The sequence below is a fragment of the Pseudoliparis swirei genome, chromosome 18 (assembly GCF_029220125.1).
Source record: "Pseudoliparis swirei isolate HS2019 ecotype Mariana Trench chromosome 18, NWPU_hadal_v1, whole genome shotgun sequence".
NCBI classification, from domain to species: Eukaryota; Metazoa; Chordata; class Actinopteri; order Perciformes; family Liparidae; genus Pseudoliparis; species Pseudoliparis swirei.
In genome coordinates this window covers 9685529-9755742 of record NC_079405.1, presented here as the reverse complement: position 1 = coordinate 9755742, position 70214 = coordinate 9685529, and the positions used below count along the sequence as shown (strand labels likewise).

Here is a 70214-nt window from a genome sequence, read left to right as displayed (position 1 = left end):
ATGTTTAATTTTTACATTCTAATGTTGACCCGTATACATCAAATAAAAGTAGTAATCTGGTAAAAACAAATGCATCGTTGCAACACTAACACCGCATCATTACAACTGCGACACATGCTATCCATGCGAGCTAAATGACACGTCACGTTATCATTTTGTCTGTTTAGCAGCTAGTTTTCTGAAGACACAAGACAAAATCATTCCATCACTTACGGTCTTAAACAAAACTTTGATATTAAAGAATCAAATGATAGTCCTCAGAAGCAAAAAAAAGGCTGGCATCTTAGCGGTTCACAGGTCGTGACTGAATGAGACGCGGAAGCAGAGCGGGCGCATGTAAAAGCGCAGTCAAATGATGGAATGAAATAAACAAAACACTTACTTTGTGATCGAGTTTGAAGGAAGTCTTCGACTGTGTGGGCCATTTTGTTGTCTGAGAGCTCACAGGAGTTCTGATGCTGCTATGCCGGCCCGCGTCTGCCTACTAGCCTGTCTGCTGCATCCAACAGGTAACACTAACAGGCAGGGCCGGAGTGGGGCCACTTTTCAGCCTGGGAATTTCAGGCTCAAGACCAGCCCACTTTTTTCATGGTATCGTGGAAATTGGATAAATAAAGCAACAGTTCAGCTCTTACTATCCTGTAGTTCTTTTATTAATACCATGGTCCAACAAATAATGTAACGGTTAAAGACAACAATAACAATCCACTTAAGATGAGAAGTTAACAAAAATAACACACACATAAAAAAGGCAAAGGGGGAGCAGGCGTGTCAGACTCAGATGAGGCAGTAGGCCAGATTTGTTGGAGTGAGACCTCATGGGGGCCGTCATGGTCATGGTCATTATCATTTTTCTGCATGAGTATTATATAGTGGTGATTTACTCCTTTACTACACCCACTTCTGAGCAAACAATGCATATTGGTTCATCAAGTACTGTCATATACTGCTCTTTCTTAGAATATATAACTTTAATTCATATAGTTTCCTCTGTTATCCTCTCTACATGTCCCTGTAGTCATGGCCTCCTCATTGCAAATGTCGGGCTCATCATTTTCAGCAGGAGACTGTCTTATCTGCTGCTCCGAAGCTACAAAGAAAAATTAAGTCATATTACTGCATACTTCAATATCAATAGTATATATCAATATTTGCATAATATTTGCAAAGTCTATGGATCACCATATTTTGGGTGATATAAAAAGGCTAATATTTTAATTCAATTTAATATTTTGCTTGGGAATTGGTTGACAACGCTACAATGATATTCATCAAGGCTACAACGTTAGCCGAATAGTTATGTTGCTATCATTAGGCCTTTGTCTCTCTTTACCAGTTGCCACTTGTGTTTGTCCTCTTGAAAATAAATCGGGAAGCTTGGCAAATTTGGCAGCATCCTCCTCCAATGCCTTTCTTTTTTTCAACCTGGCTTTTTCAGCCCCTCCTGCCCTCTTCCTCCCGTCCATCCTCCCTGACGCGTATCGTTACGGTCGGGCCGGCCCAGCTATAGAGCGTATTCACTCACGTGACCACAACAACCTTTGGCGGCCATGTTGGGGTCCCACCACGGCATTGTTTTGCTTGTTTGTATGCCGCTCTTCCCGTAGAAATGACCATTATATCCTGAAGGAGACACGATTTCAGTTCAAAGCGGTGTGCCTTGTGATTATGGTACTGTGCCTCACTGTTGAATGTGGGACTAATGATTCAGAATATGGGTTTATCAGCTCAACAAGACAGGCTATTACTTCAACTTGTCATGCATCTACTTCGGCTTCACTCGGCGTATGAGCGTTAGGACTGTTCTCATGTGTTTCTGTTGCTACATCGGGTTGTGGGCACGTTTCCATTGACACACTCTCGTCAATAATCTCTTTTTGCTTTTTTCGCCGAGCGAAAATCAATGTTTCACTTGCGCAAAAGGAACTGTGGATGTAAACTTGGGAGGAAGCCATGAGCATGGCAACTCCGTCGGGCGATGTCTGCCTTTACTCTGTGATTCATTTCAAGGTAAAATAAAACACTGGCTCCATGGGAACAGCATCAGCACGGCCAGCCAAACAGTCACTGCTGGTCCTGAAGGAGCTGGAAGCGGCTTCATCAGACACTCGTCCTGGAGGCGGAGCTGTGCGACTACGGATCATATATGAACCCAGACACGGGGCGCTTGATGTTCCGACATTTGTGGTATTTCCACAACAAGTATAACGCAGAAATAGTTGTTAATGTCCCATGGTCGGTAGCGGAAATGAAAACTGTTTTACAGGAATGTGACCAGGCTATGTGCTGGTAACTAGGGGTAACTAGCGAATTAACCACAAAGTGTTGAGCGAGTAAAATCAGGTAAAAAAGCGTTGCACATATTCAATTCCAACCGCTGAAATCTTTCTTTGGTAATGCAGAAGGACATGAGGTTGCTGGGCTCTCGCATAATCAAACAGCGGACACGATAGCCAGGTCAACTTCTTCTGACATTTAATAAGTGGACCCCAAGATGGCGCGATTGAGATTCTGACGTCACGTGAATACGCTCTATAGGTAGCTGAGCAAACTTTTTGGAAAAGACCGCTAAGGACCGAACCAACTCTATTTTGGAGGGGTGAACTTCCTCGCATCGTACAACCCATGCAGAGGCTGCGCTGTCAGAATGCGGAACGTGTTTAACCCACTTTAAGAGAAGATGGACTAACGTGACAAATGTCAACAAATAAAATTCTCGACCGGCCCAGAAGTGAAGCGGCCCACCGGGAACTCTCCCGATTCTCCCGATTACCCACCCCGGGCCTGCTAACAGGTAACTGCAGGTCTGGACTTACGCAACATCCCTCTCTATCTCACTGCATTGGTCTACGCCGAAAATAATTATAATACAAGATCTCCATCTGGTGGAAAGAATATATTTTTTGTCACTTAAATAGTTTTATTCGTTTCGTAATATAAACATAAAACAAGTTTTAAAAAATTCAGACATAAACATATATATATATACACACATATACATACACATTCACCCATACACACACACATACATACATATATAAATATACACATACATATACACACATACATATACACACGCATACATACACACACATATACACATACATACATACCCCCCCAAAAAACAACAACAATAAAAAACAACAAAAAGACAACAACAACAAAAAGCAACCCCGGCACCCCCTTAATTATCTTTTACTTGTAAGTGTGTATACACCACCCTGCATCTATATTTGCATTTCCCTCAAAACCCAAATCTGACCCCTGAGTATTTGACCCCTCCTCTAATTTGTAATAATAGCCATCAGACTAGGTGGAAAGAATATTAAATGTACTATGTGTGTTTAATTTGTTTCCTTAACCAATACTTAAACCATGTTATTCCACTTTAAAGAAGATTAAGTAGTTCTTTTAATTTGGTGGATGGGGTTTCATATACAAGTTTAGAGTTTGTTTTGTATATTTGGACTCTATATTATATATATCCTACTATCCCATATTCTAATATCCCAAAGTAAATTTTCTTTTCTCGCATGATAAAAGTACAATGTTATTGTGAGGCCTACGTAAAGATGTTAGAACACATAAACATAAAGACAAAAGAGACTTGGGCTGGCGATTTAAGGGCCGTGGTGACAGCAAGAAGCAGACACTTCTCACTGTGTCATCAGCTTTTTGATACGATGAAAGTACTGTCACGCTGTTGTGTGAAGACTTTCTTAAAATCAGTTCACTCCCCCCTGTCTCCTTCTTCTTATCTGTCCTGATTATTTCCCCCTGGCTCACCAACTCTGTGACCAACTCAGCAGTCGGAGGCAACGCTCTACTCTCCAGTTCCTCGTGTCCTGCTGGCAGTCCGGCCAGCTCAGCACCCTCCTGTTCCCTCAGCATCCTCCTGTTCCCTCAGCACCCTCCTGTTCCCTCAGCATCCTCCTGTTCCCTCAGCACCCTCCTGTTCCCTCAGCATGCTGCTGTTCCCTCAGCATCCTCCTGTTCCCTCAGCACCCTCCTGTTCCCTCAGCATCCTCCTGTTCCCTCAGCACCCTCCTGTTCCCTCAGCATCCTCCTGTTCCCTCAGCATCCTCCTGTTCCCTCAGCACCCTCCTGTTCCCTCAGCATCCTCCTGTTCCCTCAGCACCCTCCTGTTCCCTCAGCATCCTCCTGTTCCCTCAGCATCCTCCTGTTCCCTCAGCACCCTCCTGTTCCCTCAGCACCCTCCTGTTCCCTCAGCATCCTCCTGTTCCCTCAGCACCCTCCTGTTCCCTCAGCATCCTCCTGTTCCCTCAGCACCCTCCTGTTCCCTCAGCATCCTCCTGTTCCCTCAGCACCCTCCTGTTCCCTCAGCATCCTCCTGTTCCCTCAGCACCCTCCTGTTCCCTCAGCATCCTCCTGTTCCCTCAGCATCCTCCTGTTCCCTCAGCACCCTCCTGTTCCCTCAGCATCCTCCTGTTCCCTCAGCACCCTCCTGTTCCCTCAGCACCCTCCTGTTCCCTCAGCACCCTCCCACAGCATCCTCAGTCCCCATTCCTCAGTTTCCTGGCTACTTAGTCCCTGAAAAAAGGGTGCATACTAAGGGAATAGTAAGGCTACATTCAAAATAGTGGTGCACCTTAGGTGTTTGTCAGCCGTTGTTGAGACCTGTTTTTTATGGTTTTTCTATCATAATTAGTACAGCGTGCCCTTCCACCAACAACCACTAGCGCCAATAACATGCTGATTAGCGTGTAGCATGTTCCTTATCTTACTGGCGACCTGTCCAGGGTGAACCCGGCCTTCGCCCAATGTCAGCCGTGATCGGCTCCAGCGCCCCGCGACCCCTTAGAAAGGATAAGCCGTTTGGATAATGGATGGATGGATGTTCCTAATCTTAGTTTAGCATGTAAGGATGCTAAACTAAGATGAGCATTTTTGGACATATGCCCTCTGCAGTAACAAGACATATTTTGTGTATTTTCTTTCAAAATAAGGCAATACAGCTGAGGACTTCATGTGTAATGTTGTTAAAGTGTTGTATAACACTATTCAGTGATTCAGAGATAATTTTAACCCATTTCTAGAAATATTCAAGCTATAAATAGTGAATATGAGTGATTTTTGTCAGATTATGACCGTATAACAGTTGTTTTATTGCATGTGTTTAATGTTTTAGGAAGTGCTGCTGCTGTTTATGGCAAGAGGAGGCAGCCTGCAGTGGAGGGGCTCCAAGACAGTAACAGATGGGCACCATGAAGTCCAAGAGTGCTACATGGACTGTTTGCCTACCCCTGGTGTCAAAGGCCATGTCTGAAGGATTTCAGAATCAAGGTCTTGATGGCTGCCAGTAGCCTATTGCTCCAGTATTGCACATAAAGAATTAACTATTTCAATTTGGTGAGTACACTAGTCTGCATGTACAAATATTTAACATTCTTTATGTTTATATTTTTGGCTCTCCACCTTCAACAGTGACCCCATTCACCTTGGGGAAAAAAGGCTCATTTAACAAAAGACCAGGTGGAGGAACTCCACAGGTCTGTGACGTCACGGGACTGCATTCTTTTGCCATGTATCGGTGCAGGTAAATAAATAAAGTGATGTGAAAACAATATTTGTATAAGATCTGTCCCATTTAATGCAATTCGTCAAAAAAACTCAAATTATATTTGCAACGGATCCCCGGATATGATTTGGCGTGAGACTTACCGCTGGTGAAACTTCTTTATTTTCTTTCTTTCGGTGTATAAACATGAACCAAAACTCTGAAATAATTACCACCGTAAGAGCATTAGCCTCATACGGGTCCATTAAAACTATGAAACTTCATATGAAATGCGCATCCGTCCGAGATAGGTTCTCTGATATATACACATGTACATACATAAATACATGGTGAATTAATCTTACATTAGGTTGTTCAGCTGTAGTAAGACGACATTGAAAACCAGAGGAGAGCAACCAACTCGGTAAAATACAAGCATGTCTTAAAGACATAAAAACATGGATGACCTGCAACTTCTTGATGTTAAACTCAGACAAAACCGAAGTAATTTTAATCGGCCCTGAGCACCTCAGAGATCAATTATCTGGTGATGTGGATTCTGTAGACGGCATTGCCCTAGCATCCAACACCACTGTGAAGAATCTTGGCGTTATCTTTGATCGGGACTTGTCCTTTAACTCCCACGTAAAGCAAATCTCAAGGACTGCATTCTTTCATCTACGTAATATTTCAAAAATCAGGCACATCTTGTCTCAAAAAGATGCAGAAAAATTGGTTCATGTATTTAAACTCTAAATCTGTCCTTCTGTACACATGACATCTATTGCACCTGTCCATCATGGAGAGGGATCCTCCTCTGTTCTCTCCTGAAGGTTTCTTCCCTTTTTTCTCCCCTGAAGGGTTATTTGGGAGTTTTTCCTGGTCCGATGCGAGGTTTTGGGGCAGGGATGTCTATGTGTACAGATTGTAAAGCACTCCGAGACAAATTTGTAATTTGTGAAATTGGGCTATACAAATAAACTGAATTGAATTGAAGACCTAGGTAGAAAATGCACGGCCCGCGCCACTGATACAATATATTTACTCAACACCGCCGCATCTGTAATTGATGTGGCGTCAAGTGTATTTAAAGTTGACGACGATAAGTTGTCCCCCCTCCCCCGACCGCTAGAGGGAGTCCGAGCTTAAAAACCAAAAGACCGACCCAAAAACAAGACACGTGGGCCGAACCGGACCACAGGGTGCGCTTCCTCCCACCAAGCCCCGCCTCCACGTTTCCATGCATTGGCACGCTTCGCCTCCGTCGCTGTGGCTCGCTGCTCCTCCCCGGTGTGGCGGTGTCGGTGGTGGACTGACTCTGTCGCGGGCTGCGGGTGAAAACACGGCAGGGATGAGTGCGGCGGGTGGTGCTCGGTCCGGTTCGGCCGCTGGCCCGGTACAGCAGGGCCTGAAAGAGGCTCTCATCGAGACGCTGACGGCCATCCTGTCCCCGGTTAAAGAAGTGCGCGCCGCCGCGGAGGAGCAGGTCAAAGTGCTGGAAGTGACAGAGGGTGAGTGGTGGTCGGTGTCCAACCGCCAGTTGAGCGCGTTAACGGCTGCTAGCTGCCCCGGTGCTCTCGCGCATTAAACTCCCGGGCCTCGTTCAGAGAGCAGCCGCACGCGGACAGCTGTCTTGCTGCTTTTTAACGGCGCTAACTTTGTGCTCCGCCGAGAAGAAGCTAGCAGTCCAAACGTTAGCCGGAGAACTAACTTAGTGCCTCGGCTCCACGAAAAGGCCATTTTTACAGAAGTTAGTGATAATGGCGCGTTAGCTTTGCTCAAACTGACAATAGTGTCACAACTGTACGCTTTAACTTTCACGTCAGCTGGTAACGTTAGGGAAGTTCCGTTGAGCACATGGAGGAGGGCTGAGGGGAGTCGGCCTCAACTCCACAGCAACACAGCGGGCGACGTTGTATTTAACGTCCTGTTACGTTACATGACGTCATCGCCACACGTCAGTTGTGAAGCTCGCGCGCCACACGAACCTCTCCTGCTCGCGAGCGCATTGGGATTTGATAACGTGGTTATGACAGCTCATCTTTTAGTCACCTGAACCCTCGTCTACACTTCTTCATATCGAGCAGCGTGTGTAGCGAGATGCAAACGGACTTCTTCATGTCACAGAAGTATTATGACGTTATTCCACGGTCCATATGCGAACCACGTAACGCCCTGTGACAGATTTTCCCGCGAAGACGTCTCACGTGGATCCCGCATCATCTACATCCTTGGCAACATATACGTGAGAGTCTCATTGTCCATGCACACATAACGTTCATACTACTGTAAAGTTGTTTTTTCATAGAAACGTGATCTGCCCAAAATAAGCTTTATTGCTCCTCATATTCCCAGTTGTGTTGATGGGAGTTAAAATGCATGTTTCCACCAGGATACACCCATCTTTAACATTCTTTATCTATTTAAAATATAAAGCAACACAAGCATGGAAGCACCTTGTGTCAAGTTTATAACTATTTAATAGCAGTGAAAGTGTCATGGAGATCACTAAAATCCCTGAATACGTCTTGAGGCGTGAATTGTGAGCTCTTGTAAGCGGATGCCCGTGTTGCTAAATCAGGCCAATTCAGAATTCTTTCCTTCTGGTGGGCAAATAAACATTTGAATAAACTCTTTCCCGATTACAATTTGACTTGGCAGTGACACAAGTGGTCTATGGTGTGTTGTGATTTCCGTTTAAAAGGCTCATTAAAGTTCTTCAAATATAGTTTGGGAGTTTACAAAGACCATAGACATGAACTTGACAGTATACTTTGTCTAAACAATTGCTGACTGTTGCGTTTTCATTGTGTAAATGAGACAATCAATCCATTATTACCGCTTCATCCTCATTAGGGTCGCGGGGGCGCTGGAGCCGATCCTAGCTGACATAGGGCGAAGACAGGGGACACCCTGGACAGGCCGCCAGTCCATCTCAGGGCCCACAGAGAGACATACAACCATTCACTCTCACATTCACACCTATGGGCAATTTAGAGATCAATTAACCTGACTGCATGTGTTTGGACTGTGGGAGGAATTGAACCCACGGCCCTCTTGCAGTGCTAGCCACTACACCACCGTGCAGCCAAAATGACACCAATGCATTTTATTTTTAAATAGCTCTCAATTGGGACACATGGATACTGTGGACTATATCCAGTACCGAGTGGCTAGACTTCCCATTGTCTGTTCCCCGGTGAAAGGCTAATTGTGAACACTGTCTGGCTGCAGCGTCGCAGCGAGGTCGACCCTTTTCGCTGGCCCCCCTCTGAGGCAGGCGCTCTGTACGTTCGTCAGCACTAACATTGTCTTCTGGCGCCTGATGTCACTCCTAGTAAAACCAAGTGAGTGAGAGAGAGAGCTGGATCAGAGCTGAGGTTGACGCTGATCCTGGACTATATTTATCACACTGCATTCCTGTCAGGCCAGCTTCAAAGCGGTGTACTCCTTTGCGCCTTATAGCTCATCAGTTGTTGCAATGTCGTTATCCTCGGAACCAAATCACATCAATTTATCATTTATTGTAGTACACAGGCTCACAACAACACACATAAACATGTGTCAAATGTACGTCCAGCTAAGAGACTGTGACATGTTTGTTTTGACTGTATGCTTTGGCTTTCTTTTGTTGTATTTTGTATTTTTATTGCGTGGCATCACATAGTGTCTCTTTGTCATCATGCTGCTGCAGCTATTTCATGTTCCAGAAGCGCAATTCAGTTAAAATTCTGGGGTCAAAGTGAAAACAAATGATCTAAACGACACCAGAAGGGAACATGTATAAAACACTTGAGGCATCTTCACCAACAATTACAGCATTTAGTCTCTGTGGGTAGATTTGGCTCATGACACTGGAGCTTGTCGTGGTTTGTTTGAAAGACTAGTGTCTCTTGTTTATCAGCACCGTCGTTACAAACACTTGATGTGACTCCTTCCTGTAGCCTCCTGCTATTATAGTATAATCTATATTCTGAGCTCTCTTGTTTTTACATTCATGATTTGTTTAATTGTGTTGTCTTTGTTCATATCGTAGAGTTTGGTGTCCATCTGGCAGAACTCACAGTTGATCCTCAGGGAGCGCTCGCAATTCGTCAGGTGAGTGTAAAATAATAATATATTAGATTTATATAGCGCTTTATAATATTCTCAGACGCTTTGACATAGTCGGGGGGGGAAACGGTGTGAGACAGACAGACAGGAGACGAACGACAATAAGCGTCATACACAGGCACAATCACACACATGGACTGATGGGTAGGGGGAAGGAGGGCTCTGGGGAAGCAGATGAGAAAATATGTGTTTTGAGGCGCGACAGTAAAACAGTAAACGTGCATGTTAAACAAAGGTCTGAGATGGGTATTGATCACGGTGGGCGACTGATTGTGCAATTTAACAGATGTCGCGCTCACTCCTCGCGTCCGTCTTGTTGCCTGTGTTTGCAGTTGGCGTCAGTTATCCTGAAGCAGTATGTGGAAACTCACTGGTGTTCACAGTCAGAGAAATTCAGGCCTCCTGAAACTACAGATCAGGTAAACCACTCTTCATCTTAAATACATTTCTTTGTCTGCTCCGGGCAGACGTTTTACCCTTTTGGGAATGATTTCCCACACACTTTTATCTGGACCGAGAAAGCTTCTTTTTTTAGTTTTGAGCCAGATGTTGTCAAAGTCCTGTCCTCCTCCAGGCTAAAGCCTCCATCAGGGAGCTGCTGCCAAGCGGTTTGCGGGAGGCGATCAGCAAAGTCCGCTCCAGCGTTGCGTACGCCGTGTCAGCCATCGCCCACTGGGACTGGCCTGAGGCCTGGCCACAGCTGTTCACCCTGCTGATGGAGATGCTGGTCAGCGGAGAAGTCAATGCTGTGCATGGGGCCATGCGGGTCCTCACAGGTATATAATAAGAGACACACAAACACACAAACGGTACATGTACCTCCTCTAAAGCATGATGAGAATATAAGTGACTTTCTCTCAAGGCACAGCCAGTGTTATTATTTAATACTAATAATATTTTTTTCCATCAGTGCCAAAAGATACCTTTTTTCAAATTTACGAAACATGCTATATGCATCCATTTTAAACTTGACGCGGCATAATGTTTCAGACCTGTAAGGAATATTCGTTTACAGAAGCATTTACAATTTGTTTTCTCCTTTTCATTACAGGTTAATATTTAGACTCCAGCTCAGAGCAATTTGATTTAATTCAAACTGTGTTTCTCTGTATCTGTTGGTATCAGATGCTGATGTGTTTGTATAAACACATCAGCATCCACTTATGAGTCGATCTTCAACAAAAAACTGTTTCGGTGTATTTATATCTCCGACTTTTGATTTCAATCTATTTCACACAGTAATTTTCAATGGAAAAGTTAAAAAGATAAATGTTATTGTCTCAGAAGTGGCTATCAGCAGAAATCCTTAAGTTTAGGTATCAGGCGAGAACACGTGGGATTGGTAATATTCATTACACTGAGTTTCAGTATGTGCCACTGCTGGCTGTTGCTGAAGATAAGAAACACCAAACCATCATGTTGTTTACCAACAAATTGCTTTTGCCAACCTCACTATTTGTCTCGTTCCACTTTTTTGTATATTTTGTTCATTCTTACTTCAAAAGAAAGAAATCATTGAGGACGAAATACTCCGTTTGACAAATAATAACTTGAGAAAAACCAGGCAGGCTTCAAATGTATTTTTGTTTATCTTAAAACCTGTTGTGTGTTAAATCCAGAGTTTACTCGGGAGGTGACCGATACACAGATGCCGCTGGTGGCTCCAGTCATCTTACCTGAAATGTACAAGATCTTCACAATGGTTGAGGTATGACTCAAACTTGTAACTCTACTGGTTAGAAACAGCTCAATTATTCTTCCGGTATATTTAGCTTATTTATATTTTTCTGGATGCACACAGTTTGTCAACAACCAGTGGGAGCATGGACGGATTAAGAAACCACGGGCCCCTGGGCCTGGACGTGTCAAGGCCCCCCCCCCCCCCCCAAAACAAAAAAACAAACAAAAACCCCCCAAAAAAAACATCGCTAACAAAACAGTCCGTATGGAACAACGATACCGGAGCTGCGCAGACAACATAACGCAAATTAAATAAAAGCGACTTCACGCAGAGGCTCTGGCTTAGGGGCCCCCTGAGCTCATGGGCCCCTGGTGCCGGTAGGCTCGTTCGGTAACCTATCCCTGAGTAGGACTATTGGGGCCCTGTTACTGACATGAATGACGTAAGCGTAGCATATACCGGCTACGGCGCATCGTGTCATATCATCATATTCATATCAATACAATGTTAATAACAGCGACGTCACGCGCGGAGGCTCTGGCTTAGGGGCCCCCTGAGCTCATGGGCGCCTGGGCCCGGTAGGCCCGTTCGTTAATCCATCCCTGAGTGGGAGCTGTACAATTCTGTCACTGATAATATCCCTTATTCTGCTGCATAGTGTTTGTTTAATATAAAGTTTTGGCTACATCATTTTCATAACTTGTAAAACTGTTACAGGTGTACAGTATTCGTACGCGATCCAGAGCAGTGGAGATATTCACCACCTGTGCCAACCTCATCTGTGCTATTGAGGAGCTTGAGAAGGTGAGTCATGGGGATAGTTGCATAATAGATTTATATCATACATTTATGACCCATTTTCAACAAACGTGACTTACTTGTGTGCCCCTCTTCTGTGTCTGTGTGTGTGTGGTTTGTGTGTTTGTGTGTGTGTAGGGTGCTGCCAAAGCCTTGATCTTCCCCGTTGTGCAGCAGTTCACAGAAGCGTTTGTGCAGGCTCTGCAGATGCCTGACGGACAATCGTCTGATAGCGGCCTCAAGATGGAAGTCCTCAAGGTGAGAGACGTTACAGACCAAAGAGTCATCCCGAAGTTTCTTGGTGTCCTCTTCAAATGTCTCTTATCATTTTTGTTTAAATAGTAAATACATTTTCAGTTAAAATAACTGTAGAGTGATTGTGTTATGCAGCAGTGTGATAGTCACATTATATTTATCCACTTAAGAAACCAAGATGAGGGAAGTGGTATGTGGTTGTATTTAAATGTTTTCATCCTCTCCCAGGCGGTAACGGCGTTGGTGAGGAACTTCCCCAAACCCATGGTGTCCTCCATGCAGCAGATATTACCCATTGTGTGGAATACACTGACTGAAAGTGCAGCTCTATATCCTTTACAATGCCAAACTGTGGAGTAGCGAATACTTTCTGTCTAAAAAGTTGTTTAGGTGAAACTGGAAATGAACACGATATATAACTAGCGCTTTAACTTTTCAGACAGTTTTGAGTTTGTGGCCTGTTGGTGGCAGAACATTTTCTTTAAACCACAAATCCACCTCAGCAGTCATTCTGTTACATGGAAGTCACCTGCTTACTCTGCAAGATCAAAAGAGTTTTATGTTACGCAAATAATCTCGTTTTTTGCAAAGATTGTTCTACTTAATTAATTGTGTACGCCACTCATCTGTTCTCTTTTTTTGGGATTTAAATCAGTGAACTGAATGAAAAGATCCTTGATTATATATATATATTACGACTACTAACAATACAGGAAAACTAAAGGTGCAGGCAGTTTTAACGGTTTGTGTAGTGGAGTATTCCTTAACCATATGTTCACTTATGTGAGAACAGAAGTCAACTACACAGAAGAAGTGGATGACCCAGTCGACTCCGATGGTGAGCGGCGTGCTTTCACTGCCAGCATGCAATATTGATTTGAACAATTTTCAGCATTCAAAGCCCCTTTTTCAATCTTCTCATTGGCTCCTTTTTTGCAGGCGAGGTTTTGGGTTTTGAGAATCTGGTGTTCAGCATCTTTGAGTTTGTCCACACGCTGCTGGAGAACAACAAGTTCAAGAGCACGGTGAAGAAAGCCCTGCCCGAACTCATCTACTACGTCATCCTGTACATGCAGATCACCGAGGACCAGGTGAGGTGTATTGATAACAATTGCTGTTGAGTGAGAAGTTGCAGATATGGAAGTATGAGCTGTAAAGAAAGTGTTCACCATCTTGTTTCCTCAGATCAAAGCGTGGACAACCAACCCCCAGCAGTTTGTAGAGGACGAGGATGATGACACCTTCTCCTACTCTGTCAGGATCTCTGCTCAGGACCTGCTGCTGGTGAGATACTAACCTTCAACTCTTTGAAAAACAACCAATCTTTCAAGCCCTAAAAAAATACAAAATTACTTCTTGTGTAACTGTATAGCTGAGAGTTTCCTTTTAAAAGTGCAGTTTGTAGGATTATAGACTTGTGAAAACAGAGTCCATCTTTACCAATAGATAACTAATTGCTCCACACTGTCTCTATAAAATCACTGTTAGCGTAAAAGATTCTGAGGGTGCGTTTCACATCCCACCAGTTTGTTTTCTGCATGTCAGTCAATATTTATGTTACGGTCCAGTTCCAGTCTGGTCTAAAAATATTCATTGTCTCCACATAGTCCTAGAGAAATACACCTTCTACCCTTCTTACTGCCTCTACAAACACTCGCGGCCTCTGGTGAACCATGTTGTTGAGTCCTTCAAAAATGACTTTTGAACACGGATTCTTCTCTTTCGTGTTCAGTCATAGAGATGCTCAGCAGTGCTCTCACATGTAGAACATGGGTCATAAATGACATCATTTTTAAGTTGTCAGTAGTATTTTAATTGCTACTCTTTGCACTTCGGTTCACTTCAAGGGCCTCTGGTCCACTCTGAGAGTGTGCATAATGATGGAAACCTTTGACCTCTACATCCAGGCTGTTGCTGCAGAGTTTCAGAATGAGAGCGCCGCAGCGCTGGCAGCGGCAGCAACCAGACACCTCCAGGAGGCAGAGCAGGCCAAAAACAGTGGCAACGAGCACTGGTGGGGAGAAACTAACACTATTCTGACTCTGTCAGTGTCTGGCCTTCAAACTTTGCTGAATTTGTCCTGATTTCACCTGGGCTTTTAAGTCAGAAAAGTAATGTTTGTTTTGTTATTTTTAAACTAGGTGGAAGATCCACGAGGCCTGCCTGTTGGCCCTCGGCTCTGTCAAAACCATCATCACGGAGAACGTGAAGAACGGTCGTATCCAGTTTGACATGCATGGTTTCCTGGCCAACGTTATCCTCGCTGATCTCAACCTGCCAGGTGAGTCCCAATCTGTCCCTTTGAACGGGATCACCAGCACAAAGAACACCCCTAAATCAAAGTACTAACTTTCTGACGTGTATGTGATCGATATAGTTTATTCCTCCGTTGGTGCCCCAGTTCCTCACAAGGAACACATTGCCCCAACAATGCAAATAATTAGTTATTGAATAAATATTCCAGCATATTAAATGATCTTTTCTGTCCCTTGACCAGCGGCGTCTCCGTTCCTCCTCGGCCGGGCTCTGTGGGCGGCCAGTCGCTTCACAGCAGCCATGTCTACTGAACTCATCCAGCAGTTCCTTCAGGCCACCGTCAGCGGCCTCCACGACAGCCAGCCGCCCTCGGTCCGCATTTCCGCGGTCAGGGCCATCTGGGGGTGAGCAAGTGGTGTTTTACCTGTGCAGAGGATGTTTGGGATTCAACAAAGAACAACTCCATCTGGATGCCAGAGACCACGGAACGAGCAGTCTGAGACGCATCAAGACACCTGGATCTTCTCATTGGTCATGCTCCAACTGTTAAAAACTATATGGGTTCAAAACCTTTCTGGAAGAGTTCGCTGACAGTAAAGCTGAACACATTTTAGTGACTGGAAAAACATTTTGAAATGATCCAGACTAGACATGATTGTTTCCTGTGCTGTAGGAAAAGTTATGACAGTCGTTTCATATTCTTCTTGCCGAAAATGTAATTAAGAAACGCAAATTTAGAGGCGAAGATGCTACCTTAGCATTAGCACTCATACATGTTCTGTATTCAACAGACCATATTTTCCATGCTAGTTACTGAGTCTTAAAATGCCAATGGATGGATGTTCTTACATTTGGAATGAGCTAACTAGGTGTTAACAGAATTTATGCTAAGCTAACCCGCTGCTGGCTTTAGCTTTTAATGTACCATGCCAATATCAGAGTGGTATTGATCTTCTCATTTAATCCTCAACAGGAAAGGGAACAAATTAATTTCCAAAAAAAAATTCTGCTTAAAATGGAGAGTATAGATGTGTTCGATGTTGTTATTGCTTGTGCATCGCTGCACACTGCGTGTTTATCATTACTGTCTTTCTCCAGGTATTGTGATCAGCTGAAGCTGTCAGAAAGCACCCACGTCCTTCAGCCCTTCCTCCCCAGCATCCTCGAGGGACTGGTCCAACTGGCTGCCCAGTTCAGCTCCGAGGTGCTCACCCTCGTCATGGAGACTCTGTGCATCGTCTGCACCGTCGACCCGGTTTTCACCACCAGCGCCGAGAACAAAATCTGCCCCCTGACCATTGCGATCTTCCTTAAATACAACAATGGTACTGCTATGAGACTTGTACTGCTTTCACATCTGATTCTGTATTTCAACTTCCTTCTATGGATTTTCTCTTCATTCCTCCTTTTACAGGTTAAATGGAATATTTAAAACGGCTTTACAATCATTGACATGTATAATCAGGATTCAGTTTCTCTTCGCAAAGTGTTGCACCTTTTTCAGACTTTCAAGAGAAGACGTAGACTTGTTAAGTTAAGGGACAAATGGATGTGATTCGTCTCTTATCTTCTCTCTGGCCCCGTCTCCTCTCCCCTCCCCAGACCCCGTTGTGGCGTCCTTGGCTCAGGACATCTTTAAGGAGCTGGCACAGATCGAAGGCTGCCAGGGCCCCATGCAGATGCGTCTCATCCCCACGCTGGTCAGCATCATGCAGGCTCCCCCCGACAAGATGCCCGCGGGACTCTGTGCTGTAAGTAGTGGCAGTCAGATTGTCCATCTAAAACATCGACTCTGTGTCAGTGGTTAGTAGGTCCATCTTTCAATCCCCGCTCTAGTCGATGTGCCCTTGAGCAAGACACTTAACCCTGCATTGCTCCCTGTAGCTGTGTCTACGGTGTATGAATGTAACATGATTGTAAGTCGCTTTGGATGAAAGCGTCAGCTAAATAAAATGTAATCACTTTATCTAGATATGGCACTTCTATAAATATTACAGGATCAAACTCAAATAATCAGCTCTGCTTTGCAATGTCTTTAAGTAGTTTCCGGAGACTAACCGCATATTTTCTCCACCTCTGCACGACAGACGTCTATCGACATCCTGACCACAGTCGTCCGAAACACCAAACCGCCTCTCTCAGAGATGTTGGTGTGCCAGGCGTTCCCTGTGGTGGCCCAGTGCAGCTTACGCACTGATGACAACACGATAATGCAGGTAAACACAACGACGGCTCCGCGTCTCCTCCAGTCGCGTCTGGAGGAGTCAACGGATGTTTTCCAAAAAAATTCCTCTTTTTATTTTAACTTGGGGTCTTCACATTAATCCTAATCAAACATTTCTGATTTGAATAGAAAATATTTCAAAAACATATGATTGGTGCTGATTTCCTCTAACCCTCTCTGTTACTTCTGCTCTTTCGCCACTTCCCTCTCCTCTCCAGAACGGAGGCGAGTGTCTGCGGGCGTACGTCTCCGTCGCCCTGGAGCAGGTTGCTCAGTGGAGGGACGAGCAGGGGAACAGCGGCCTCTGGTACGTCATGCAGGTGGTCAACCAGCTGCTCGACCCCCGGACTTCCGAGTTCACCGCCGCCTTCGTTGGCCGGTTGGTGTCCACGCTGATCTCTCGGGCGGGAACCCAGCTCGGGGAACAGCTGGACCAGATCCTCCGAGCGATTCTGAGCAAGATGCAGCAAGCTGAGACTCTGAGTGTCATGCAGGTAGGTAAAGGGGGGTGGTGGAGCAAACTCTGGCTTTTAATTCACAGACTGAACCATCAAGCCTGTTCCGGATGTGTGTGTGATAACCGATAACCTGGTCTTTAATCTCTCTTTAGTCTCTGATCATGGTGTTTGCCCACCTGGTTCACTCCCAGCTGGAGCCTCTGCTGGAGTTCTTGTGCAGTCTGCCCGGCCCGACGGGGAAACCTGCGCTGGAGTTCGTCATGACTGAGTGGATGAGCAGGCAGCACTTGTTCTATGGACAGTACGAGGGTAAAGTCAGGTCAGACATTTTCATTCATCATTTATATTGACAACATTTTAAAATGTAAACCCAGAAAATATATATTAAACTTACAGCCAAAGTTTGTATATAAGCTAATTCACAGTTTGCTCTGTGAATCATGCTCATCCTAGCGGTCTACAAATGCTAAGCAGAACCACCAATGGATAAATAAAGTCCATCGTGTTGCCGGCTTTAGGCTAATAAAGTGAAATCTTTCTATAAAAGAGAAAAAAACTGCAATTACATTTTTAATTGCAACTGCAATGATTTTCTTTGCCTGTAGATGTGACATCAACACGTCCACGTCAGCTGCTGGTTGTCGGGTAGTTTAAACTTCCAGCATGAACAGGGCTCTCTTATGTCAGAATTAAGGAAGGGGTGCTTTGTCCGTCAGTCCGTCGTCGTCCTACAACTAACAATCAGTTAACCACTCCCACTGGCAGGGTTTGGCCCTGTAGAGTTTTCACTTTTTATTCTTTCCACAACTATTTCTACAACTTCTGATGTGTGCAACACGAACTGCCATCCATCGATAAGAAGCTGTCTACAATTTGAGCCGTTATCCCAACTTTTAAAAACTGTCATGCCCCCTCCTTTTTTCACATTTAATGTAATGAAACAATGCCTGGTACAAAGTTATTGTTTTGCGTAACTCTGCCCTTAAACTTAAAGAGCTGATAATTTTGTGATATTCTTTTAAACTGTTCGTTCCCAGTACAGTTTTTTTTTTCAACCTTGCCACATATCTGAAACTTGTGTCATCTTTGTTTTGTTTTTTCCCTCCTCAGTACGGTGGCTCTCTGTAAGCTGCTGCAGCACGGGCTCAACACTGACGACAAACGCCTCCAGGACATCGTGGTGAAGGGAGAAGAGATCTACAGCCCCGATGAAGGCATCCGCACACGCTCCAAATCTGCCAAGAGTAAGGAATCAATTGGACCCAGAGATAGTTGAATATGTACATCTCATGACGTCCATGCGGCGATATCAGAGGACGTACCACAGGACGGTGCGGTGTTGACGATGAGCTCTGTTACGTCACTGATTTATTCCTCCTCCACAGACCCAGAGAGGTGGACCAACATTCCTTTGCTTGTGAAGCTCTTTAAGTTGATCATAAATGAGCTGTCGACGGTAGTGGAGTCGAACGCCAGCAGGACGAACCCCGCCGACTGGACTCCAGGTGAATACCAATATTATATATATATATTATAAATTACGAGGGTTCAGTGTTTCACCTGGTGAAGCTTTGATTGGACTTTTAAGGGACGCAAGTGGAATTTCTCTGCAGTAGGAAACGGATGTGTACTCGTTTCAGTGCGGGGGCTCCACTGTGGCGGCTTCATGCATTTCAACCATCCTGACTATTTAGGTGGGAAGTTTCTTTGGGTATCAATGAAGTGTGGCGTTCACTGTGAGGTCAACTTTAGCCATAAAACAGTTGCAGTTATTTTAGTCATATTTGGCAGGTGAAACCCTGGACTCACTGGAATATTGCTGAGTTGTTATTTGTTGTCTGTAAACTAAACCAACTAGCTGTTTGTCTCAGATTCCAGCGGTATGTGGGAGGAAGATGAAGACGGGGGTAGTTTGGATGCTGAAGAGGAGGAGGATGAAGCCCTCGCAGGGCAGCTGCTTTCTGATCTCATCTCCTCCAAGAAATATGGTACCAGTATCGCCTCGATTCCACTTCTTGCTCTTACTGTTGTTGTATAACTTTGTTTCGGGTCACTAAGTTTCCTGCTGCGTTTCTGTCTTACAGATGATGATTTTTACGAGGATGATGATGATGAGGAGGATCCAGATGCTTTGAAGGACCCTATACATCAGATTGATCTGCAGGTACACTAGCGCTAAACTTTTAGTTGCATTTCTCTTTTACAAAATGTAGCCGCGGGGGTTAATACCTCGGGAGACAGGAGTCCTTCAGCTTGAGTATCTTGATTTGTGCTCTTAGCGATGGCTGTTATGGTGAAAACCATCCCTCTATATTTAATTTCATGTCGTGATCTTGTTATTTTTTTCCATTTTTTTTATTAATTCAGAAACTGTTTTCTGTTACATACTGCTGTGCAAAGTATGTACTGTTGTATGCATTTAATTGGTATATAGTCTTGGTATTTCTGGCATACAGCATAAGTGCCATAAGGGGACAAACTAAATCAAATAGTCGTTGCAAAATTGAGCAGCTCAGAATATCTTGATATTAAATGTTATGTGTAAGAGTGTTTTTGTTCCCAGAATATCAAATCGGATCGGAGGCTCCAATTATAAAAGAGCTTTAGGGGGAAAAGGTGCCATCGGATGAAGCACACAATTTTGACCACAACTGATGAACAATTGTAACTGGATTGTGCAGCGTTATTTTCCAGGTCTTCACTGACGTCTTTATAATGAACCCACACTGTCTCTCCTGTCGTTTCCCAGTCGTACCTGACGGACTTCCTGACGCAGTTCGCCCAGCAGCCATGTTACAGCATGTTCTCGGGTCACCTCAACACCACCGAGAGACAAACACTGCAGTCGATAGGCCTCTAGCCCCGCAGAGTGCCGCTCCAACACTTCTTCTTCCATCTAAACTCTCCTCCCGGCCCATCAACTGTGTGTCATGATGAATTTACAACAGGGCGAAGAAAGAAGAGAAAAGTTGACGATGGCCCCGGTAGAGGAAGGAAACCGGGTGAAAAGAGATGGACACGCTCTTACCCATAACTCCCCTGTTTCTACGTTCTCGTGATGGGATGAAGGACTTTGCCGATGTTAAAGCGAGAAGAATGAAGAGGTGAGGGACTGCCTCTGTCAGTTCTTGAAGAAGGTCAGAGGACTCACCATTTTAGAGTAATTGCAGACCGGACGAGAGGATTGTGTAGGAATGTCGAGGCTCCACAGTGGGACAGGTGAATCATGAAATATGGACGGACTATTTTACCAGGTCCTATTTGTAATTTAGACTGTTATTTTTGTGTAAAAATGCGACATGGAAAAACCCTTCCGAGAAACTTTACATTGAATCATCGAAAGTCAAACAAACATCCTAAACCTTTGGGGAAGGAAAGTAACTGGCGGACTAATATTCCAGAAAAACTGACTGTTTCTGAGAGGAAATTAAAATCCCTTTGGCCGGCTGTCATTGTCTCGGGGTCCGGTGGGTATGTGGTAACTTCAGTGTTGCCATAGTGACTCACAGCATTGTCATTTCCTTCGAAATAAAAGTCCAAAAGGGACAATCTTTGCAGATTCCTCTCTTGTCTCCTCAAGATGTGAATAATAATAAAGTACAGGTTATTTTAAAAAGACCACTTGAAGTGTTATTTAAGTGAATATTTGTGGTAAGAAACCAAACTACAAAAATTACATAACTTCATTATACACTAAATATGGGCTTTTGTGTGTGCGTGTTTGTGTATGTGTGACTAAACAACTCATTTAAATGTACTAGAAATGTGTCTGCATCTTTAAAAAAAAAGAGCAAATTTAATTAATTTCTTCTTGCAGGTATTCATTAATGATAAAATATAGAAAAATACAATACTCTAAACATTTTGAACTGAGTTAATTAATTTACACCATAAATTGCATTTTCCTAATCTCTTTTGTGTTTGACTTGTCATGTAATGTTTTGGACTAAGATTATTTATTCAAGTAAAAGTAGAAATACCACAGCAGGCATACTTCTTGCACCAGATGTCATGTGGTCTGGGATGCTACCACAACGTGCTTTGCTCTAGCTAGATGGAGGGTGTTTTTTCCCGACGTTCCAGGCAGTACGTGAAGGCAACATCCCCCTGGTCCCGGGCGGCGTCACAGTCGCGATGTGTCATATCGGCGGATATCATGCCGCTCGTCTCCTATGCCGCTACCGAGCCCGTATAGCGCCCGTGCACGACCGGTAGTCCGGTTATTCTCGTTCGTTCACAGCGCTTCAGTCAAATATCGCTCGCTCGGCTTCTAAAAGGACCAGGATGGTGTTTCCAGCGGGCAACATGACCCTCCTCGCGCTGACTTTGGCGCTGCTCGCCGTCGTCCTCTGCACCTCTCCGGGTAAGATTATGCTCCTCCATCCAGGCCGCGCGTCGCGAGCTAACGGTTAAACCCTAACAGCTGATTCCCCCCCCTCGCTAACGGCTGTTCAGCCGGTATTGGCCGTTATTGTTCCAGCCGTTGCGAGCGGAGCCTGGAGGCGCCCGCGGCCGACCGTCACCGGCGTGATCTCATGCTGCTGCCCGGTTCACGTTTTTTGGTCCTCGATGTTAATTGTGAGGCCTGGAGAAGTGTTTACGAAACCGTATTCATGCTGGCAGCGAACTGTTGAGTCCCCTGTGAACTAACGGAAGTCGTACTGGTGTTAATAAGTTCACTAGTTAATGTTGATCTCCGTTTCGTTTATTAAATAATTACTTTACGAACATGTCTTTATTTCAACAGTTTGGCTCCACAACGCGGTTTATATAATCCTTGTGTAAATATATCACACTTTTATCGAAGTTATTTATAATCATACTTGTTTCTGTCAAACTGGTAATAAGTCATTAGTTTTTAAGGACATTATTGCAAAACAATAAAATGCATTGTATTATATTAATATCAGGTTTATCTTTAAAAATATTTTAATGATGTATTGGCACCAAGTTTTCCTAAATAAACATTGACGATATGTACAAGGCAGCATTAACCTACAATAATATCTCACCAATAATTGTATTGTTATTTTTGCTTTGAATTGTTATTCAACATTGTAGAAAGCAAACTATGTTTACGACTTGTGGCACACAGTAGTGTAAACAACCAGACAATACTAATACTACAGAATCATAGATTTTGTAATATCAAGTGGCAGAATACATCATCTCGATGCCAGCTCTCAAAGCTTATCTCAAAGGTCATCATCCCAATTTAGTCCAAACGGGTTCAGGAGCTGCATGCTTATAGATCTTGGCCCAACAGTCTACTGCAGACGTTCTCTATTATTGGATCACTTTAATAGTCCAACCAGAGCATCTCTCTGAGGATAAATATATATTTTTATTTTCAGTGTTCTCTGAAACATGTCAAATGTACCGGACAATGTGATGTTTAGCAGCCGGCACATACGTTTCTTTTGTGATCGGGCTGTAATTTCCGCTGCCTCAAATTCTATGTTGTAGGTAACGTGGAACTATACCAGCTCCTTCAACTCAATTTAGGACCCACTATGTATTTATTGTTACGAAACACAGTCTGCCGGATGTTTCTCGGTCCGTACGTGACAGACATGTGTTTGTATTTATTTCTGATAGGTTCTCAAATGTGAGTTATTTAATTTAGCGTCATCTTAAATCATAGTACATTTTATATTTTTTCACTGTATTTATATGTTTACTGTTAGTAATGTTTTTATAAACTGAATGATGAGTCGGTTAATTGAAAATAGATATTAACTCATTGATAGTGAGAACAATCTGTAAGTCCTGACATTAATGCATCAACCCCTTTTTTTTTAAATGTCAGACATGCACGTCCTTTAAATCCTGGCTACTTTACTTGAGCCCTAGTCAGTTTTCATCCTCTGCCTCGGTGAACTGTTAAAAAAAATGCGATGTGGCCAAAGTCAAGAATTACACTCGCTTAGAAAAAATGCGATTAAACAAAAACAACAGCACGTCAGTCAAACTGAGAAATTGTAAGTAACATACCTGCAAACTTGTCACCTTTCGGCGAAATTCGCCGTTTTGAAATCAAAATAGGTCATCCACGTGAATAATGTAGATCCGAAGAGTTTTTGTTTTGGGGTGGGGGGGGGGGGGGGTAAATTGGACGGCCGGCGTTTATGAGATTGGAGTGAGACACGGAGAACATGCGATGTGGTGCTCTTCGCAATAACACATCTTTGATGGGACACGTCGAAGGAGCAGGCTCCTGGAACAGAATTATGGAACAGGCTCAAAGCTTAGCAGAGAACACAAGTAAAAAAAAAAAAAAAAAAGGAAGTTGGTTCATGAATGACAAACCATATTATATATAATGATAATGTAAAGTTGTTATTACTATTATTAGTGCCCGATCACTGAATTATTCAGAGGACCTTTTTTCTTAAAATGTTTGTTATTATTATTTAGATTTGCAGTCAGAACAATCAAAAGACTGTAGTTATAAAAGCTTTGAGGTGTCATCAAACAATGTGCATGTGGTGTGGAGACAAAAAAAAAGTCACCTGCTGCACCCCCCCCCCCCCCACCCCGTTGTCACCTTTTTCACCCCTTATGAGTTTGCAGGTATGAAGTAAAGAAACACTTTTTTTTTCTTTCTTCGAGGACACATTGAAGTTTGACCTGCTGCCTCATGATGTCGTTTCGGACCCCCCCCCGGTGACGTCATCCTGCCTCACGCTTGGTATTGTGTCTGTCTTGCAGTCGGTGCGAACGAGGACTGCCTGTGGTACGTGGATAAAAACGGCACCTGGCACAACGGCTTCGACTGCCCTCTCATCACGTTCTGCTGCGGGAACTGCCACCGGCGCTACTGCTGCCTGGACGCCTTCAAGATGATCACGGAGCGGGAGCAGAAGCGCTGCATGCTCTTCCAGTTCAGGTGGGCAAAGCAACAGCAGGGGTTTTGGTTTAATGACTTATTTATTCATTCATTTGACACCGGGAGGCGGAGTTTGTGTTCAAGGTCCTCGGCGATCGCTGCAGCGTCACATTTCCTTCCTTTTCTGGAGGCAGACAGATTCTTTAAAAACCCCGTCAGAGGATATGTGTGGCCAGTCTGCATAATGAGATGCGTCCTTAAACATCTATGAACAAACATCCGCAACGCAACGTACACATTATATTTTCATGTCGTTATGTTGTGGAGTGTAATAATGTACCTTTGCATTTATGTGAAGCTCTGTAGAAATGTGACGAGACATTGCCTTGGAAAAGGACGATAGAGAATTTGTCTATTTATACTGGCAAAATAAAATAGTGAAATAGTTACAAAGCACGAGGCATAGGTTACATCACTGTAATCGATTGTATAAAAAATAAAAATAAATCCTCTTCTTAAACAGGCCTGTTCTCATTTCCAATTGGCCGAATTAGACTTAATGACCTTGCGCCAGTCCTCGCGGTGTAATATGGTCTTATTAGTCGTTCGACCACATCAGCTCGAAGCAAACTTGTACCTGAGACTCTGAAACGTGGCACTTTGCCTCCAAAACACTGGAAACCATCCATCTCCATCCGGTGGCGAGCAGACAACCTGCAGCCTATTCAGCGCCGTGGGAGGTCAGATCGGTGGCTGAGCTGAAACGGAGGGCTTTGTTGCTTCAGTGGGCCGATGAGGTGATGGGATCTGGTGGAGAGGCAGAGCTATGCAATGTGTACGTCACTAACTCGGGGGGTTTCAGGGTCATTCTGAGGTCAAGATTGTTGTTTTTTTTATTGTTTTTTAAATTTATTAGTTGTGTTTCTTCTCATTTTTCACTTTACGTTGTCTGTTTGCTCTACCTTCCTGTCACTTTATGCAGTACTACTGCAAACAGAACAACACACACACAAAAAAAAAATACTTGTTCGCTGATGCCTGTCGCTATATTGTGCACATTCTCTAATAAAGTATATTAAAAAAAATTTTAAAGATTATTTTTGAACCAAAAGCTTCACAGCCGTCTCCACTTTCATCCTCCACCTGTACTTGGCGAGATGGAGAGGGGACGAGCTGAAAGCAAAGTAAGCAAGGAAAGGCTTTATTAACTTTGAGCCCTCCTTTGCGTCTCCTCTCAGCCCCACCTCTTTGGCTGGCATCGCCTCCTCCATCCTCCTGTTTGTGGCGATCATTGCGACCATGGTGTGCTGCTTCATGTGCTCCTGCTGCTACCTTTACCAGAGGAGGCAGCAGAGGGGCCGGAGCCCCTACGATGGTGAGGCCGCTTCTCTTTGTTTCTCCATTCTTGTGCAGACAACCATGAGGTGACAGTTTCCTTCACAACATTGTGAACTTCTTGGCTCCACAGCTCAGCATATCCCCATGGCCAGTTACCCAGTGGAGCCCATGTATGATGCTTATGGAAAACCACTGGGACCGTCTGAGTACCTACATGCAGGGTATCCGATTGCGTTCCAGTACCCGGGCATGCCGCCCCATTACCCGATGATGCAGCCTGGACATTATCCACCACACCTTATGGATCCCACATACAACCAGGGTAAGAGCAGCATTTTGCTATTATGTCCATATTTTTTTGTCACAACAACAAAATAATCAACCTAATTTTGCTCTTGTTCAGTTTTTCTCCCTGAGCCAAGATGCACAAAGAGAAACAATGCTCCTCGCAGACAGATACATGTTGATGTTTTTTTTTAGGTTTTTCATTGAGATATTGAATAATCACTGGACAGATTTCCATAAATTGAATTGAGGCTGTTTGGGTGAAACCCAGATCTTTATTGTAGCGTCAACACCAGGTCAACATATAAAATAAAACAAATAATGTGTTCATGTTTCCCAGAAGTGGAGCGCTCCCTAATTTCGTCCTCTAGCACCACCGACAGTTAAAAACGGTCAACTTTAATTCATGATGTCGGATATCTGATTTAAAAGGGAGATCTCCAAGAATACAAACCCTTTTAGATTAGATTGAATTAGATTAGATATTCCTTTATTAGTCCCACAGGGGGAAATTTCCATTTTAATTCTAATGAGTCCATGTTCTCTCCATGTGATGTCACGCATGTTATTCATGTAGCGCTGTATCATACCCCGAGATCATCCGAGGGGCTTTACAAGAAAAGAAAAAAGAAAGATAGAAGAAATAAATATGACAAATAAAAGTACAGGCAAGTAATTAAAAATATAAATCTGCTGACATATCTGTGATATATACACACATACACACCCCTTTTGTCCATAACAACTATTTGTCCATGGAGGACGTGTGCTGCTGAATTTGGTCATTCTTTGGTAAACAATTCTTCACGAGTCGTATTAATTCATGAAGTTCTGACTGAATTTTTTGTTTCTATCCCTCTTGTTTTTCAGCCCCACCACCTTACTCCCCGCCTCAGTATCCTGGTCATTGATGAGCTTGTCCACACACACATACACACACACACACACACGCACACATACACACACTAGCACTAACACGGTGGGAAACAACAGCAGCTGAGAGAAAGGACTCTATCAAAAGGAGAAGGCAGCAACTCTCGCACACACACCCAAACGAACGCTACAGCCCGACTAGCGGGAGGCACTTTAAGGTTTTTATTAGTTTATTTCCAAGGTTGTCCTACTTTTCTAAAAGTATTTACTTACGTAAGTCCAATTCTGTTCCGATTGCTCCCGGCGGGCCCAAAGTGAGGAAGTATCTGTCTGGCGTCTCGACTCTGTGCTGCCACGTGTGCTCCGGCACGCTCACCTCAACGACAGGGTCACTACCTTAACAGCAGAGGGGTCAAAGGGCATTTACAAAAACAAGTTATAATGCACTCCCTTTTGTATTTATTAAAAGGGGAAAAAATGCTTTACTTCCTCACTATTGTTAAATTTGAATACATTGATAACGGCTTAGGCTACATTACAGGTCACGCTCTCCACACTCTCCAAATATGATGACACGATGTCTTTTATTTCTATACATGATGGGTTTTTTTCCGTAATGTGGTAGAGGCGAAAGTGAAAAGCCAACTGCATGTTTGAGTGAGATGACATCATGGCTCAAAGGTCATACTGTCTTACATTTGCAGATGGCGTAATGGTTTTATGGTACTCTTAATTTTGTGTAAGAGGTCATACTCTTCAACTTTAATTTTTTTTAATCTGACAGGACTAATTTGTTCATGATAGTAAATTAGCTGCACCATTCTAATGTAACGTCTAGACACCAGCATGCTACCCCAGTCCAAGTTATCTGTCCTGTCATCCTTCTGTTCTGGTTTTAAATGCATTATACATCTTTAGATTAAACACATAATGGCAGGTAGGATGTTTACCAGTGGAAGTCATGTTTAATGTTTATTGTGTGTAACATATCAGGTCAGGGGAGTTGCAGGTCTTGCTGATTGGTTAAAACAAAGTGTCCCGCCTTACCATGATGGAGAGAGAAAAAAAGAGATAACTATTTAAATACTTATTTTGTAAATTGTTCTTTAGCTGAATATTTTATGATATTGTAACAAGTTCTTTTAAACATAATGTATTGTTATTGTAACATGAGATATGATGTTTCAGAATTTTTGGCATCTTTCCATTTGGTATTTATTATTATTGAGGTTACCTTTTACTGTGAATGGGTTCTCCCCTTGTGGACTAACGACGAAGCCAAAAAGCACTGCTGTGGAAAAAAGTTGTTTCTTCTTTTAAAGTCATAGTTAGACATTTTGGGAAATATATTTCCAACACTGAGAGTCTCGCAAGTAGATAGGTACCAATCTCAAAGGCGGGAGTCTATCAATCTTCTCTTCTGGAGTTGCACGATAAGAAAGCAGATCGATGTGTTTCTCACAACGTTGAACTGTCCCTTCAATTTGACGTGTCCAGATTTGGGCTCCTCTAAAGTCAGGGCCTGTAACCTGTAATTATCTTGAATTGAGTCAGGTTTAACATCCCGGACAGCCATGAGCCCTTTGTAAGACGTATGAAGAGTAAAACACGGCGTCTCAAGCACAGTTTGCTGTCTGATGATGGATTCTCTTTATTCGGCTGTAGTTTATCTCGTAATTTATGCTGATTGATCAGAGAAGTCTGGGCTTTTCCTTGAGACTCACTGCTGTATCTTGTCTCTAAAAAAAGGTACTATTACCGCTAGTTTACAGCTCAAATAGTTTCCTCCGACGTCCACTTGTACAGATTTGTTGAGCCTTTGTAAAGGACGCAGAGAACACTGGACTTTTGTTCGTGAGATGCTTTCATATGTAGTTTGACATAACATGTTCTCAATGATGTTTCTGTTTATTTGTTGTTCTAAACCAACTCCATGAGTGTGTTTAATGGAACGGATTTCAGTTGGTCTAGATATATGGCTTTTTGGCTATTGTCATATGGATATGGGATGACATTGTAATATAAAGTGAGTGAAAAAGGGGTTTATTTCTATTAACATAAAATTTAACTTTGGAATGTAAAAGAAACGACTGTCTGCTGTGTCTCTTTGTTTTCAAGAAATCGATTCATAATACATTTAAATAGAGGGGAGTAAGTATGTGTTTATACTTTTGACCACTAGATGTCCATAATAACCTCCGAACAATTATACTTATGTTCATCTTTGGCACAAGTGATTCATTTCATAGTGACATCTAATCAAATGAAATGTGTGCCCCTTAAACACTGATTGCATCAACAAATTATCATTTCAATATTAGTATAGTAAAATTACAAAGCCCACCTACACACTAATATACAGTTTAATACATTTTCGATCTATTATATAAATTTTTTTCAATCATATTTTTACCCATTAATTAGGTTGAATGATTAATGTGTTTTTTTATTTAATTGTGTTCATTCTTCCTAAATCATCTTAACTTCATGTCATTTTAAACTGTAAACTAGATGTGGATACATTCAGGTAGTAATGTGTTTTTAATCTAATACATTTCTGATTTGTGCGGCTTGAAAATCTGACTTTCAGTGCCTTTCTTGTAATAATAATTGGTGTAATAGTGTGCACTAGCGTTTTAGTAGAGCCTCAGGACACCCTGTATTTCACTGCATATATTTACTGACCATGTAAATCTCGCACATAATTCACTTGTTAACCCTAAATATTTTTGTTTTATTGAACTGCTGTGACGACAAAACTGTATTTTTCTTACTCACTGTTTCTCTGAAAATGTTAGGAATGTGTTAACTCAAGACACTCTGGAAAAAGTTCCTCACTGATGTTCTCACCGTGGCAACAAAAAAATAATGTGAAACTCTAACCAGTTATAATCAGATTCATTACTCAAGGAAAAATTAGGCAACATGGTCTCCATAAACAAACTGTGTCATATAGGAAGTCTGTGTAGCTCCGCTCTGGCATCTCTGTAAACTCCAGCCCTTCCCATTACCTTTAAAGGAGTGTGTACCCTGAACTAAATATGGACATGCACTTCCACAGGATTTTAAAGAATGTCCCAGCCTCACAGTCCACTTTGATGATGCGAGGCTCCCGCAGTTCATCTGGTACCCCTCACTGCAAGACTGAGCGTCCAGCCTCTTTGCACCAGGATTAATGCCTCCGGTGGCTTTTTGGCGAGCAGGAGGCCGCGGGGTAGCAGGACGCCAGCTTTGACGGATGGGAATACCTCTCAACATCGGAGAGAGATTACCCAATAATCCGATTTGAAGTGAAGGGATTTTACTGTGCTCCCACCATCGGCACCTCCAAACCAACCACATTCCTCTCCAGCCTTTTACCCCAGATTTTGTTTTAGCAACCATGTCCAGGAGAAAGGTGAGAGGCCTGACCCGTACGGGCCGGCAGGTCAGCGAAGACCCGGACCTGGACAACCTGCTGTCCACCCTCTCCCCGGAGGAGGTGGAGGAGCTGGAGAAGGACATGATGAAAGTGCCGGACATCAAGCCAGAGGACGGGGAGAGCCACGCTGCCCAGCAACCTACGAGCAACAACGCCCGGGACGCTCAACAGAGTGACCGTAAAGGGAAGCTCAGCGAGGGGCAACAGTCATTTGAGGTTTGTGAATGACCTATTACTCTTTTAAGATATTTGTATTTGAGACGATTGTTGATTAAAAAAAATTTAGCCGCTAATTTGGATGACTTTATTAAATCGTTAAAAAAAACTGTTTACACGTATGACTAATAGATTTCCACATTCTGGAACATCCACCGACCCCGAGGAATTCTAATGATAGCTCTTGTGTGCTCGGTTTAATTTGTCCTGAAGCAAAGCGCCAACTGGACCCCAAGTCCATCGGCTCATAAATAGTTTGGCGTCGGCTTCTCTTCCTCTCTGGTTCTTGCTTTCACGCATTTCACATTGGTAATCGTCCTCACGCAAGAGGAGAAGCAGCATCCGTGTTTCTTTTATTCTGCGATGACATGCTATACAAGAGCTGCTCGGCTGCGTGTCAGGGAGCCGGGTTTCATGCAGTTTGTGTGTTTAAAGGAGAGGCACTTCAGGCGATAGAGCCGAGGCCCTGCGGAGCTCCTCAATCCCGGCCTGATGGAATTCCTTGCTTGATTGCTCCGACGCTCACTGCCTTTTAAGGATACATCTGCCAAGGCCGCGGACAGCAACACAGACAGAGAGTCACAAATCAAACACTTTGCGAGCTACTCGCTGCAAATATTTAAAAAAAGGGGGGGGGGGGAAGGCTCCCTGGCCTTTTGCTGACCGTCAACATGCCCTGGTGTGTCAGGGACAGTATGGGTTTACAGTGAGCAGATGGACGAGGAGCTGTTTGACAGTTAAAGGAATACAGGATTTGTATGGGTATCAGGTGTTACATCATACTATACATGTCATTAAATATGTATGACATATATAAGAACAAGTTCTGTATCGCAAATAGACTGTTTTACTTATGACACTTTGACAACCTGAGATTTATTTAGGGCTACATCCTTTGTCAAACTCCATTTTGGACCCCCTGTTTGAGTTTGATAATATATATTGAACTGTTTTCCTTTCTGACACAGCACTATACTCATACTCCCCATATTCATTCCACTGCAGGGTGAGACAAAGAAGAGCCGGAAGCAGGAAAATTTGAGGAAAATGGGCCAGAGCCAGGAGGGGAACGACGACGTGACAGCAGGGCGACCAAGACAAACGAGTGTCTTAAGCGAAAGAGATACGAAGGTCGACAACAGAAACAGCAAAGCTCCGGAAACTTTGAAAGAGGAGCGAAGTCGCCTTTCGAGTCGATACTCGAAGCAAGAAAGCAGAGAGAGCGACGTGAAAGAGGAGATCAAGGAGAAACACGAGGACAAGATAAGAGACTGCAGAGAAAACAGGGAGAGCACAGGGAGCAAAACAAAGGATATGATCTCAAAGTTGCAGGAAAGAAAAGAGGATGGCAAGAAAGACGACTGCAGGAGAAGAGATGAGAGCAAAACCAAAGACATTATCTCCAAGCTACGAGAAAAGCACGAGAAGGACGTGGGCAAGGAAAAAGAGAGAAGATCCGAGAGTTTCAGGACACAAGGACTCGTCTCCAAGATGTTGGAGAAGCAGAGCAAAGAAAGCCCCGCCCCTAAAACAGAAGAGAAGAAGCCTCCAGCGGAGGAGGAAAAAGATCAAAACAAGCCTGATGGCAAACTTGAGCGGCAGCCATCGGTGAGAGGTGAAGTGCAGGTGAAGCATGACAAGGCGGAGAAAAGAACAGATAGAGAGGAGCTGCTTAACCACAGTGACCACGTGAAAGAGAAGGAGAAGAAGATCAGCACGGAGGAGATGGTGGAGGAGAAAAAGGAAGAAGAGGAGAGGAATGGAAAAGAAAGTGAGAAACGTGGCAACGGCGTGGCCAAAAAAAGCCCCAACAGCAAGACAAAAGAGGAAGATGAGGAGGACGAAGACTCCAGCATGTTCGACGAGCTGATGGAGCAGGTCCGCAGCAACGACCCCACCCTCACGGAGCTCAACGTCAACAACTCCGAGGTCATCAAGACGAAGACGCTCATGGAGTTCGCGGAGGCGTTGCGCCGGAACAGCCACGTGAAGAAGTTTGCGTTGGCCAACTGCCGCGCCGACGACCACGTGGCGTACGCCATCGCGGGCACGCTGCGCAGCAACACGACGGTCACCAGCATCAACGTGGACTCCAACCATCTCACCGGCAAGGGCATCCTGTCTCTGATCCAGGCGCTGCCGCACAACTGCACGCTGACCGAGCTTCGCTTTCAAAACCAGCGTCACATCTGTGGCGGGAAGACGGAGATGGAGATGACCAAGATCCTGAAGGAGAACACCACCTTGCTCAAGCTCGGGTACCACTTTGAGTTAGCCGGACCCAGGATGACCACGACAAACATACTGAGTCGCAACATGGACCGACAGAGGCAGAAGCGCCTGCTGGAGCAGAAGCAGGCCCAGGCCGACGGGGAGAAGAAGGGGGCTCTGGAGGTACCCAAGGCGGCCGCTGGGGGGTCTCTGAGGAACTCGCCCAGAGCGTCCCCCAAACCCTCTCCCGTACCGTCGCCCGTGCCATCGCCAAAGCTGACTCCGAAAAGAGGATTTGGAGGTCCGGCTCCACCACCACCACCTCCGCCTCCTCCTGGGTGTGGACCTCCCCCTCCGCCCCCTCCCATGCTGGACGTAGACTCCCTGAGGAACTCTCTGACCCCGGTGGCGCACAGGAAACTGGATGGAAAAGGCCCGGGCGGTGGTAAGAACTCGAGGGACCAACTGCTTGACTCGATCAGAGGAAACTATAAGAAACAACTCAATAAGGTAAGTAAGATGTTTTTATGGATGGGTTAGCTCCGCCACGATCTATCCTCACAGACTTACATTTTTACCCCCCCCCCACAGGTGCCGGTGCCAAAGTGGTTGCAGTAGTGTTCCTGTCGGAATATGAAGCGAAGAAAGAAGCGAGAGGGAGAACAGACATTTCGCCACAGTTTTTCTTAAAGGAGTTAAATCTCTAGCTTCCCCCGGATGCAGTGGAAGAACTGTGCTGCGGGACGGACGGAGAGACTGAGACATGAAATGCCGCCCATCGATTGGCTGACCAGCCCTCACAATGACTTCTCCCCTCAAACACTGGACCAAAAAGGACTCTGGAGAATGAGTGATGCAGGTTTCTCTATTAACCGACTGCAAAGAGTGCCATGAGTGTTGTGGTTGTTGTTGTTGTTGTTGTCTTCAGTACATATTGACGCTTTGCTGGTTCATATGAAGCTGGGAGTGTGCGACGAGCTTATCGACGGGAGATTCAAATAACTCTTTATAAAATTCTAATATACAAAAGGTTTATCAGCGATGTAGTGGACATTAATTTGACCATTTATTTATTTGAGGAGAGAGAATCCGCCTCATATTTGTAAGTTGTAAATCTGTTCAAACTGGGAATTCTGAAATGGCGTTAATATCAGGGAATCAACAAGCATGTCGGCCTGACTTAAGAACATCTGGGTATGAAAAAAGAAAAGGTGGTCTTTGATTGTGTGTCTATTTGCCAAATCTCATGACATCTCAGGCAGGGTTTGATGGAGTGGAAAGCAGCCCAGTGCAATCTTGGTGCATGATGAAATAATTTTAGCATGGAAAGATTACATAATGCATTTTTATGAGGAAGTGCACATGGATATCCTTCAGTAGCTGATGTTATAATTTGTACAGAATCATTGTAGCATGGGTGTTTGAATATCTTACATAACCTATAATGTCTTAAACTTAGAGGGCTTTCTGAAAGCATTACTGTCTTATATCAACCCTCTTGTTGATTTATGCCTTCATGTACTTTTAAGTGAATGTTATTTTAAAAGGAATTTAATAATGATCATAATTCAGAGGGGCACTCATATGTGCACTGTGTAATGAACGATTACACGTGCCTTTCTTACAGAGCCTTTACGTCTTCAATAAAAATATTCTGTATGTGTGCAATAAAAAGTCACAAGTGTAATGTTATGCCTGGCTGATAAGGATAATATGTATGTGTAAAGTTAAATACAACTGACATTTATAATATGTTCCAGTATTAGAAATCAAGGTATGTATATGTATTAATATATGGAAAATATACTGTATATTGAATGGGCTTCAGTTGGCTTAGAGGCTCTATAAAATCATTCACTCAACAATATTCTCAAGTATTTCTATTTTAACTGTCACTTCAGGTCTAGCTGTTGCAATGAAGATATGTAAAGTATATACAGAGCCATATATAGATATGTATCCATAGTCAAAAACTAACCTGCAGCATACATAATATAACGGAATCCTGTAATACTTCATGTAAACCTTGACTTAAATTCATTTGAAGAATCTCTCCATCATTATACACCCATTTACACGCCTGTGATTCTGCAACCAGAACACTAAATAGTGTCTGAGTGGCGTCTACCCTCCAGCTGGTGAGGCAGCCATCAACCTGAGAACAGCACCGCCAGTGTCTGTCTCCACATCCCTGCCTCAGCCTCTGCATCCATGAAATGCCTATATTTGGGCATTTCTCAATGAAAGCTTGCTCTACAGTTCATTCCTTTCTCGTTCCTAATAATGGGCTTCAGGCCAGCGGTCGGCCTCTCGGCCGCTCCCCTGACCAACAACACTGATTTCAGACGGAGGAGAAAGTGGGGAAGGAATGAAAATGAGGAGATTATTGATGTTCAGCACCAGCAACGGTGATATGAGGAGAACCTGCAGACCATTTGCATGCAGGATGTAACTCAGTGAACATTCTTTTATATGTTTGGTGTTTTTATCCGGTTAACTGTATAGTTGAGTTCCAGGATGATTGTTTTAAGGGTTCTTCCTCACTGCAGCATGGCTGAATAACATGATAGAAATCAAATGACTTGAAGAATATGCACCATGTAAGCACATTGTGAGCTAATATAATAAAGGTTAAAATAATACTATCGAGAATGGCTTATTTCAGAAACATATTTATTATATTATTGGATCCTACTTTTAATGTTGGAACTGTCCAGGGGTGTTTGTATAGGATTCAAAGAAAGGGGGGGCTAAGCCCCAAGGGGAGTGGTATTTCTGGGCATGTTTGCATTTTTTTGGGGCCCTGGATATTCAATTCAATTCAATTCAGTTTATTTTGTATAGCCCAATATCACAAATTACAAATGTGCCTCAAAGGGCTTCACAATCTGTACACACAAACCTGATAGCCCGGCATTTTGTGAGGCAGCTCTCTAGTGGGGCAAAGTGGTACTACAAGCTCCTTAGGATATGATGGAGCATCACCAATCAAGGCTTTTTAGGTGAGGAGAAGAATTTTAAATGTGATTCTTGATTTTACGGGGAGCCAGTGTAGAGCAGCTAATACAGGAGTAATGTGATCTCTTTTCTTAGTTGTAGTGAGAACACGAGCTGCAGCATTCTGGATCAACTGGAGGGGCCTAAGAGACTTATTAGAGCAGCCTGATAATAAGGAGTTGCAGTAATCTAGTCTAGAAGTAACAAACACGTGGACTAGTTTTTCTGCATCTTTTTGAGACAAGATGTGCCTGATTTTTGAAATGTGATGTCATCACAATGTACTCTCACTCTAAACGGTGAGCATTTACACAGTGAGTGAGTAATTGTTGAATGAAACAGATCGCTCTCATAGATCACAACTAATATCCCTCCACCTGTCGCCTAATTTATAAGAGTACAAAAATGTGGACACAATAACCCAAATCAGGAAATAAAACAGGATGCAACTATGGTGCCCTATTTTTTTCAAAAAAATAACAAAAAGGCATTACATTTACTAACTTTTATTTGACAGGCGTCTTTAATGCTAACGGTGGCTAAGGCTCAGGGGTATTGTCAATTTGTAGTATTTAGAGCTGTCCATCATCTCAAAATGATTGCCAAAAAAAATCATCTCTCTGAATCTAAATTGAAATAATTCAAAGTGGTAGCCATACAACTAAGGTTGTTACATAATCCGGGAGAGTCCTATGTTTTTATATGTTAAATGATATCTGCTTCATTGTTGAACTAAAAATATAAATACATTGGGAATACTGAATGTGGAAAAGCGTCCCACTTCTGAGCTCTGTTGCCACACACAGTTTAAGCGGCGCTTTTGTGCCCGACATTCTTCTCATCTTAACTGCTTGTGTGTGTGTGTTTTCTGTAGTCTGATGTTGTGGCTTCTGTTGATAAGATGTACAACCAGTCATCTCCTCTGCAGTACCACAGATACCTGACATTCTCTATGTGCCACCCATCTATCACTGACGAAAGAAGATGTGCTACTATTACTATTATTTCTAAATCATATACAACTGTATCATGACTTGTTTAGCTATATGTCTGCAAAGCGTACCTCCTTCTCCCCAATGCTGGGAGTTGGGTTACTTTGGTATTGGACCTTTAGGGTCAACCATCAGTAGAAAACCACTGATTCATAAAACAACGGCTTGACGGGATCCCAACACATATTCCTTTTCTAATGCTAAATAAAACTCAGCAACAATCTAAAATGTGGATTCCCCATACCAAATAAATAACCTGCTCCCTCAATGTTTACATTTAGCTCAAGCGAACCTGTTTTTGCGTGCAAGTGGCGCTTTGCCGAAAACACACGAACTGCCCCTTTAAGGATCACGTTGCGTGGTGACGTCACACCGCCGATACGCGTAACGTCAGAGGGAACAGCGAAAGGACAAGATGGAGGAGTATGCCAGAGAACCATGGTGAGTCTTAAAACCAGATAAAACAGCCCTTTTTACCTTCTGCTTCACGAAGTCCTCTCTGTGAAGCAACTCCCACTTTCAGTGATGACACTTATCCTGATAGTACCACACGCGGTCTGACACGAAACGGCTCTAACCCGGGGTTCGACCTGTCGTTAGCACAGATGCTAACTCTGCCTAGAAACGTAATGCACCAGACGGTCGATGCTACATCACGTTGTTAGTGACCTTGTCGGTTTACTGACTCTCATGTCATTACATCTAGTTTATTAACGCTGGCCACTGAGTCTACGAGGATTATTAGTATGACATTGAAGCATTATGATCGACCTTGAAGCTGTGACTATATTTAATCAGTGCAGTTGATCACCAAGTGGCTTTCGTGTATTGCTAAACTAGATCAGCTAGCTGCCTGTTTATCTGTTGGGGGCAGACTGGGATTACGCAACAGCTGCTGAAGGAGAGTTATCTAATGTTTGTTGAAACGCAGGAACATAATTTAATCGTATCGATGTTGATGTCTTCATGTTGCCAGTGTTTAATATTAGTGACCCCTTTGTACTCGCGGTGTGGGACCCACTAGTCTCGAGTTCATTTTCTCCAGACGAGGTGGTACATCGTGTAATAACCAGGCAATACGGGCTTTTTCTAGAAATATATTTTTGGCATTGCTTTTTAAAATTAATTAACAGTGTTTAATGTGAGTAGCTTTCGAAAGGAATGAAAATAAACCTTTTTCAATTTACTTTAACTTTCTTTAAAAAAAAAACATAACTTGTATGGTCAGAAAGAGCAATGCACTGATAATCATCTTTAGTTTTCCTGCTTAAGTAGAGATGCCCGTAACCTAAAGAAACAGTAAAGATGGATATCGTACTTATAGTACTTCTCGAGATTTACAGAATGGATGTTTTTTCTCTTGACATGCAGTTTGTAAGTAATGTGATCATATTGTGTTTTTAAATGTCATTGTCCAAATGAAACACTCTCTGTAAACTTTTAGGATAAGCTTTATTTTATTTGCAAATTAGGAATGTGCTTGTTTCTCTGCCTCCAATCATACTCATGGGGCATATCGAGATTAAACCCACTGATTTATGAGATCATGGTGATGGCACGTGTAAATACAACTTCATACTCTGCACTGTGTATGACAATGACCTTTGCTAATGGCTGTCCTGTGCTTTTAGCCCCTGGAGGATCGTGGATGACTGTGGGGGAGCCTTCACCATGGGAGCTATTGGAGGAGGAATATTTCAGGCAGTAAAAGGCTTCAGAAATTCCCCCTCAGTAAGTTCAGTCATGTAGCTTAACACTGTTCTTAACTCTATTGCCTCAATCAAATACAACAAGTGTGACCTCCTCATACAGATCATAGTACATGCAGCATTTACAATCGTTTCCCACCTGTTTAGCGCACCATACTGTTTTGTTATTGTCAGAAAAGTATTGACACAGCCAACTATCAGATAATATGCCATTGTTTTAGCAGTGTTGTTTTCTGATAACATGTACATGATTTTAACTGCACTATATAGTAAAAAAACTCAATAAAAAGTGCATTAAAGTCTAATTTAATTGAAGCAATGTCATTACAGTTTAAAACCTACTTATTGAGACGGCATCTTTTTTCTTTTCTAAACTCTAGTAGTGTGATTTCAGTGACACTACATTTGGGCCTTCATCAAAAATGCAGATATCTGGAACTGACAAGGAATCTCCATTGATCTGTGTATCGTGTTGCTCTCTTGTAGGGAATGAACCACAGACTGAAAGGTAGCATGACTGCCATCAAGACCAGAGCCCCACAACTTGGAGGTAAGGATAACTGCTAAATTTAAATATGATCTACCTCAAAGGGGAAACCCTTGTATTTAGTATTACATATTAATTAATTCTCCTTTGCAAAACATACAGGGGCTGCTGTGAACTTAGTATGTCATGTTGATCTCTGTTTAAGTCTGCAGTTGTTCGCCTAACTGTCTCTGGGTGAACCCGAGTGTATCTTTTTTGGGTTGCAGGAAGCTTTGCAGTATGGGGAGGCCTCTTCTCCATGATCGACTGTGGTTTAGTAAAAGTACGAGGGAAGGAGGATCCCTGGAACTCGATTACGAGTGGGGCCATGACGGGAGCTATCCTTGCTGCAAGAAGTGAGTAAAAGGCTTGGGAGAAGCTGGCAATCATGAGTTCAACAGCAAAAGGCAAACAGTGGGGTTGCTGTTGTAGACTGAACACAGTTTAAAACCAAACCTACTTCAAATTTGCAAAGAGGCATCTCTAAGACCATTCAATGTTTGGCTACAGTAAAGGAAAGAGTAGATATGTCCAACTAGATACTCTTGGCCACATCCATCTATTGCTGATAATAAGTAACTGGCAATTCATCAGTACTTGACCCAGAAGTATAAGTAAAATTCAAAGTATTTCTTTGGAGCGTGTAGCTTGTGGATTACACATTGCACTTTTTAAAACTGTTTCCATGTATTTGGTTAGAAAAACCTAAAGAATAATCAACTTATTTTCCCGTCAATATTTTACAGACTTATTTTTGGGAACAGAATGTGGTCCTTTTTGGCTACATTAAAAAAAATGTAATGGTGAAAAATATATTCAGCTTGTTTGCAGTATTTTACTGAAAATGTTAAGATTAATCCCATTAAATAAGAGCGTTCTCTAGTATTGAGACTGCTGCATGTGAGCTCTTGTATGCCCACGTTCATTTTGAGCTAAGGTCTAATTAGACCCGACACACTTGTCTACTCGCACAGGTGTTTTCACTTTGTCTGATTAAACCTTTTCTCAGGGGCGATCTGTGCACTTGGCATCTTTTTCACCGCGCCGTTCATGTTGCTGCTCTTGCTGGGTCAGGAAAACATGGACTTTGGTGACCTTGTGTAATTCCCAGAAAGGCTCCACCTAATTTAAATCTGAACACAGTTATGTTGAAATGAACGGGGTTTTTTTTTAAAGAAGAAGAAAGAAGTTGATAATTAAACAGTGATTGATCTTTAACCCAGTATCGTTTCAATTGCTCTACATCTTATGTGGAAACTTCTGCACTGTGTGTGCGCTTGTGTGTTTAATACATTACGGTTTCCTGTTCCTCTGTAGATGGACCAATAGCCATGTTCGGCTCTGCAGCTATGGGAGGAATCCTGCTGGCATTGATAGAGGGCGCTGGAATCTTGCTCACTAGATTCGCCTCTTCACAGTTCCCAACTGGTGAGTCGTACTTCTGAAATGTGCCTTTTGTGTCATTGAATAATTGATCACGTAAAGGACATTGCATAGACAGAGAACACTGTTTAAATGATTCTGTGTACAAAGAAATATAAACAAAGTTAGTTATAAATCTCCCTCCCTTACATCAGCTAGTAAAACTCTGTAGTTGTGAAAGATGACCTCTGCTATGGCAATGAAAAGTACTGGCTGTAACTGCACTTTCACCGCTGTTTGCCCTTCATCTGACACCTTTTATTTTTGTTGACAACACTGTGGAGATACATTAGTCGACTCTCCACCTGCCAGCATGCTTTACACAAAACAACAGCATCCAATCCCATTGCAAACTATACCATGGAATATAAATAGCAGGTAATATGCGTTTTACGCAGAGTGGGTAAAATCTTGGTTTTAAGCTTGATCATCGGATATTTTCAGTTGAATTAGTGTTTGTTAAAATGTTGTACCAGACAATGTGTCATAGATGTTTACTAAATCACAGAACATCTTTTTTTAAGTGACATTTTTCAGCTGAATTACTTTGTTCTATTTTTGACAACTATTTACACCTGCGCTTAAGTCCAAATGTCAGTTGTAATAAAAGGTTTGATTCCAAACATTTAGGTTGTAATAGGATATTGTTTTTTGCAGTTAGTGTACAAAAAGTCTGTTTTAATATATATTTTTCATCTTTTGTTTCCACCACCTACAATTTATTTGCATAGCTGGACTTCTAGTATTTTGTTGTCCAGCTACGAGCAGCTCTTGCATTTCCATTGAGCTTCACATTTTAGATAATAACATCCAACTTCAACTATTACTTTGTTGCTTTCACTATTACTATACTTTATTTTCTAAATGGTTTTATGCAATAATGTATTTCTCCATTAACTGGACTCATTAGTTGCTGTGCTCCACAACATACTAAAATATGCCTAGAATTAGTATGTCCTATAGTATTGGGGCACAGCTCAGATGTTAATGTTATATTTAAGGATTTTGACCTCTTGGTTAACTGCCAACAGCTGTTCTCATTCTCAAGTTTACTTTTTCTGTCTCTCAGGGCCCCAGTTTGCTGAGGAACCCGCCCCTGCTCCCATGCCCACCTCTTCCTTTGGAGACTACAGACAATACCAGTGAGAGGGCTCCCTCACATCTTATCCACTAGGCCTTTTTGAATTCCTTGCTGAAGTTACAAAGAAGAAATGGAGACGTAAAATACCACACATCAGCGAATAGCGACTGCACCCAACTTTGCGGACCGTGTCAGAGAAGTGAAGGACAGAGTACATCTTCCTTCTTTCAAGAGCCATGTACAGATCTGTTCCTGTGCCATTCTCCGCCTTGTCATGTGCATCTGTTTCCCCGAATATGGGTTAAATACAAACACGTGGTGAGACTGGGGACGAGGTGTGTTTTTCTGTTTTGTTCATTCACGTTATGTACTGCATGTAGGCCAACATGTGGGAGCACCAGGCCGGAGAGCTTCGGGACAGTGTTGAATCGAGCAAAAACGTGTCACACGAGGACCAATTAAATTATTCGTATGGTATACTTCTGTGTATATACAGTAAAGGCTTCTTACTTCTCACTTAAAGTTTCATTTTTCTCAAATATGTGACCTGCTGGCCACTTTCATTTCGCTGGAATTTTTTTGTTTAGTTTTAATTGGGAGTTATGAAGGCAAACTGGTCACAATGCTATTCCTGGGATGAGTTTTGTTTTAAATTTAGTTATTTATTTGAGATGGAGGGTTGTTTTTTAATGTTCCAGTGCTTTTACATCCAAAACAAAGGTTTGGGAAATGTCGGTAATGACAAAGGGTGCCCGAGGAATTACAACTGAATGGAGAAACTCAAGCAAAGGGATTGATGCATACTGTATGACAACTGTATGATAGCTTATACTATGGTACAATAAATAAATAAGTTGTTACCCGTGTTTGGTGTAATTATAAATACAGTTATTCTATTGGTTCGCGTCTGTCTCATGAGAAATGTAGATAATGAATGTCAAACTTTAAGTGAAATGTGCTTTAGCTGCAATTCCCCACGATCCACGCAGCCTGTGCAGGACTGCTCACTCACCACTAGAGGGCAGTCCTCGCAAACTCATTCAGGCCTGTACTGCTTGGCCAAATGTGTGGAACTGGCTCTTTTATGAGGTGTTTACAGAAGCAACATAAGGGAGCGCTTTCCGCTCACATTCTTGCATGTTTGTGTCACTTACCTGTTTGAAGCCCCCTATGTGGTGAAGGACACAAAGCATGAGGCCATAGGGAAAGGAGGATTGATGTAACTTTACCTCACCAGCTTGATGTCAGGTCAGGGGTCCAAGAAAGAGCTGTACTCAAGCGCCAAGCATAAGTCACAACAAAATATATATTAATAAACAAACGATCAGACTGCAAATCATTCAAATATCGAGTTTTAGTCGGAACAAATGAATCCAGAACAATTTTGTTATATCTTAGATATTAAGTGTTTTAGGGTCATTTTTTAATTATGGATTTGAGCTATAAGTAGTTCTTTGATTATGAAGTGCACAGCCTGGAGCATAGTTTACCGATTGACAATATCATCTTGATATTGTAAGGGCTGTAGTAGGGCTTGTTTGGTCAAACCACCTCACTAAAATCCCCCAAAATATATGTTGTCTGAGAAGACTTCGAGGACCATGAGATACACATTCTTTTAAGAAATTAATATTTATTGGCCTTTTCACCTAAAAAAAAGAAGAATTTAAACAATTTGATCAAATAAATAAATTTCCCCTGAATATCTCATTAGGTCAAACAATGTGTCTGAAACCAGAAATGGAAAAAATGCTTAAGACTTGTGACTTCACTTGGACTTGCCCCAAAGTATTACAATAATGTTATATATGTATTGTGCCCAACCAATAACCCATACATGTTGATTTGTGTGTATGTGTGAAACCTGAACTTGACTATAAAGTTGCTCGTGACTTGCTTTCAATGACAATGATTTAGCCTTGGGACAAAAATACTTTCGACAGTTCTCACGGAGTGGGTCGTCTTAAAACATCATGATCAATGCAATAAGGATTTGGTGAAATCACTTTACACACAAAAACACGTCATCAGTTAGTATTTCACAAGGAGGGAGGTAACTCATCCTTCGAGAATGCGTAAAAATGTTAAATAAAACACCTGAAAGAAATGCGTTTGCAAAAAATACTAGTTGGTGTGTATTTCCACTGACACTCATCATTACCGCGCAGTCCCGTTATCATGCAAATGATGCGGGACGAGTGGCCCATGTGTCATGCCCTTTTAAGAAAAATGAGAAATACTCGGGAGTGACGTCTGCTGCGCACAGAGGCCGGAGGCGAACTGACACTTGCGGAGCGGCGAAAGACAGCGAGCGAGAAACGGTGAGTGCAAACGGCGAACTTTACCACACGCGGTCAACTACGTCGTTTGCGTGGGAGCACGTCGCGTCGACACACGCGGGATAATACGCAGGTACAGTCGGCTGCACGGGTTCTTGTTGTACGTGTCGGGGAAACGAAGAGAATTGTCCGCGCAAGTACAACACGGGAGATATGTATGTATGTGTGTGTGTGTGTGTGTGCACTCCCATTTTAGTCAAGGCCGGGCGGAAGGGCAGGTAACGTTAGCAGTCGGTCTTTCCCGAGCAAATACGCCGTGATGTGAGCTAATTTGTAAGCCGCCGAGCCCGGTGGACGTTTGAGCCGCCGGTGCGCTTGTTTGCGGCGTGTTTCCGACCAACGCAGTCGTGTTCCTGAGCGTCCGCCGAGGAGAGGAATGTGTCGCCTAGCTTGCAGCTCGCGAGCTAACGAGCGGGCGAAGTGTCGGCGGCCTGTTAGAGCTAGTTAGCGGCGGTCTGCTAACGAGCTTTGGCAACCGGATTTAGTCCAGTTGCCGGTGTGAAACTAGATGCGGTTGCGACGAGATGTTGCTCTCGGTTCCCCTGGATTATAGATTACGTTATTTGAGGGTTTATCTGTCAAACGGGTTATGGTTTGAGCGGCATTTGGTTGATGTTGTGGAAGCTAAGGGTGTGATCATCGCGCATCGACGGAGCGTTAGTAGCTGCTCGGTGGCCACAGATTGCAGGGATTTAGCACGACCTGGAGTGGTACGCATATGCTGCTGCCGTAAGCAAATTAGGTAGATTTACACCGAGATAACCCATGAGCTCAAATGACTTGTGCTTGCCTGGGGGCCAAGCGTTATGCCAGCCTGTTGCAGGGTATTTCTGCTGGTGTGAAACGGGAAAGGTGTGTGTCTGTGTGTGTGTACTCTATCCTCAAATTCTAAACACACAAAGCCTCTGCTTTATTAATTATATCGGAATATCACAGTTTTCCAAATGAAGTAGACGCTTCTGCAATTGTCTGGATGAGACATCTGCCTCCTCCTGGAGATCCCCAAATCTCTCCGTAGCCCAGGTCTGATGATGAGATGCAGGCTATAAAACTCACTTCCTCCCCCCGTGTCTTAGTCAGTCTTCTGTCTGGACTCTTGAACAGGAACAGAGACTAAGGGGCTATTTTAGTTGGTAGCTACTCCTTTTCCATCCTATCAGCATGAAGCCTTCTTGTGCTCTGGAAAGAGGATGTGGTTACAGGTCCCGGCCCCATGGACACAGACGTATTCTGCTGATGGTGTTTGTCAGTTTCAGATCTTTGTCGTAATTAAGTCACAGCAAAGTTTTGTGTACTTGGCTGCAGTTTTGTTCTGACTCATAGATGGCATCCAGGGTTGTCGTGACCTTAACAAGAGACGAGGGCCTCAGAGAAGTTTGTGCAGGAAGTCTGACGTCGTCTTTGGTGAGATGGATAAATGTTAAAATTCCTTAACGTTTGACATCAGAAGCCTCTTCGTTACTCATACGTGTTGTTTGTCACACGTGATGGTCAGCTCGAATAAAAAAAACTGTAAGCTCTGGGGTAACTTTCTTTTACAGACTCGTAAATTCCTAATTTACTACGAAGTTTGCTCGAAAGAACTATGTAATTTGGCACTAATTATAGGTTAAATTAGAGGCAGGGTTGGTGTACTTCTAATTAACTGCCAAGCTAGCGCGTGTTTTTGTTTTGAGCACAGCAGGTCAGCTGAACATGCAAACATTTGCAATTCTGACAACGGACAATTATGCAGTTTAATACATGAAGAATAATGTGACAAATGATACGACATTCAATAATGCATTTTGATTAAAATGAATGCATTTCAACTTTCATTGAAGGGGAGCTGCACTTTTAGGGAAATTCCTCAGGATTTCAACATCTGTTTTTAAACTCAACACAACTTGCTTAACAGACCCCTTTTCTAACCCTATAATTAGCACTATTTAACAGTTCTTTCCAAGATACTATTAAGATATAATTTCTAAGGTTAGCTGTAAAATGAAGCGCCCTGTCTTCTTTACTCGACTCCTTTCCTTAAGTGTACCCGATAGTTTCTGGGTTATTCCCCTCGAGTTAGAGGGTTTCTTATGCTAACCCCAGTGTGAACAATCGTTGTCAACTGTGGTTGTGGTGGCGTTATGAGTAACCAGGAGATCATCAATAGGAAAAAAAAGACTCCGCCAGAACAACCATGATCTCTCCCTGTTTTTTCTACCCTTAAACCTCAAGGGGATATATTTATGTTCCGGTGTAGTGCGTGTCATTGTCATGTGGGTCAAGAAGCAACACAATAAGAACATGACGCATGTTGTCATCACGCTGCGTGCCCAACCAACGGATGTGTGCGTTTTCACCATCAGCACTGAGCGTAAGATACAGAGGGCAGCTGCCAACCGCACCGGCCTGCTGAGTCAGGCCCTTTGACGGCTTCATCGCTGCGGGGTTATATCCTCACCACACCAGGAAACGTATCATCCTGCATTTTTTAGTTTAGCTCTGAAGCCGACTGCTCTCCAATTTCAGTTTTCTCGAGTTTGAGACGTCGTTCATCCAGACGCATTCGCTGCTCGCAGCGAACGCCTCGTCCAATTTCCAGCCCTAGATGGACGCGTACGTTTGGCTGTAGAGGGTGAGTGATGTCATGGCGGAGCATGTTTTCTGTGGCATGTGGCTTTCCCTCGCTCCTTATTTGCCGGGGTCACTACGAGAGCAGAGGAGCAGCGTGTTTGTTTTGTTGGGAATGACGGTGTGTAGCTGAGGGCGATGGAAAGAGGGAGATGTTTTAATGTTTAAAGGCAGATGTCCTTAAATGGCCCGGTGTTTGTGTGCGTCGTGAGTGTGTAGGCAGGCAGTTGAGCGAGTGCAGCGTTGGGTGTAATTCTCCTGGTGTGAAAGTTTGTATGAAAAGGTGTCAAAGCGGGAGCATAATTTCAGCCTTTTTGAGAAAAGAAAATACTCGTTTGGTGTGGGAAGCTCAAAAAGAACAGAGCTCAAAAGAGACGGGCGTTCACTCATTGAACTAGAAGCGGGATTTGTTTTAGCGTTGATTTAATAATATCATTTGAGTTGGGGAGAGGGGCGTTGGTGTCTCGGCAGGTTTCAAGAGCAACCACTTTGCCCTTCTCCAGAATATGATTTGGCACTCTGAGAAATGTCCTTCACTCCAAGCTCAGGAGCATACTTACAGTGCTGACCTGACAAGTGGTTTAATGCTCAATGGAATTATTTTTAACTTCAAAACTTGAATGTCTTTATTCGTATTTAAAAGTAGAGCTGCCTCAGCTTCCTAGCATATTCCCTGATACACTCCATACATGGGATGACGGTTATGTAAACGATGGTACACGGTTCATCTATTGTCACGGGGCAACAGGGTTGTGCAACGAAATGCAGTTGGTCGTCCCATTTTGCTCCATAAGAAAGAAACGCAAACCAAACTATAATGTATGTATGTCTGGAGGTATGTTTGCTGATATGTTTGTTGTTCTTGCCACGGTGAACAGGCTTTTAACCAATATGGGTGTTGTCTGTTAATGCCATTTGGGCTCTTAGCAGGCACGTCTTTTCACCATTATCACTGATGCTCGGTGATAATGTTCTGGGTGGGTTTAATCCCCTGCCTTGGAGCCCTCCCATCCCAGTTTGTAATGTCTCTAATCAGGATGACTGACGGGGATTTCCTCAATAATTATTACTCTAGAATGTGTGAGAATCGGGAGGAGAAAGCCCACCAGTCCGTGTTGTGAAATTTACTGCTTTGGTCAGCAACCACAATTGATAAAAACAACTAAAAACAACTTTGTTACCAAATGGTAATACATTCTGTACATATCTTTCTGAGATTTTGCTCAACCTTTATTACAATTTTCTTTTCACTTTTCTTGAATTTCCTTTTCATAAATGGATACACCTTTTATTTTCATCTGAACTGAACGGCATACCCCTGAAGCAGGACGCAAACTCACTTTTTAATGTGCCGTTTCCCTATAGCATTTTAATATGGAGGCACCCGGCCTCCTGAAATAAAGAGCGTCTGCCTCTCACACGCCAAAGAAGTCGACGTCGTCTATAACGACATCGGAAGAAGTCGCACACTATTCTAACCGATTATGTCAGGAGGCCGCTCTGTGACAGCGTCTTAGCTCGGGTCAGTCCGGTGTTCCTACAGGAACCATGCCGTGTGGACAGCTGGAATGTGAGGCACGGTCTAAATCCAAGTCCGGCGTTTGCCTTTATGACATCGCATGTGACACTGTGCACGCGCTCGACTCTCGTTGAGTGTTTACACGAGTACAGCAAGGACTGTTTACAATAGCACTCGTGCTGCCTCGGTCCTTTTCCTTCTTCCTTCCGATGGCTCCTCCCTAATCGTGCAAGGAGAACTTCTCTTTGTGTATAGAAGATCACCGGGTCTGAATTATTCACAGTCCAGGCTTCATATCCCACATGGTCTCTGCATGCGTTTGAAGTCGGAGGTCCTTGGTTTCTTTGTCCAGCCCTCTGAGTATTTTGACACTCTGCGCTAAAAAGAACAGTGTAGGAGGGCATCAGCTGCTCCCCAGAACGGCAGCAGATTAGTTATTTAATGGGTTTCAAAAAGGGTTGATGGTCAAGCGTGGCTCCTGTGAGACCTGATTTTAACTTTATTTCACTTACTGAGTTTATTTGCACAGCCTTGATGCCAACATGCTCGATTCTCTACCTCAGGGTTCGTACGGTCATGGAATTTAAAAATGGTCATTTCCAGGTCTGGAAAAGTCATGGAAAAAACTTAAATCATAAAAGTTTTGGAAAAGTCATGGACATTTGTTATAATCACGTGTCCATTGACACCGAGTTTGAAATAATTAATGTTTTTTTTTCAAGAAAGACGCTCAAAATATAAGCCGGCGTACGCTCTTAATACGCAACATTTTCTACATTTTTCATGTTTTTACCGAGATTTCATTTTGTTCATGGAAATTTGGTTTAAAGTCATGGAAATCCATTGGTCACAATGTGTAAGAACCCTGCTTCCTGTGACCGATAAGTTCCATACTCTGGTTTTGGCATCGAGCCCTTTGATGTGTCGTCGGAAAGAAACCCGTGTCCGGGCACAGACACGGCTCCGTCTTTATCGGTAACTCGGCAGCCTACATGTGGCACAGTCAGGCCCGAGGACGGTGATTGCCATTTACTGTAGCTCCCATAATGACGGTGTCACCTGCCCTGAGTCCACATCGTGATTTAGTATTGCACTCTAATTGTAATCGTCAGTGCAGGAACAGGTGTGGAAAATGGGGAGACTTGAAGTGGGGGTTTCAGCAAATTATTTTCATAATAGTAATCAGTTGGTCAATGTGAAGTCCGAAAATGTTGACCTCTTCTGATTTTATTGTAGTTAAAAGTTGCAAAAAGAGAGTCCATTTGAGAAGCCGGAAACGGAGAGTTTTGGCATTTATTTTCTTCAAAAGAAAGTTAGCAAAGACTCAGAAGTCCACCTCAGTGCAGTCGTCTCTCTGAAGTCCTACACATGGTGACCCAGTCGGCTGACCCAGCTGACCCTACGCCACAATGTGTGCCAAGACTTAGAAACCTCCTCATCCCTTAAAGAGGGATGAGGAGTTCCTTCCCCATCGCTTTGTCCCTTCTCACCTGTTTTCAGTCATTAGTTTTAAAAAAACGGTCTATAGTTTATTGTTTTTCCAATAGCAAGGAGTGAGTGAATAAAACATCTGACACCAGGGTGTGTTTTGTTGTGTGAAGGCCAGAGGATTGCGTTCTAAGTCGGAATATCTGCCGTCTCCATGTATCATCATCTCCCCTTTAGTTCCCCCTCCACTCGCACACCGCAGCTGGTTTGTGTTAGAGCGGGGTCACATACGCCTCACCTCCTCCACCCTGAAGCAGCTCCACTTGTGGGTGTTCCCTCCATTGTTGTGCGGCTTCTTGTCCATAACCTCCAGGAATGACTAGAATACTTCCCTTTCTGGAGTGGAAAAACCCAGAGAGCAGGCTGGGAAATTGACTTTGTTTTGCTTCAAAAGTTAGATCTTGGTTTTTTTTTTCATCTACTTTTGCACCGTCCTCATCTTGTCTCCCATTTTTACCTTTTGTCCATTTGTCCTGTGCAGACTGTTGGGCTGTCCGCTGAAGCAAACCCGCCATGCGTGAATACAAGCTTGTGGTGTTAGGCTCTGGAGGTGTGGGCAAGTCTGCTCTGGTAAGTATCCCCCCCCACACACACACACACACACACACACTCACACGCTCGCACTCAATGTGTTTCCTTAACACATTGTCGCAATGTCATTTTAACTGCAGAAAGAAAATCTTGCTTCAAAGCTTTTGGAGAAAAAATAATTTATTGGCCGTTTTGTCACTGCCACAGACGAAACTGTCTGCTTCCTCATTCCGGAAGTCATTTTGTGGGTCTTTGGCTTTTTCTATCTACTCGTGCATTGGTCGGTAGCTTGTGTTTCCTGACACGTGTCCAGGTCTACCATCCTGTAATCCAGTGCTGTATGGTACGTTTCCTACGAATGATTAGGTGTCTGTGCTGCTGGACTGACGGATATATCATCTCATAGGCGCTCCTTGGTTCTAGAAATGGAGAAGAACAAACACAAAGTCCTGAACTTTTATGCCTCTACTCGCCTTTCAAGATTGTGAGGAGACCATAAATGTGTGTGAAATGTTGCATGTCCTGCTTGGCTAACCTCGACCAGGTGTTGCAGTTAATCCCGCAAACTGGCCGGCTGACAAAGTTTTTATCGTAAGACATTATCGGGTGAACTCATCGGGTGAGCTTAATGAAGCGCGCTCCAAACCTCTTTTATTGGTACGTCACATGTGTATACAGGATAGATCAGACTTTTTCCTGCGTCCCGGCTGGTCTGATTGGTAACGGCGTGAACATCCTCGTCTTCAGTGCCCTGCCGAGTGGTCGCGATAACGCGGCGAGGACACATGGCACTTTTTGCCGCTCTCGATGTTTTGTTCTTGTTGCCGGGAGGTCACGTTCATCTGACGTCGGCTTGCTTTGTCTCTTCTCTTACAGACGGTTCAGTTTGTACAGGGAATCTTTGTGGAAAAATATGACCCGACAATAGAAGACTCGTACAGAAAGGTGAGTGTCCCTTGAGGGGGGAGGTTGAGTGGTGGATCGGAATGAACTGATTGTTAGCAGCTGCTTTGTAGGTTCACGTCATGTAATGGTGCTCTTGTTTTTTTTCTCTTTTCGAAATCCCTTCATCTCTATTTTTCTGCCTTGTTTCTTTCTTATCTTTTGTCTTGACATGTATCATCGTCTCTTGCTTCGATCTCATCTGTGTTCATTTTATTGTATGTAGTGCTGGTATAGATTCATCTGTTGCCTTTTTTCTCTTGCAGCAAGTGGAGGTAGATGGGCAGCAATGTATGCTGGAAATCCTCGACACAGCAGGCACAGTAAGTGGACTCTATACCCCTGAATTATCTGTTGATGCCCTTTATTTCTGTGAATAAGGACCCCAGAACCCCTGCCTCCTTCTTCTCGCTCCCATATGAGGCTTATGTTTGTGGTTTTGAGAGAAATTCCTCGCGACATATTGGATGAATTGCCGAGATATTTGGTGCAGACATTGCTGGTTCTTTTAAGGGATCAGTTTTAACAGAATGTTGAGAATTTCATCAATCATCATACATTCAAAATGTTCTTAAACAAACAAAACTGCAGCATGTTGACATTTAGCATTTAGCTCAATGCTAAGGACAGCATCACAACATGGCTGTTCACTCAAAGACTTCATGGAGGAATAGCTCTTTATTTTGACCAACACAAGCATGCTCGAAGAGTGTGTGTGTTTGTATATACATACATATATGTGTGTGTATATATATGGTAATTGTATTCATGTTGATGGTACAGAAGCAACATTTCCAGTGGAGAAACCAAGGGTGCTGATCGTTAACCTACAATGCACAATGGTGTGACTGAGGTGGAAAGACTTGAGAGAGACGCAGCACTCTCACTGCCTAATAGCCGTCACTATATGCACTGAACCTCAGAACCAGTCGCAACATTGTGAGTTTATGTAATTCCAGAGAATATATGACGGAGCTCATGGCCTGTCTCTCCACTTCCTTTCCCCCGCTGTGTAGGAGCAGTTCACAGCGATGAGGGACTTGTACATGAAGAATGGCCAAGGCTTTGCCCTGGTATACTCCATCACAGCACAGTCCACCTTCAACGATCTCCAGGACCTGAGGGAACAGATTCTACGAGTAAAGGACACAGAGGATGTAAGTACATGATATGCACCGCTTGTCAACTTGTCCACATTTCTATTTATTATGTGTTGTAGAAACGGCGTGGATAACAGTGCGGATAGGTTACACGCTCCCCGCTTCTGTGTTTTCAGCCTCCTACATTGTCCGGCATCTGATTGCACTGTTGCTATGGTTACCGTTTAACACTGTAATCACGGCATCTTATGTGTATTGCCTCGACATAATGCGCACGGTGTCACAGTGCCCTTTTTGTGTTGTCAGTGCAGTGAAAACAATGAGAAAGCACTTGGTGATACTTGTGTTTGTGCGTAGCCGAGCATAACATGATCGTCACACGGGTCCCTTTGATCACTTCCTCTGTTTAACATGGAGACGGAGCCAGAGTCCCCACTAAGCTGAGACTCTAGTAAAAGAAGAGGAATGTCTCTCTCACAAGTGGAACTTCAGCCCTTAATCTTTCTTTTTACGCCCATGTGATGTGGACTTCCGCTCCAAGTCTGTCCCTCAGCTTGGATCTGTAGGAGAAGATCTAAAGCGGATGTGTCATGTCATTTCTTTCCTGATGTGCTGTTAGTTTGAAGCACATTTCTATTTTACGCAATCTCTTTATAATTGTGAGGCTGTAGAGTGAGTAAGCCCTCCGTCCCCTTCCTGGTGGGCCAGATGCCCTTTTTTGGTGATCTCTGGAGTGAATGCTTGTTCCTATAACCCTCTCTCGCGCTCTCCCTCTCAACCCTCTCTGCAGCCTGGGGCTGAAGTTAAACATCACTGTTCTCTGTGCATCTTTTTGTTTGTCCTTTTCCTGCTCCCCTTCTTTTATATCTAGTCCAGTATACTCTTTGTTGCTCCCCCCCCTCCCGCCCCGCTCTTCGCTATGGCCTTCCCCGTGGTCTGGCACTCTGTGCGGGTGATTGGACTGTCAGCGATGATGTGCAAGGAAAGCATCAGCCCATTGACAACACACTGGATTGTGAGGCTGTGGTGCATCATTAGAGACTGCGTGGTTAGGGGACTGAGGTTAGCCTCAGGCTAACATATGGATTCCAGGATCAGGGGCTCCTCGACTAGCAAGAAAACAGTCGACGTCCTTTTCTTCTCTGCGTTCCCTTTGAATATTTCCTAGTTCATGCCTATCGAAGGAGTACGAGCATTCTGTCGGCCATCGGTCCACTGGTGATTTTTCCCTTCACCTATGATGACCGTGACATCTGTTTATCTTTCCTTGCCCCGTGCAGGAATACACGAGCAAGGGAAATGCTTAACGTGTTTTTCTTTCTTTCTTTTTTTCCCCTCCCCCATCCAAGAGGACCATTTACTTACTTGGCGAAAGCTCTCCCGGTATTGCTAAAGCAGACGTTCTAGTTGCCGCTGCAGCTGTTCTCATTCTTCGCTCTCTTCCACGCACCATTTACTACAAAGCTGCCGAAATGTACAGACTCGCTTGAAATTGCCAAGTTCAATTAACAAGCCTTTTCAAGACGGCATTGATCCCAGCAGGGCCACATGCCATCTCCTTAAAGAAGTCATTAAGAGAGAAGGGTAACGTGAATGATCAGTCACCAGCATATGAAAAGCTCACTTCCCTTACTTCCTTCCACAGCTCTTATGTAAGAGAGGTCTTATGACTTCTCCGGGCCATCTCCGCCTCTGCTTGCGTGACTGATGGCGCTCATGTCTGACTCCATGCTTGTGACTCACTGCTCCATTTGCAGCGACTGGCTCTATTAATTTAAGCTGCTCTATCCTCCCCTGTTCTGGGTTCCCCACAATCCAGTCATGCCATTGTGGGCGGGACAGGACCTGTCTGTAGCATGTTAACGGCGTCTGAACATCTCTGTGGGCTGCTTGGATTCTTCAAGTAGGTTCATGCTGCCTGGTGAGCATTTTTTTCTTCCCTGCATATCTTCATCCTACCGTCCCCTCTCTCCAGCCTTTTTATCCCAGCTCGGCTCAACGTTTGTGTTGGGAGGGCATACCACTGGTTTCTCCCAGGACCCCTGGGAGAACTGTCGTTCAGCAGTCCAGTGCGAGGGCTTGTTTGGATATCAAACATCAAGCAGCAACCTCCACAGGGTTAATCTAAACATTGCAGTTTCCTGTCGTCTGTCCCGCCGCCCATGGAGAGCGAGAGGGGGAGAGAAACGAAAGAAGGAACCTGGAATATTCATACAACGCCTCCGAAAGTATTTCATTTTCCGGAGGAGTGTGGCCATACCGCTGTCGAACAACCTCTGAACAGTGGACTTGGAAGAAGGTCTCATGTTTCAGCAAGTTAGCACATGTCGGGGTATTACCACGTTTCTTCCAAATATCCATTATTCTAGATCCACAAGACGCATCTGGGTGCAGTTTCTGAACCAGGAGAATGGAGGGAAGGCAGGATTTCCCAGGCATTGATTTATTTGTTGCCGTCCCCACCACAAATAGATTTCCTCTGCTGATATATTATTGCCGCCTGTTGTGCTGCCTGCAATATTTTCCACCACTTGATTGTGTCTCTTGCTTGTTGAGCGGCGCCACAAACACAAATATCCTGTGAACCCCTGGAAAACGGAGACAGAATGCTGAACTTCTCCTCAAATTGGAGCCTGACTCTGTTGTCGTGTAGTTTTACCATAAAGACGGGTTCAAGCGCTGAATGAATGCAATCCAGACACACACACACGCGCCTACACACAGCCTCGCACTATTGTGTAATTCCAGAGAGCAGCCGGAGCGTGGAATCCCGCTGAAATGTTGGAAAACATTCAGGAAGGAAAGCGATGTTATCCCGGCTGGGCGGGGCTGCCATCACTTCCTCCGGGCCAGCGCGCTCCCTAGATAGACGGTCAGGAAACAGCAGGCAGGATGAGACGCATCCCGACACCCTGACTGCCCCGACTGTGACAGTTGGGGCCAACTTTTTGTCCAGATTATTCTCTCTTCCTCAGAGTTTTTGTTTTTTTGACCTTTTGTTAAACCTCTGATCTGAGGCACTGAAGAAGAAGTGTTTGGTATTTTGGGAGATTCCAAAACCAGATGTACTTCTTGTCAGTGCTTATATTCTCTGTGGTTGTTTTCTCAGTTCAGCTCTTCCTCTATAAAGAAACACAACTTACCGAAACTGCATTAATTGCAAGCGTGTATATATTGATTTTTTAAATCTCTTTTGTCACTTGTGTCGCCTCAGTGTTTTCCCCCCCCTGCCTTCTCATGGGGATGTATTGATTTCCTTGATTGTCTTTGGCTCTTTAATCCAGTCTTCAAACTTGACTGGACTACTTGGCTGTTAATAAACATGTCTCCACTCTTTTACTTCGAGGACGCACATGAGCTTTTGTTGACAAATATTGTCCTTCTATAATTCTCACTACCTCCCAGTCCCAATGTCCACCCTCAACTCTGGATCCTCACAGACTTTAATGTCACCAGTTTGCCCAGTAAAATGTAAACAAAATGCCACTCAAAGCTTTGTTGTTTAAAAAAAATCTTTTTCCATCACATATATTGCACTTTGCCCTTTTGATATACCACCCATTTTCATCCAGGCTTTATGACGTATTCTTATTATCTCTGCTTTTTTTTCTAAATTCATTCTGATTACAAGGTATCATCCTTATTAAAAATACTTTTTGTTAAAAGGAAGAAGGCAAAAAAAGAATTTTCCCGTGTTTTAAAGTTATTTTCTAAAGTATGTTTTGGGAATTTGTACTGAAACGTCATCGTCGTGTTTGAACTCGTGTCAACTCATCTTAAATGGTACCTTTCCATAATGTACTGACCCCGTTACAACACCTAGTTCACCTATTTCACCCCCTCTACTTTAATTTATTGTCCTTCCCATTGTCAAATCGTTGATTCTCTTTTACCAAATGTTCCTCACTACTGGCTCCCTCTTCTCTCATTTCCCTCTATTTATTTTTTTATGGGCTTGTGAGCCTTTGGGCGTACCATTCAAAATAAATTGAACACATCTGTGTTTAATTTAAATTTTTCATAGCTTCAAATTTGTAGTTTTTCATCTTTTCGGCACCATTTCTTTTCGTATTTATTTTAACACAATCTTAAATAACTTCAATATTTTAGAACAGGGATTGCTACATTTTGGTTGCATGTCAAGTTTATTTAGTTTTTATGACTTAAAATCACAAACTTGCCTCTGGTGTTCATACCCTTTATTCTTCTTTTGTTCTCCTGCTTGTCTCCAGGTGCCGATGATCCTGGTGGGGAACAAGTGCGACTTGGACGACGAGCGTGTGGTGGGGAAGGAGCAGGGCCAGAACCTGGCCAGACAGTGGAACCACTGTGCCTTTTTAGAGTCCTCTGCCAAGTCAAAGATCAACGTCCTCGATGTGAGTACACACAGAATCAAACCACTCGTGACCCTCATGTTTTTAACTTGTCCTTAAAAGACCATCCACAATATTACATTCATCTCAGGGGAGTATTTAAATGCTGACCTGATTGTAAAAGAGACCTCATCTGAATTGTAATTTGCGTTAACAAAGATGAAGGTGGTATTGAGCTCAACATGTGTGTGTCTGCATCAATGCGTACGTATAGTGATGAAGGTCCCATTGTATTACATTACATTGCATTACATGTCATTTAGCTGACTCTTTTATCCAAAGCGACTTTCAATCCTGTTACAGTCATACACCGTAGACACAGCTACAGGGAGACATTCAGGGTTAAGTATCTTGCTCAAGGACGCATCGACTAGGGCGGGGATTGAACCTCCAACCCCCTGATTGAAAGACGGACCTGCTAACCACTGACCCATAGTCCTAGAGTATAAAAAGAGATTGTATCATCGCATTTAATCACTGACTGTTTTCTCTCTCACAATCCTAGATCTTCTACGACCTGGTCAGACAGATAAATAGGAAAACGCCAGTGGAAAAGAAGAAGGCGAAAAAGAAATCCAACTGTGTCCTGCTTTAAATACCCCCCTCCAGCCCCTGCAGCAGCTCTGAGCCAGGTGTGTGTCTAAAAGCAGCTAACCTATTCACGAGGGTCATGATGCATACGCAGGCTGTCGGGTTAATTAGTGTTATGTAATGACTTTGATCTTTCTGTGTCATCTTAGATGAGGCTGCTTACATCAGCGGTAGTTAATCATTCGCCACAGTCTATAATGGGTTTGTTTGCCTGCACTAAAGTCGAATGAATCTGTTTGCCTGATATTCCATGGTGTCATCAGTTGGTACTGGTCCTTCTTAGGCTCTCGCAGGTTTTGACTGCAGGAACCAGGATCTAAATTAAGTTTGGGCGACATTCTAAAAAGGCCCTGGTCAGCGGGGTAGTACTTTATGAAAGTACAGAAACTTTCTGGGGTTGTTTGCAGGAAAATTCGTCACTGATTGGTCAAACTCGCACGGCTTCATCATCTTTCATTCATAAAACCAGCCCGAGTAATGTTCTATTTCCACGTCCGCTTCTCGCCAAGCACGGTCGAAATGCCCGGATGTGACTTGATCCGCCCAATTTACCGGAGGATGCATCAGAGGTGACTTGTGCGTACTCTGGCCAGCCGATGTCCCAGAATGCATTTCGCACCAGCCACAGTAAATGATGGCGAAGGAGAAAATACACAACTGAAAGCTAAATACGACTGTTGTTGAGTCACAGAATGTCATTTTAGGATGTTTTTAAATAATATTTAAAGGATAATGAAAAAAGCAGAGTTGTCAAATTTAGTTTGATTGTAAAAATTCTTTACAGTGAATAATTGGGAGTAAAATCATGAGCAAGAACAGCTGATGTGGTGACGTCATCAAGTCAGCTGCTATTCCAAATGAAGAAAGACCGTCCTCCCGTCCTTTGGACTCTGGACTGCAGAGTCCAAACTCCAAAAGTACACAAATCTGTACTCTGTGTACTTGGTATTGATAAACGGCCTTTTTCTTTGTTCGATAACATTAAAGAAAGGTTGTGCTTTTCTGTCCTATTCCCAATTTAATTTAAAAAAAGAAGAATGGGGGGGAAAAAAGACATGGATGGTGCAAGCGAGCCAGGTGAGCGAGCGGTAGAAGAGACATCGGCTGTTGTCTAAGATACAGATGACTAACTCTTAACGCTCAAACGATGATTTACTGTGGAGACGATGAAACCACTGTGAACTATTAGTTTTCTCCTCTGCATTTCACTCGTCACATCCAGTATGTAGCAGTGAATGTTGTCGCACTAAAGTTTTTTTATTTCTATTCTTTTCAATGACATGGGTGGCACATTGAATTGTAGGCTACAGAGTTGTTTCTACCATGACCACCAGCAACCGTCACCCTATGGCATGTTGCTTTTTTTTTAATGTCAGGGGACCAATGTGCCTAATCTTCGCTGGTCTTTATACCGCTATTGTAACGCAGACAACCCATTGGCTGGCTGAAGGAACCAGATCGTTCCTTACAAGGTAGTCCTGAGACGAAAATTGCCAGGAACTTCTTGGTGTAAATGTGGCTTCAGAAGGACTTCAGCACATAAGGAGAATTGGTAAAACATTGTGTGGCGCAATCCTCAGACACCGAACGGTTCTAGGATAAACATGTCGTTATTGTTCATAGAGGAACTACTCCATGTGACGGATCAGATGTCTTGTCACTTTCTAAAAATGACTGCGCTTGTCATCCCGCCACATCGAAAAGCATTTCCATGATTCTCATGTAGTTACATATCCAGTAAGTTAATGTTCCGGGGCAGGCTAACGTCCAGTGAGTCGGCCTTCAAAAGTGTGAAGTGCGTTTATTTGCATTTGTTGCTGTTTAACGAATGAGTCGCTGTGTGATGGCTGGACTTAAACATGGACCTCAGCAGACTGCAATAGCTGGTGAAATCGGAGGAAATCCGAATCTGTCATCAGGTTGCTTCCCAGGGAAATTAGAGTTGCTTCTTTCTTTTTTTTTCTGCATATTTTTTCTCTCTTTTTTTTTTAGTTTGGACAGTTACTTGTAATGAGGAAGTCCAAAAAAAGACTCCGTATACGAGGCGGCTCTTTCCAGTCAAGTCCTCTAAACGGATCAGTTTTAAACTGGGTTTTACTGATGTTTACTGCATGAGATTCAATAATTAATCTTCAGTCACACTCTGTGATGCACTGCCCTTTTTGTGAACATTGGTAGTTGCATTTCTTTTCACTGCTGTAATTATTTCCCCTTGGTTGACAAATTTCCCCTTGGGGATTAATAAAGTATATATCTATCTATAAGGACATTTTTCAACAATTGTCCAAAATATGTATTTCTATTTAGCTTGAGGTTGGCAGTTTAAACGAGATATTCTGTCATGGTACACCAACTCTTGTGTTGCATTTAAATGAGCTGAGGAATGCTTCACGTTTCATGAAGATCAGGCCAGTAGTTTCCCCCCCCGAGATCTTGCGGACAAACGAGCACCGTGGCGGAGGTGACCACTTAACGGTCTGTTAATTGCCGAAAGTCAGTAATTTGCAAACGTGACCTTTTTATTTGTTTTTAACGCACAGAAAAGGTAAATGCACAGTCACTTTTTATATGAGGCATAATCTAAACGGGAGACGCATTTTAGTGCTGTGCAGAGGTCACTATGAGCTCCCGATAAGATTTAACCCCGGTTAACACACCGCTTGCGACAACTTGGAAAGTCTCGGTAAGAAAGTTTCCACCCTGATCTGGAAAGTTTCCTGAGAAAGATGAGTTTAGGTCCAGTCAGTTGAGCAACTCGCGTGAGATCTCATGACGTGTATCCAGCCTCACATGGAGATTACAAAACCGGGCCTCAGTAGTTCCAACCTTTGAATGTAAAGCCTGAAGGAGTCTCTTGGAAAGAGCTGTTGCCCATGGCCACCCTCAAAGGGTGAAGAGCCGTGTCTCCTCAAGGGCCCTCTGAGTGTGGCCCTTGATGGTAGATGTTAAAAGTGAAGGAAGTAGTTCTATGAGAAATAAAAGATGGAAAAGTTTAAGCGTTGTGTGTGTGTGAAGTTACTGCAGATGGTACCTCCATAGCGATGCTGTGAAACTGCAGTGACATCGTCTTCATCGTGACACTCCCATGATCCTCATCGGCAACAATCGGAGGAATGTCTTCACTTGTCTGTTGTAGTTTCGTAGGTTGACATTTTGACGTCTGTTCCCAGCGAGAAAAACTATTTACTTCTTTTTTGATGATAGCTTGGATTTTTAATGAAATGACAGGCTTTTTAGATGTCCTGTATTACTACACTAGCGACTGACTTCTATTTGATCAGCTCGCTTGGCACCTCGACCGAGCTGGTACCAAAAAAAGAACCAGGTACTCTCTGCACCTTTTTCTAAAGGAAACCAACAAATGCAGAGTTGAGTAGAGCCGTGCAGCGGATATTCGGCATGCATCCTCAACACGTAGCTGTTTGTACAGGCGCCTCATGTTACCTTAATTTTTTCGGACCCGTGTACGGTATTTTTTGCACTATAGGGCGCACTTAAAAGCCTTTAATTTTCTCAAAAAACGACAGTGCGCCTTATAATCCGAAGCGCCGTATATATGGATTGATTCTGGTTTTGCTTACTGACCTCTAAGCGATTTTGTGTGGTACAAGGCGCTCACGGCGCTAAGTCAAAATGTTTTAGTACGACTTTGGTAAACTACAAAGCCGCACCGCTTGCAGCATTACGGCTACCGTAGCCAGGAGCGTCGCGGAATAATACATACTGTGCTTCACCATAATATTACAGTGTGTGTATAAGGATCCCAAAATGGCACCTGTCAAAAGACACGCTTACGACGCGGACTTCAAACTCAAGGCTATCAGTCACGCAGTAGAACATGGGAATAGAGCAGCTGCGAGAGAATTCAACATCAATGAATCAATGGTACGGAAGTGGAGGAAGCAAGAAGATGACCTGCGCCAAGTAAAGAAGACCACACAGAGTTTCCGCGGGAACAAAGCGAGATGGCCACAGTTAGAGGACAAAATTGAACAGTGGGTTATTGAACAGAGAGCAGCAGGTAGAAGCGTCTCTACAGTCTCTATTCGACTGAAGGCAACAGCGTTAGCACGGGACATGAATATCAAAGACTTTTTTTTCCCCGCTTAATGCGCCTTATAGTCCGGTGCGCTTTATATATGAAAAAAGATCGAAAATAGACCATTCATTGACAGTGCGCCTTATAATCTAGTGCGCCCTATAGTGCAAAAAATACGGTATATATATTTTTTTCCCCCTCCATGCTTTTGATCAGTGAGGTGATGAGTTGGGAGACGGTCCTTGAACTGTAGGACGTCAGGACGATACGTAAAGTCTGTGGTTGTCAATCAGGCTGAAGACTCAGAGATGATGACGCGTGACCATGTTCAGGCCGCTGTCCTGTAGCTGAACCCTTTTTTATAAATGTGTGAACAATTAATTTCTTTACAAGGATTTCAGGATCACATTGTCAGTCGCATCATAATTAATATACTCTCTGGTGACGGGATCAAAACAAAGGCCCCCTTGTCCTGAAGCCTCTTGTGTTTTTTCTGGATCAGTTGCTGCTGAGCGATTATTCCCTCTGGTCTGATCACTTTATTCATCCCATAAAATGTAGCGTACGCATCCCCGATAGCATACAGTGCACTTAATAAAGAAAAAAATGATGTATGAGACTGATCTTTGTGCGAATATAACTTTGATATGACATAGGATCAGTAAAACAGACGGGGCCATTGTGCCCAGACATCAGTGTCGCTAAACCACCCACTGCGTTCCTCATCTGAATCCATCTGTGCTGGTCAGTCAGTGGTCCAGTCTGAGAGACTGGGGCCTCTGTCAGCAGGCTCGGGCGTTGTCTGCCCGCCCGTTCACACACTGGCCGGCCCAATGAGCCGACACTAATGGGATTACAGCCCCACTGTTCACAACACACAAGCTCATGCACTGTAAGAGAGAGAGATGGGGTGCAGTGCCGGCCTCGGACCGGACCGAGAGTTAATGGGACATTTCACTTTGTACAACATGGGCATTTTCCAGTTTGCTGACCTCATGAGCTGCTTTCACTGGTTTGAGCCGTCTCTGTGTTCACTGGGACAGAGACTGACACGGAGCTGAAACGTGGCACAATGGCATACTGATTCTTACACTTCAGACCATTAGTTTTCTCATTTGTAGACTTTAAAACGTGGATGTTGCAGGACATGCTGGATAAAGGCGGTTAAAAAGAAGCAGTTTGTCCTTAAAGATGTCGATGTAACCGTAGACGAGCACATTTAGCAACAGGTGGCCTTCTTTCCTCTCGGTGTTCTCTGCTGTGCGAGTCAGATGTGCCATATGTTGTTTGATCACCTCCAATACGCAACTTTGCAATCAGAGTTTATAGACTTGGTAATTGTCTTTTGAACTTTGAAATGTCAAAGTTGGATGTTACTCCAACTGTGAGTTTAGGACGTAACGGACTCCACGACACGCCTCCTTGGATTTCTTTTTATTATTTTACCTGTTTAAAAGTTGTTTTAGGGGAATATTTTGTTATACAAATCAAGGATCTATGGACAGTGAATTTGCAAATAGTTTAGCCCCCTGAGATGGATTTGTGATATAATTTTTAGGGGATAAAATTGACATTACCAGGATAAGAATTAATGTCTTTTTTCCCCCTAACATCAACATTTTACTGAAGAGCTGTATTCAAAGAGCCCTGATTTCTGTTTTCTCCTCCTCCCCCCACGGCTCCTCCTACAGATGTAATGCCATTGACCGCCCACTAGAGGGCACTCGCAGCTTTAGATGGTGTTTTGTAAATCCTAGTCAGGCTCTGAAATGAGGACTTTCCATTGTGCTGTCTTGCAGAAATGCTGTAATGAAGAACTGTTGCCCTGATTGGAACGTGCCAGCATTCCAACAGCCCCGCCCACCCCCCCCCCCGCCCACCCCCCTGCATCAGCCATAAACGGTGAATCAGCTGACTGAACTGCGCCAATCAAAGATGAGGATGATCTACACCAGAGAGGGATGGAGAGAGAGAAAGAAAAGACAGTAGGAGAGAGAAGACTCTGGTTTCTCGCCTCCGAGGACCTTCCTCTGTGTCTCAGTGTCAGTTTGAACCCTGAACGGACGGTCTCTATTTTCTGCACCAACAAACACCACAAACTTATGACTATGATAAATGCCTCTGAACGTTTAATAAAAATTTAAAAAAGTGTCCATGAGCCGCCTACATGGCCAGAGACAGCGCCCCCCCCTTACTTTAATTTGTTGACAGATTAACAAAAAGAATATAACGGTGTTAAAAAGAAGGAAAACAAAGTTAGAACTTGTATTCAGTATTCATCTTTTTCATTATCAATATTGTATTTGAAAGACATGGAAGTTGACCTATTTTTTGTTGTATGATTATAAATATTCATCAGAAACAAGCATGAAAAAAAAATGCATCAGTTAAGTGTCGATGTTTTCAAGTGGAAACGTTTTTTTATTTTTTTATAGCCATACACCTATTCGCCATGCCCGTGATGATAGATCAAGGTCTATAATATGTGTTATTTTTATTATTTTTTCTTTGTTCGCCCTGTTGTTCATGAACTTTTCTTCTGCGACTATCTCTCTCTGATGTGACTTAATTTTATACTCGGTCACTGGGATTTCATAGCTCCCATAATATATTCGAATGCCATTTTTTTGCATTTTAATGCTTCAGAAAAATGCGTCTTTTATAGAAGAATAATGGGGAAAAATAAGGATTGATTTCTATGTCTCTTGAAGCTGAAATATATTATACTAAACCAACTCTAATAATGCTTCTTGTGTTTTTCTGTCGATGTTCCAGCTTTTATGGATTATTAAAGTACATTTTCATTATATTGGTCAATGTATTTTTGTGAATTAAACTTTTATCCAAAGCAGATTTGACTTATTTGAAATTAAAAGGTGTTTTTATTTTGTTTCTTTCAAGGGTTGGACATTTTTATATGGAATCAAAATTGGAATAGGATGGGGACACTTACGTTGGCTATAAGTCTTATTTCTGTACCATGAGAGGACAGTAATGTAACTCGACTATTTAAGTGTACAGATGCAGTACGTCCTTTGGCCACCAGGGGGCAGTGTTGTAACAGAACTGTTGCTTGCATTCAGAGTGCTCTGATTCATCACTGCAGTCAGTTATGTAATGGGACAATAAATCAGTGAAATTAATGCTTCCTTTTCACAATAGTTTTTTCCAAAAGTTAAAATGTTTATCTCAGTAGATGAAAGGTTGAAGGATACATTGGATATATAGCAACTTTCTGATGAACGGCTTAAACTGGAAGTTTATGCTACACGCTTTAACTGTTGTACATCATCACTTGCACAGTTGAGTAAGTTTTCAAACCAGGAGACCTTTTTAAAATAACTACTTTTGAAGAAATCAAAAGTTACAAATGACAATAGACAGTCCAAAACAACTATTACCAACGAAACTTGACTCCGATCATAACGATAAAGATTGAATGAAAAGATTTAATAGTTTAATTTTATTGTAATAGATTTTTTCTCTCGAATAAAGTTATTTCAATTAAGAATTAAAGGTATTTTATCGATCTATTTCTCTAATTGAGAACCTTAACCAGATGTTTGTTTTGCCATGAGTCAAAATAACCAGGCAGGCCGTGATTAGGAGCATTTTTTAATTTGTTCTAAAGGAGAAGAAAAAATATGCTGCATCATCTAAGCTCCTTATTTCTCAGAGGGGGCCGTGTCGAGCAGAGGAGGCTACTAAATGTATGCCAGTAAGAACGGTGACGAAGGGATTAGAACGTATGACTCAATTCTTGAGTCTTGTTTTTATTTTTATTTTTTACTCCTATCACTTAGACTGCAGCCTTGATCGAGCCCTTAATCCCTTTAGTGGTTGAGAAGCGAGGAAATAACAAAACACTGTTGCATTCATGATCTTCTCTGTGAAATAATGTCCGCTGTCATCCTCCAGACTCGCGTCCCTCTGATGTTTCTTCATCTTCTCCAGGTGGAAGAGGAGGAAGGCTCTTTGGCAGCGGGTGGGCTCGAGTCAAATCAAAGCGCTCCTTTATAAAATATCATCCTCACTCGTATGCAGCCATTGGATCTTGTTCAAAACATGGTATGATGGGCTTTCATATTTGACATATCCATAGTTAAAAAATGTGGGAAATTGTAAGAACAGCGAACAAGAATATTTCAGTGCTATACAGGACTGTCTCAGAAAATTAGAATATTGTGATGAAGTTCTTTATTTTCTGTAATGCAATTAAAAAAACAAAAATGTCATGCATTCTGGATTCATTACAAAATCAACTGAAATATTGCAAGCCTTTTATTCTGATTTATTGCTGATATGAAACACAGTTTAAGAAAACTCAAATATCCTATCTCTAAATATTAGAATATCATGAAAAGACAAACACTCAGCTGTTATAAATCTTTTTTTACTTGGTCTGAGGAAATATTAAAATTTTATGAGATAGAGTTTTTTTAAGCTAATCATAAATATAAAAAAGAATAAAAAAAATAAAAAAATTGCAATATATTTTGTAATGAATCCAGAATGCATGACATTTTTGTTTTTTTAATTGCATTACAGAAAATAAAGAACTTTATCACAATATTCTAATTTTCTGAGACAGTCCTGTATGCTTTTTAGCAACAGTTTCTACACCTGTTCAAATATAACAACACCCCGATGAGGTTCAGCAGAGTCGCTCCCGATGGGACTCGGCCATCTTTGCCGCTGCAAGTCTTCCGTTTCACATTAACCCTCCTGTTACCTTTCGGGTCAATTTGACCCCATTCAATGTTTAATGTCGGTGTTCTTTGGGGTCAATTTGACCCCAGGCTGTTTTTCACTTTGTCAAACATATAAGAAATATCAACTTTTTAATATATTTAAAGGGATATTTAGGAAGTCAATAAACAAACATAAAGTACCTCACACTTAAACTTGGGAAACAATATTAATTCTAATAATTTTCTGGAGGTTTTAATTGCTGGGGTCAAATTGACCCCGAGGGTAAAATGTGTGAGTAAATGTAAAGGTAACAGGAGGGTTAAAACCGCCGCAGCTGGTGTGTATCGGCTGTGTTTTTCTGACGCCTATCTGCTCTTGGTGACGGTTTTAAAGTTCAACCAAAAGTTTGACCCTTTCAACAATGCCTCTGTGCCATTTGGAGTCATTGTACTTTTATCAAGCAGCTTTTTTGAACAGTGGATCTCCTGGCGTGACCCAAACTCCATCAAACATCAGTGCCCACCTTCACGGTCATGTGGCTGACCTGCAGCCAGATCCCAAACATCGTGTGGCAAGCTCCCCTCGAAGAGTTAATCGATGATAACCCATGATTATGCAATGAGACGTTTCACAGTCACATGTGAAATATCTCAACAACTATTGGACGGATTGCCGTGCCAAGACGTTCATGTTCCCCAGAGGATGAATCCTCCACTTTCCTTCTATTTTTTTGAGAAATATCTCGACAGCTGTTGGTTGAAGTGCCTCGTCTTCTGTCCCCTCAGGAAGACTTTGGTGAACTCTGACCTTTCAACTAGCGCCATCATCTGGTCCAAAATGTATAACATTCCCATCAGCATCATCTGTACTGAGCATACATATATCCACTCGGGCTGCAACTAACGATTATTTTGATCATCGATTAATCTGTTGACAATTTTTTCGATTCATCGATTAATCGGATAAAAGAAGGGGGGGGGGGGGCGATTCTCTGATATATACACATGTACATACATAAATACACACACATACATCGATATAAATATACACATACATGTATATACATGTATTTATGTGTTTATGTATGAATGTGTATATATATATATATTTATATACACATTCATATAAATATATATATATTCATGAAGACGGCATTGAAGGCCTAGGTAGAAAATGCATGGCCCGCCACTGGTACTGAGAGACGGTAACTCAGTGCCGAGTCTTCTGCACACATCAACTACATACTCTTAAGGGTGATATATTACAAATATTCATTTATTATATTAAAATGGTGGTCTTTAAGCCACTGAATGACATCATTACCACAGTTTGAGGTCTTGATTGTGCAATGGCAGCATAACACACTCAGAGATTGCAACCATACATTTGGAATTTTAAAGATGGCCACCAAGCTACAGCCATCTTTTATCCAGCCAAGGTCCCTGAACCTATTCTACAATATGATATATGTTGTCTGTAATTTCATCTCCATATCCCATACACACACACACACACACACACACACACCCTCTCTTGCCTTCGCCAGATCAATTAACAGATTAGTGGTTGTGGGATGGATTGAAGGCCTGAGCTCAGGATATCATCTGCGTCTAATGCATTTTCTGGAGAGCGAGTGAACATGAGCTTCACTGTCGGGGGACTATTGACAGTTTGGAGTGCAAGGTTACGTTTGCTCTCGGAGGATTTATCATCTGCCACTTCCTGTCTGTAATTGATTTACTCTGATAATGTACACTGATGCTGAATTGATGTTCAGGTAATTGTCGAATATCCCATTTATATCTAATGCCAGGTGCCCCCGTCCCTCTTCATTTTATATATATATATATACATATAAAAACGCTGTGCAATATATTTATTACATTTACTTTCACTTGTGCCTTTTTGTCAATCCTTATTCGTGTTTCTATACATTTCGTCATTCATGTTGTTAAAATGGCAAAAAAAACGACTAAAAATGTAATTATTGACTGAAATTCATTTAGATTTAGATGTAATTGGTCATTTCTGTGCACGGTACTACTTCTGCACTATATAATGTTAATCAAATATACTTTATATCCCATATATATGTGTGTATATATGTATATATATATATACATATATATGTATATATATGTCACGACAAATTTCCCCTTGGGGATTAATAAAGTATATATCTATCTATATATATATATATATATATACATATGTATATATACATATATATGTATATATACATATATATGTATATATATGTATATATACATATATATATATATATGCTATACATGGGACACAGACTACCCTGTCTATTATAATCTAAAATGTTTTTCATATCTTTGTTCTGTGTTCTTCTTCCCAGTGTTGAATCCTTAATGTTTCTATTAACATTGATAGTCTCCCTGCCTGTAACAGTGTTGTCATTAACATGATCTTCAGTTATTAATACAATTAGAACCTAATTGAAAGGTGATCCTTTATGTTTGCTCGAGGGATTAGAGGCAATTTATTCACTGCACATTCCACCTGTATCAACACCGTCCGTCTGTCTTTGTTTACACTGACACACACACAGAGTTGCACATGTGTGTGGCTTCACTGTTGAGACACTTTAATTCTGACAGGTGTACGGAGAGTTGGAGTCAGTCTATCTTAACCTTTTATTTTGACATTAGTCAAATATTTTTAATCTGTTGAACGACGGCAGCAGTTTCTTTTATATCGCGATGGATTGAAACAGCTGCAGTGTCATTTATTGATATCCCTGTCCCACTTTATTGATAATTCTCAGCTCCAGTGTTTAGTTCCAGATGATGTTGCACTCACGTGGTTCCAAATGTATCTTCCAGGTTTCAGGCCTCAACCCTTTGAAAAGCTGCACATTTCAAGCCGTCCCTTTTTGACATATGAAACATCACAAAGCATTTTACCCGGAAAAGAAGATTTTTATCCAGCAAGGCTTCTTGATTCATGGCATGTGGACTTTGTGATGACAAGAGCACGTTGAAAAAAATCAATGCTGATGTGTTTAAAAACCAAAGTGGCGGCCGCTCTTCGAGGACCTTCCTGTGTCGGTTGGCTTGAGTTCCAGTCAATTACTCCTCTCTGTGTGGAGATTGTGCTCCTCCATCACAGCCTCTGGGAGTGAATAACAAATGGCTCCCATCATCTCACCTTCCAGAAGTCTTTTCATTGTTGCCATCATCAGACAAACAGATCCAGTGTATTCATGTTGATATGAGATGTGGAGAACCGAGACAAAGAAAAAGTATTCAGAATATCAGCTTCTTGTTTCTGCAGCTTCCTAAGAAGGAGGTATAACTTTCTTTCTTTCTTTGCTTGTTACAGTCAACAAACATACAGACTGAACAATCCATCATGGAAGAGGACACATGCAGTTTTTACCCTCAACAGAAATGAAATCGAATACAATCTAACCAAATACCTGCTGCCTTTTAGACCTTTTTAATAACTCAGATTATAATGTTTTTTATTACGACTGCTTTCTTCCGAGTTAAGGCAAATATTTTGATACGCCTGAGATCATTGTGGACGTTTGATGAAAACAATCCCAACTCTTAATCCATATACTTTCTTTCTTCTATCACACGATGTCAGCAGCTGATGGAGTCGGCTCGGTGGCCGGAGAGAAGGATCTGTTTTGAATTGCGACTTCCCGATTATTCTAAGAAATGTGGTCGATTAATCACAAATACATGCATTCGGATTCACTAAAGATGAAAATTATAACCGACAATAAAGGAACCGCACATGTCGGTAGTCTTGAGCATTGAGCAGTTATAAGACCAAAAGAGTCCAACAACGGAACCAACGAGCACAACGACACACACAGTGGGGACGGGAAGTATTCACACCCCTTTAAATGTTTCACTCTTTGTTTCACTGCGGCCATTTGCTAAAATCACAAAAGTTCATCTTATTTCTCATTAATGTACAATCGGCACCCCATCGTGACAGAAAAAAACAGAAATGTAGAAATCTTTGCAAATTTATTAAAAAAGAAAAACTGAAATATCACATGGTCATAAGTATTCAGACCCTTTTAAAGGGGTCTGAATACTTTCCATACCCGCTGTATATGAACAACAATCTGACACACACTCTGCAGCTCATCAGACTCATGGCAACATGCAGCTCTTTACATTCTTTAAGCGCTTCAAAAAGAAGGCGTGTGTAATCAAGCTCAACGCCACACAAACAACATCAATCGCAGTAATAGGGAAAGAACTGTGTGTGTGTGCACATCTCTTCTTAATTAAATTAAAGCACTTCATATAACATAACATCACTAATGTTGATCGTACAGTATGTGCATGTTCTTGATTATTCAAGATGCTTGTAACATAGAAATGACCCTCGTAATTCTTTCTTACATGCTTAAAAAAAAAAAATTCTTGCACATCCTGACATCCGATTGATCCTCTCCTCCTGCGCGGTTCAGGATTTCATTATCGATTCATCCGTCATTGGATTTTTTGCAACCTGATCTTCTCCTAGTTTCTTCTCCAGGTGAAATCTCATCCCTTCTTTCTGCCGTGTGTGTGCACGCCAATGTTTAGAGCACTTCTTTTGTTGGTTTGAAATGCTAAACAGTCACGGGAGACGGATGTTTCTTCAATCCAGCTGCTCAGCATGTCCCCTCTGGAAATGTCAATAGCTCATTAGGTGAGAGCCCTCCCCTCTTGTTCTCATGGGCTTTTTCTTCGTCATTACCTCATTCTCCCTCCTCCTCACCGACTCCCACATGTTACACCCCACAGCCA

General features: G+C 42.8%; 5 protein-coding genes across 10 annotated transcripts; all 5 read left to right on the top strand.

The window, feature by feature from the left end:
* Positions 1-6676: 6676 nt before the first annotated feature.
* Positions 6677-20922, top strand: ipo9 (importin 9). Its single transcript, XM_056436456.1, has 24 exons — positions 6677-7029; positions 9555-9616; positions 9964-10050; positions 10206-10407; positions 11251-11339; positions 12030-12116; positions 12249-12368; positions 12594-12694; positions 13145-13203; positions 13305-13456; positions 13551-13649; positions 14273-14379; positions 14507-14646; positions 14863-15025; positions 15720-15946; positions 16224-16372; positions 16709-16837; positions 17064-17339; positions 17456-17622; positions 18414-18547; positions 18689-18808; positions 19175-19291; positions 19388-19467; positions 20053-20922. Exons 1-24 carry the CDS (start codon positions 6759-6761, stop codon positions 20161-20163), a joined length of 3249 nt encoding a protein of 1082 aa, XP_056292431.1. The 5' UTR covers positions 6677-6758; the 3' UTR covers positions 20164-20922.
* A 515-nt stretch (positions 20923-21437) lies between these two features.
* On the top strand, positions 21438-28715 carry shisa4 (shisa family member 4). The gene is made up of 5 exons (XM_056436471.1): positions 21438-21666; positions 24015-24192; positions 25371-25507; positions 25601-25792; positions 26626-28715. The coding sequence occupies exons 1-5, from the start codon at positions 21588-21590 to the stop codon at positions 26664-26666; spliced, it is 627 nt and encodes a 208-aa protein (XP_056292446.1). The 5' UTR covers positions 21438-21587; the 3' UTR covers positions 26667-28715.
* Positions 28716-29766: 1051 nt separating this feature from the next.
* Positions 29767-34343, top strand: lmod1b (leiomodin 1b (smooth muscle)). Its single transcript, XM_056436457.1, has 3 exons — positions 29767-30265; positions 31271-32986; positions 33068-34343. The coding sequence occupies exons 1-3, from the start codon at positions 30011-30013 to the stop codon at positions 33092-33094; spliced, it is 1998 nt and encodes a 665-aa protein (XP_056292432.1). The 5' UTR covers positions 29767-30010; the 3' UTR covers positions 33095-34343.
* Positions 34344-36871: 2528 nt separating this feature from the next.
* timm17a (translocase of inner mitochondrial membrane 17 homolog A (yeast)) lies at positions 36872-42069 on the top strand. Of its 2 annotated transcripts, none has more exons than XM_056436479.1 (6): positions 36872-36906; positions 38097-38196; positions 38661-38724; positions 38928-39056; positions 40018-40128; positions 41192-42069. In XM_056436479.1, exons 1-6 carry the CDS (start codon positions 36881-36883, stop codon positions 41266-41268), a joined length of 507 nt encoding a protein of 168 aa, XP_056292454.1. In that variant the 5' UTR covers positions 36872-36880; the 3' UTR covers positions 41269-42069. The 2 variants fall into 2 exon arrangements, with proteins under 2 accessions (XP_056292454.1, XP_056292455.1); XM_056436480.1 differs by lacking the exon at positions 36872-36906 and adding an exon at positions 37799-37839.
* Positions 42070-43416: 1347 nt separating this feature from the next.
* LOC130207780 (ras-related protein Rap-1A-like) lies at positions 43417-63588 on the top strand. 5 transcript variants are annotated; one of them, XM_056436473.1, is made up of 8 exons: positions 43417-43524; positions 49641-49729; positions 50567-50635; positions 50899-50955; positions 51649-51789; positions 55965-56108; positions 56611-56737; positions 62535-63588. In XM_056436473.1, the coding sequence occupies exons 2-7, from the start codon at positions 49673-49675 to the stop codon at positions 56698-56700; spliced, it is 558 nt and encodes a 185-aa protein (XP_056292448.1). In that variant the 5' UTR covers positions 43417-43524; positions 49641-49672; the 3' UTR covers positions 56701-56737; positions 62535-63588. The 5 variants fall into 5 exon arrangements, with proteins under 5 accessions (XP_056292448.1, XP_056292451.1, XP_056292453.1 ...); XM_056436476.1 differs by lacking the exon at positions 43417-43524 and adding an exon at positions 43529-43615; XM_056436478.1 differs by lacking the exon at positions 43417-43524 and adding an exon at positions 43676-43697.
* The last annotated feature ends 6626 nt before the right edge of the window (positions 63589-70214 follow it).

What these genes read in the sequence shown, in the direction of transcription:
- ipo9 (XM_056436456.1), top strand. Translation starts at nt 6,759, where the DNA reads ATGCATTGGCACGCTTCGCCTCCGTCGCTGTGGCTCGCTGCTCCTCCC. An exon ending in CTGACTGAAAGTGCAGCTCT is followed by an intron (nt 12,695 to 13,144) that starts ATATCCTTTACA and finishes CCATATGTTCAC; the next exon opens with TTATGTGAGAACAGAAGTCA. An exon ending in CTTCCTTAAATACAACAATG is followed by an intron (nt 15,947 to 16,223) that starts GTACTGCTATGA and finishes TCCCCTCCCCAG; the next exon opens with ACCCCGTTGTGGCGTCCTTG.
- shisa4 (XM_056436471.1), top strand. Translation starts at nt 21,588, where the DNA reads ATGGTGTTTCCAGCGGGCAACATGACCCTCCTCGCGCTGACTTTGGCG. An exon ending in CGTCCTCTGCACCTCTCCGG is followed by an intron (nt 21,667 to 24,014) that starts GTAAGATTATGC and finishes TCTGTCTTGCAG; the next exon opens with TCGGTGCGAACGAGGACTGC. An exon ending in GGATCCCACATACAACCAGG is followed by an intron (nt 25,793 to 26,625) that starts GTAAGAGCAGCA and finishes CTTGTTTTTCAG; the next exon opens with CCCCACCACCTTACTCCCCG.
- lmod1b (XM_056436457.1), top strand. Translation starts at nt 30,011, where the DNA reads ATGTCCAGGAGAAAGGTGAGAGGCCTGACCCGTACGGGCCGGCAGGTC. An exon ending in AGGGGCAACAGTCATTTGAG is followed by an intron (nt 30,266 to 31,270) that starts GTTTGTGAATGA and finishes ATTCCACTGCAG; the next exon opens with GGTGAGACAAAGAAGAGCCG. An exon ending in ATAAGAAACAACTCAATAAG is followed by an intron (nt 32,987 to 33,067) that starts GTAAGTAAGATG and finishes CCCCCCCCACAG; the next exon opens with GTGCCGGTGCCAAAGTGGTT.
- timm17a (XM_056436479.1), top strand. Translation starts at nt 36,881, where the DNA reads ATGGAGGAGTATGCCAGAGAACCATG. An exon ending in CAGAGCCCCACAACTTGGAG is followed by an intron (nt 38,725 to 38,927) that starts GTAAGGATAACT and finishes TTTGGGTTGCAG; the next exon opens with GAAGCTTTGCAGTATGGGGA. An exon ending in AGCTATCCTTGCTGCAAGAA is followed by an intron (nt 39,057 to 40,017) that starts GTGAGTAAAAGG and finishes GTTCCTCTGTAG; the next exon opens with ATGGACCAATAGCCATGTTC.
- LOC130207780 (XM_056436473.1), top strand. Translation starts at nt 49,673, where the DNA reads ATGCGTGAATACAAGCTTGTGGTGTTAGGCTCTGGAGGTGTGGGCAAG. An exon ending in GTGTGGGCAAGTCTGCTCTG is followed by an intron (nt 49,730 to 50,566) that starts GTAAGTATCCCC and finishes CTTCTCTTACAG; the next exon opens with ACGGTTCAGTTTGTACAGGG. An exon ending in CAAAGATCAACGTCCTCGAT is followed by an intron (nt 56,109 to 56,610) that starts GTGAGTACACAC and finishes TCACAATCCTAG; the next exon opens with ATCTTCTACGACCTGGTCAG.